This window comes from Rhipicephalus microplus, chromosome 5, assembly GCF_043290135.1.
Source record: "Rhipicephalus microplus isolate Deutch F79 chromosome 5, USDA_Rmic, whole genome shotgun sequence".
Classification (NCBI taxonomy): domain Eukaryota; kingdom Metazoa; phylum Arthropoda; class Arachnida; order Ixodida; family Ixodidae; genus Rhipicephalus; species Rhipicephalus microplus.
In genome coordinates, this window is record NC_134704.1 from 172,960,549 (window position 1) to 173,032,637 (window position 72,089).

The 72,089-nt window shown below is 44.2% G+C and overlaps 1 protein-coding gene and 2 non-coding genes across 5 annotated transcripts; 2 read left to right on the forward strand and 1 right to left on the reverse strand.

Annotated features, from left to right (window-relative positions):
* Nucleotides 1–3,283: 3,283 nt before the first annotated feature.
* On the reverse strand, nucleotides 3,284–52,312 carry LOC119174114 (thiol S-methyltransferase TMT1B). Of its 3 annotated transcripts, none has more exons than XM_037424924.2 (5): nucleotides 52,291–52,312; nucleotides 16,379–16,413; nucleotides 15,678–16,309; nucleotides 11,359–11,508; nucleotides 3,284–3,795 (listed from the first exon to the last, which is right to left on the reverse strand). In XM_037424924.2, the coding sequence occupies exons 3-5, from the start codon at nucleotides 16,158–16,160 to the stop codon at nucleotides 3,562–3,564; spliced, it is 867 nt and encodes a 288-aa protein (XP_037280821.1). In that variant the 5' UTR covers nucleotides 16,161–16,309; nucleotides 16,379–16,413; nucleotides 52,291–52,312; the 3' UTR covers nucleotides 3,284–3,561. The 3 variants fall into 3 exon arrangements, with proteins under 3 accessions (XP_037280821.1, XP_037280819.1, XP_037280820.1); XM_037424922.2 differs by lacking the exon at nucleotides 52,291–52,312 and adding an exon at nucleotides 24,679–24,781; XM_037424923.2 differs by lacking the exon at nucleotides 52,291–52,312 and adding an exon at nucleotides 23,998–24,076.
* A 4,145-nt stretch (nucleotides 52,313–56,457) lies between these two features.
* On the forward strand, nucleotides 56,458–56,548 carry TRNAY-GUA (transfer RNA tyrosine (anticodon GUA)). The gene is given in 2 exon segments: nucleotides 56,458–56,494; nucleotides 56,513–56,548. It is a non-coding gene; the product is annotated as a tRNA-Tyr (tRNA).
* A 12,677-nt stretch (nucleotides 56,549–69,225) lies between these two features.
* TRNAY-GUA (transfer RNA tyrosine (anticodon GUA)) lies at nucleotides 69,226–69,317 on the forward strand. The gene is given in 2 exon segments: nucleotides 69,226–69,262; nucleotides 69,281–69,317. It is a non-coding gene; the product is annotated as a tRNA-Tyr (tRNA).
* The last annotated feature ends 2,772 nt before the right edge of the window (nucleotides 69,318–72,089 follow it).

The window sequence follows — 72,089 nt, forward strand, 5'->3', positions numbered from 1 at the left end:
TGTTGTATATCGCACGCACGGAATGCATCGCGAAGGTCAGCTTCGCCGTCTGCAGTTTGCCTGTGTTTTTCGACCACCTGGAAATTGGCCGCCATTGCTGTCGGCTCCCCTACGCTCGCTCATCGAGTGCTCGCCTGTCTTCGCCACCACGATGAGCTTCGGGCTGACGATATTTGGCTGAGACCTCGTCGCTGTGTTAGGAGTCGTCGAAAACACGTTACGAATTCTCGTAAAGAGCTTGGTTGTAGTATGTCGCGCGCTGTAAGTGTACCAGCACGGGCTGGCGGGGCTTTCGCTAGCGTCGGAACTCACTGAAAATTGGTCGCAATTACAGTTGGTTTTCCCGCCAGTCGGTCGCAAGAAGCTTGGCACCGTCCGCTGGCCGCGGCGGTGGACTCGCGTTTGCGCGCTGCACTCACTCCAGTTTGTGGAAAAGGGCCGCATTACCGTCGATTTCTTTGGCGCTAGCTCGAATCTAGCTCGGCGCTGTTCGCGGCGGCGGCCAAGCGTATGCTTGCTCTCCCGTTCGAAAGTTCGCTGGCGGCAGACACTCCACGTGCAGCGCCGTGTTTGGTCTCGCGTTCGCTTGCTCGAGCTGGACGACGTCGCTCGCACAGGACTCGCCGACTTGTTAGCGGCACGGTGGTGTGCGGAGTTGTGACTGCGGTCGCCGCTCCTAAGCTGTTGCGCGACGGGAATCGAAATGAGTCTTTGACGATGTGTGACATCCAGGTGAAATTATTAGCATGTCATATCTCATGCTTGTTTTCATTTCACCTTGCACGTATTTCTCATTTGCATTTGTATTCATCCTCTGTCACGTGTGACTCACTATTTTACATACTTATTGTGCAGCCATGGTCACACACCGTGCTGAAGACTGTGCGCTGGCGTCTGTGATGCCCGTCATCCATCTCTTTCGTCAAAGCAGCTTCAGAAGGACTGTGCGAGATGTGAAAGTAAAGTTATTGTGTGTCATATTTTAACGCTTGTTTTTATATTAACGTGCACGCACTTGTCATATGCGTGCATCTTCATCTTCTGTGACGTGTGCCTAACTATTTTGATTGTATTATTGTACGTGCAGCCATGGGAACACAACAGGCAGAAGGCTCCATGCGCTGGCGTCTGCAATGCCTGTCCTCTATCGCTTCCGTCGGAGAAGCTCCCCAAGGAGTGAACAAGATTTGACAGCGAGACTGGACTTGTACACTTCACCTTGAATTCACTTAAAAGAATGGAGAAACTTCATGTGTATGTAGAAAAATGAAAGATTTCGATATCTCACTTTTGTCTTTCGTTGTTGCCGTGACTGTGAAAGCAGTTACACATAAATGGCTAACTACTTTTTCGCGTTTTCTTTTTTGCGCAATTTTTTGCTCACTGCGCAGAAAAACAGGCAAAAAAAGTATTACGCCTGGCGCAAAATAAACAAAAACAATGTTTGTACTGGGGACAAAAAGTTCATCCGATCGGAGTATTTGAGAGGATCAACCATTCGTCCGGCAAGGTGCTCCTGTGAGGACTAACGGTTGCCCGGTAAGGTGTAAATGTGGGCATTAACAGTTGCTCTATAAGGTGAAAATATGAGGAATAATATTAGCATTTTGGTGTGAACTGTGAGACTAACAGTTACTCACTAAGGTGTAAATGGGAGGACTTAATGTTAGTCTCTTGAGGGTACTAACTGTTAAACCTGGTGCCGTTTGTTCTTAAAGGGATTAATGGTTGTAGCAGCCCCATTAGTTCCCAAAAGGACGAACCACACACCCTTTTAACACCCTTTTGCCTTAGAGTGTATATATGCAGAAGGTCGCCGTAACTTGTGATGGAATGCTCTTCATCATCGGCATCGGGTCGTACCGGCTCCGAGGAATGTGTTGACGAAGACCCGTGGCTAGTTAGTGCATATGCCTCCACATCTCCCTCCTCGTTGCGGTTCGAGCGCGCGTCCAGCTCCACCGCCGCAGGAAACCACTCGACGGCAACGTTTGCAGTCTTGCTATTGTTGAACATTGTCTTTCGTTGGTTCCTTGGAGATTGTTTGAAGCAAAGGTGACTGTTAACCTGCTTCGAGTCACTGAGGACCGCGCGGCAATCCGGAATCGCCAGTTCTAGTGCGATTGCAAATTCCTCGACCAAGCACATCGATGCTTTCTGCTTCAAAAGAGTGCATGCAAGTTTTTCTTTTCGTAAAACATCTCTGGCTTGCACGACTCTGTATAACTAATTTAGGAATATAAGAGTGTTTTAGCATGTACGATCGCTCATGATCTCATTTTTGCACAGTAGATTTCGCACTCATAAATAGGTTCGTTTTCATAGCACGGCGCAAATAAGTCGTAATTTTTGCGATGTGTGCTTAAGAGCGTTTCTGTGGCATACCGTTGCGGGAAAATTTCGTCACTTCTATATGGGCATGAACTTAATTTGAGTGGCTGACAACAGATGTGCCATTATGCATAGCCGATGAACATTAAAAATATTTGCTGAAGGCATGTTGGGTAGCCCTTACGCTAGTGTACAATGGGTTTCTTTTGCAAGTGTAAATGCTTCAGAAAGTTTCTAGTATTATCGGTACTGCCTCAACAATGTTGGATGACCCTCATGTCATCTTCACGGTGGTCTATGGTCCACTTACTTTTTAAGACAAAAGTGTTATGCTTGGGCCCACCATGGCTCCTCCGCTGACATAATTCCGTCACGGATATGAAGTTGTAAAGTATGTACCAATACATTGCAATGAAAATAACGACATTAGAAGGCCCTCTCGTGCGATGTCAAACCAGCGACCTCTCAAACAGCAGCACAAGTATACTCAAACAGAGCATACTTGTACGTTTGTTTCGGGCGCCTTTCTTTCTCTTTGAACAGCGTACCTTAAGTGCTTAGCGGAGACAGTTGTAAGCTCATCTTTTCTGCATGTGCGCGCTGCAAGTTTCAAGCAATTCATTGCTGTAGCATTGATTCCTTCGCCCTTGTTGTGAGACAATGCACAATCGACTATTTTTCCTACCCTTTGTCATCTGTACTTTCAGGACGAGAAATTTAACTTTGTGCCAAGCTATTTTTAGGAATAACTAAAATGCTTTCTCACAGTGTTGTGGACCTGCCCATTTATTATACCAGTGGGTCAGACACTTTTGTGTGTGACTTGGTTCGGATAGTGTGACCCTGTGTACGTCTTTGTCCCGAACGTGTGAGTACTGCTCATTAGGCAATATCGTTTAATCAGACAGGGCCGAGACAAACGACATCATAGTGAATAACACAGCAAGCACAGTAAAATGATCACAATGTGCTTTTTATAGGCACAGATCTCTGTAAGGTTCTATTTTGAATATTCCGTATATACACCTCTCCGGCAGGGAGAGTTTTACACATGCAGCGAAATGAAGAAGATGATGCACTACACCAGTGCCTCACTGATGGCCAGGAGGCACAAAAGTTATTACTGGTTGATTATTTGCTTCAGAAGTGCTTCCATACAGGCTTCACCACGTATACCTTGCGGAAGACTCTGGGGTATCAAAATTGAGCTGAGTTTGAAGTATGACTCGGCTACACAGTTGCGTAGCCGTAGACGTGGTAGCTGTACTCGCAGGGAATGTTAATGTCGACATCGTTCACCTTAATCTCAGAGAAACCGGCTTTTGCTAAAAGGACGCCACTGTCTCGGTTCATGTAGCAGCCACCAGTGAAATACTGGACGAGGGGTGCCAGGGTGTCCTGAAGGAACCTTGCTCGGGTACCTTTCGGGTGTCCAACGTGCTCGGCAAACAGCAGACGGCCACCCTGCATGCCAAAAGTAAGGCAATCCTGTTTTTCATGGAAGTATTGTGCATCAAGATCGTGCAAAAGCAATCTTTAGAATTCTACCGAAATTGAATTTCGCCAATGTGTTTAGCTTTAGGTGGCCTGCGCTAATGCGTATTGAATTGAGTTCCTGGCACAAGTTTGATGTTTGTCAGATCTTCTTCAGTGCTAGAGCGGGAACAGCTGATCATCCAATGAGCATACCCGGGTAGTGCTGCAAGTATATCGACATACAAAGTAATGACGATTCCTAGTACCACTTCATTAAGGTCGGGCACGGTGTGCGAGAGAGTTCTACTATACTCAGCCCTTCTCTTTCCTCGAATGTTTACGACAACTGCTCAATATTGTGCGAAAAACAAGGTTGCGCTAGGTGGCAGTCCATGATTTGAAGTAAACAACCACGAAACAGAAAAGCGGCGTCGTATCTGCGTGGTCCAGGGGTAAAGGTCGTCAAAAGACGATGATATTCTGTATGTACAGAGAGAATAAGGCCTTTATTTGACGTTCTGCGGGCAAAAATTGGTGAGTAGGTGCTGCGTGAGATATAGAGGCCATCTTTCAGTTATTTGAAGAAAGGAAGTTTTTCTTGAGCGCAAAGTAAGTGGTAGGTGAGAGCACCATGTAGTTTCAGTTAGAGTTACTGTGTATGCTATCTTTACGTAGAAGAGCTACGCATATGTCCATCATCTTGCCCACTGAGACGTGTAATACATGCAGGAAAGTATTGACTTAATTTGTCGAGAATCATGCACATGAATTGCGACAACTTAAGTTCCGCAAATAGCTCGTTTTGCATAGTTTTCACCGCTTTAAACGATTAGGCAGATGGCTCAATAAAACAATCGCTAGACCCTTCCCTCTGTGTTTTACAATTAACGCAAGCAAACGAGAATTTTCGGCATGCATATGCGCAGCTGCGGGATGCGGTCATCGTGGCAACTACGCATCACTAAGTCACGGCACTGCACAGACACCTCTAACACTGTCGTCCACTTAAAACAGACAACACAGGACAGAATCAGAACACCGACGAAAAAGTACTTCCGCACTCAACGGGATCGCCTTGCTGGACTGCTAGAGCAGTGGTGGGGGTGGCGCTAGTGGCGCGGCGTTCGCAAGCACTCGCGCGGTCGTAAAGTTGGCCTTTCCCAAAAAGGAAGTATTAAGTTTTTTTGTGCAGGTGAGCGCGCTTGGCAAATGGGGGCACGAGCGGCGAGTCCCATCAGTGGCGCAACTCTGCTACCTAAAGGTATCATATAGAGTAGCTCTAGTTTTAGTGAAGCGCAGGAAACACCCGTTTTTTTCGTAGATAGTTTCGGACTGGCAGCGCCGCATAATACTGCGCTCTTTGTGGCTACTCATCTACACATTTTAGAAATAAACATAATGCCTAATGCCTGCGTACTTATTTTATGCCATAGTATGCATATTATTTGTTTTTTATTGAAAGAGTGAGTAAGGTTGAACGCAGAAACCAGATCAAGATAGCTGGTCGCTTAGCAGGGGAGTAAACTCTCGCCATTCTACTGACTCGGGTGACAGAAGTACGCGCGCGCGCACGCACAGTAAAATTTCTGCCTTGAAATTAAGAACGACTATGGTCTTTAAAATCCGCTTATCTCCTCGAAGTGAGTCATGACGAGTTGGTGACGCACTGGGGATCGTTCTTGCTGTAGATCACCCTTAACATAGTACGCTCACGCATGTAAATCAGTGACACCATGTTTGGCCAGTATAACCAATGTCTTTTTTTCCGGTAGAGCCGCCATTTCCGCACCCTTAACTCTGGGGTTGCACCTTGTTGTCGCTGTTGCCACTTTACCGCTGCTTTGTGCGCTCTCACTGCGTCGTAGCTTGTTGCCTGCATCGGCGTTGCCTTCCTCCGTTCAGAGTGCGTTCACGTACGTGTTTATTCTCGATGAAAAAAACGTGTGTCCCGGAAAGCACTTATTCTTCATTGTCATAAGCGTTATCGTCACCCTGAGCAGCACAACACACAGCAATGAACAAGCCCATCAGCATCATTATAGTGATGACCATGAGCATGGCCAAAGGTCAAGACTAGACACAAAGGTGCTTTGCCCCTAAAATTTGAATGGCACAACGGGGATACACGCAAATGCCATAACTACCTGAACATTATTATTAGGACACGCGTTGGTATGAGCAGGACTGTGCCCCTTCTGATAAACACTAGACATGAAAAATAAAAACAGCCTGGTAACAAAATAAGCACATCGAAAACATACAATATTATTGAGTGATATCAGTTGTCACGGCTGTGGCACCACAATAGCGTGAATCTTTGAAACAGGACATGAGAAGGAACGATTGTACACTGGCAGTTTATCTGGAGCATTTTCGTCACATTTATTGTCATGCTGTTGCGACAGTGCAGCATGCAGCTATCACGTAGCTATGGACTGAATGGTTTACTGGGTGACCTCAAATACGCTCACCGTAAAAGCAACAATAAAACTATCACAATTAGCTCTCAGTATATTGATCGCGGTGAGTTCACTCGCCGGTCTTCGACCATATGATTAGCGTGGAAATGCGTCGGCCTTTACTCGTATACCAATTGTACATTTGATATTTCCGGTAGCTATAGTGGTGGCGTTAGTTTTGAAACAAGCTCTACTCTCATCACGTAATATTATGGAGCATTCGAAAACAGCCACAATGTTTCCCGCTCAGTAATACGTGGTTTGTACCGGAATGTACCTCCGTTGAGTTTCTAATCGCTTATGGACATGAGGACCTGATGAACAAGTACGCATGAAAAACCCCGTATTTGTCATGGTTTTCGACACCTCAAGCGAAATTAGATAGAAAACAACCAAAAGTATATCACATGAAAGTACAACACGAGGGACAAAAAAAAAATGAAGCTCCAAATTTTCGCTATCGCCCTTGCATGGCTTTCAGCGTACTACAAGAATGACCTGGGATCTTGCCTAACGCCGCTGATTGTGAGTAATGACTTCGAAACAACCTCTTGTCGAGCGCATCGTATGGCCCAAAATGGTGTCCACGTATTCCACTAAGACCACGTCACGTCAACCCAATAGTGTCAAACCCAAATGTGGTTGCGGTGGCCGTTGTTTTAGTGTCGTCGAAGTGTGTAATGATGGCGGTCGTCATCCGGTACTCCGTCATGCTCAGACGGGTACTTTTCCTGGTTTTGATGCGCTGTTACATTTGGTGCATGCGCCTAAGAGGGAGCACTGCTTTTCTTTGTGAGAATCAGCGCGGATCTGATAGTCACCTGACAGTCCTTCAAACGTGTGCTTGTCGCTGTGCAGAACTGTTGCCGGTCCGCTATTTTAAACTAGTGTGGACGCTGTGGTGTGCATTGTTTCTTGCAGTGCCGTATTGTATGAGGCTATCGAAGCATTTTGCCAACAATGACATACGCGTTCAGAGAGTTCTTCAGGGGGAGAGGGAGGGCAGGCCTCATGACAGTGTCCTATTTTTGGTGGAGTCCGAATGGAAACAAGTTGCGCATTGGATGGAAAAAACGAAAATGATACGATGACGTGCTCTTCACAAACACTGGTCGCTGCTTTCTCGGGCAAAAGGCGCGAAAGGAAATATTTTTAATCACACATCACGAGTCTTAGCTCGTTATCATTGTTAAATAACGTAAATATTCCTAATGCTGCGCATATAAAAATATCACGAAATGTTACATTGAGTAAAGTTATGAGGTAGAATTTGCGCTCTTTATTATAGGTTTAGAAAGGGCGTCCTCTCCCTACTTTGGCTTATCGCGTGTACGCGCCTGTGTGCTGCAATGGTCTACAGCTTCTATAGTTTAAGACTTCAGTGTTTGGGGTGACCTGGAAGGCCCCTCAAATTCTTTAACTTACGCCAAGGAGAGATAGTTGCATGTGACTTTCAGAGCGTTCCCATGTACATGGAAGTGATTTGTGGGGTTTAACGTCCCAAAACCACCATATGATTATGAGAGACGCCGTAGTGGAGGGCTCCGGAAATTTCGACCACCTGGGGTTCTTCAACGTGCACCCAAATCTGAGTACACGGGCCTATAACATTTCCGCCTTCATGGAAGTGAAACATTGATGTCTTCCTAATGATAGAAAGACCTTCTTCTGTCACAGTGGAATAGATTTACTTCAATTTTCGAGGGCAACCATTGAGTGCATGCGGTCGCTCTTCGTAATCTCTCCGGGCTTTGCAAAGCCCCGAGTTTTACGTAGTTGGCGTTGGCGTGCGTTTCTGTATGTCTATCTTCAACCAAGTACGCCAACATTGGCGGGGTCTCCAAGTGTTATTTTGTTTCTTCAGGCCCATGGACCAACGGCGTTTTCTTCCAGCACTCAGCCTCTTATTTCATAACATACACGAGTGCCAAGGTAATGCCGAAAGTGTCTGAAAAGCAGCCTTTAGTAAGCGCACCCACCCAGAAATTTCAGTTTTTTATGTGGGCTGTAGGATGTTGGGAATAACAGCCGCCTCTTGCTATTCAGGAGTATCTTTTAATTTACTGACGGCATGGCACAAGAGCAGAAGTCCTCTTAACACGATATGGCACTTAGAACTTGCGCAATATCTTTGCACAAAATATGGCCTTCGCAAAGCTTCCGTTTACCGGATAGCCTGCAGTACAGCTTCACGGCACCTTAGGTGTCCGAAAAAGGTTGTGGTAGAGACGACAAAATGACCCAGATATGCGAGCTATGTATATCGTTTCAGGCCAACGCCCTGTGCATAACACGGTTAAGCCGACCAAGTGCCTGTCAAAGCACAAATGGCAGGAAATTGGACATTGCGTGGTAAACGGAGCTTTTACTCGTGCCTTCTCACCGAATTAGAGTTTTCAAAACGCAGCCTTCACATCCTTTACAACTACATTACGCAGCCAGTCCGAGAAGCCATCATTTTGTGGGGCGAAGCAAGCGCCTGTTCTTGATTTACTTCAATCTATAGCGCAATAGATGCAGGAACGCAAGGTTGCGTGTCACGTTTTCTTTTACCAAGATTATTATTCAATCCCACAGACTTTTCAACGGCTAGATGATTTTGTCATTCAACATTTTCCTAAGCTGCTGCTTCACAGTTTCTAATTTTTTTGTTTGAAATATAGTTTTGACAATCTGGTCTGGCGCATTCTTGGGTTAATTTTCGATGTGCTTGTCGAATACCTCAAAACTATCATAGGGTCTTGTATCGTTGGATGTAGCGGTTCACGTTTGTGCCTGTGAAGGCCGACTTAGAAAGCCGTACTATATCTGCTGCTTTATTAGCGTAGGAAAGATCAAAGACTTAACAAAGTGCTGGGAATACTTTCACGTATATGATATTTCCGTGCTTTTTTCAAGCATTTATATTTCTGGTTCGCAAGAGAAATTTCGGAACATACTGTTGGAAATTCCTCTTGCGATGCCCATGGCACGATCAAGCCCATTCAGTCGGTGTCATGATGCATTCTGTGTCTTCGGATGCTTCAGGACCGTCTTGATGGCCCAATCGATGGCCCAAGTATGAGGTTTCCCCTACGAGGCATGTATGAGGTTCCCCCTTGCTGTGTACAAATTTAAATGTCGCGTGTCTCTGTCGTAAGAAATGCCCACAGTTGTGCGTGACGTGCTTTAAGAGACTGAACATTCCAAGGCAAAACAAGGCACTCTGGCTCTCAGTTCAGAAATCTAAGGTTAGGTAGGAGGTTGACCAGTTCAGCGCATCCATGCGCGGGCGTTGAGTGCCCAAATTCACAGAAATAGTTCATGCTTCTGACTCTGAGGACCATATCAACGCGTTTATTGAGGTCATCGCGACACTCTGTGCTTGTAGTGAGTTGACACGAGGCCAGCGGTTCAAGTTCGACGTGTTTTTATGTGCTTTTTAGCGTTGATTTCCGACGTCCACAATTTTCGCAGTTTCGGTGTGTTCACATGAATATTAAAATCCAAGCGCACAAAATAACAAGGACCAAAAAACACGCATGACACACAGGCACTAACCTTCAACACTTTATTGACGCCAGCGAAACAGAAGACGTGACTCTAAGGAACGCCGGAACAGGGGCATAAAAGCAGCGAAATAACATTGAAAGTCAGCGCTTGTGTGCCACTCATGTTTTTTGGTCCTCCTCATTTTGTGCGTGTCGAGCTTATAGATTATGACACCCACCAACATTTCTTGCGTGTGTGCGAGTTGCAGACATGCACTTACACTTTGTTTTCCCCTATGTTTACCTGTTGCAACCACAGGTTGGTTGAGAGCACACGTCGCAGCGTCTGGACACGACACTTTTGCTGCCATTAGTGGCACGAACTCTCTCGCATCTTGTGAGGGCCATGAAAATTTCTGCACTGCTCCGCAATGCCATGCACAAAGTGAGCCCCCATAGCTGGAGCAGCGTGCTAGGCATAGGCAGTATGCCATCGCGTGGCTGAGCTAGCCGCACATGTCGCAATGAAGTGTTTGTCGCGATGAAGCGCGCCTACAGCCCCAACTGGTTACTCGAAAGCAGTGAGCAGTTAGTACACCAAGTATATCTGGTATCGAGGCCCTGCACCAGTGTTCTCGCATTTCACTGATTTTTTGATTACCAGCCGTGGATATCGATGGTCCGTACAGGTGTTTTCTCCAAGAGAGTGTTGAATTTCTCCTTAAACGATAAATTAGTGGCGATGCCATCGCAAGTAGTGAATCTTTAATTATGTTAACAAGCGCAAGGTGACACCTACATAACGAGGAGTCGCATAGACAGGACGAGCGCCAGACCCCAATTGAACATGTGCTTACGGAAATGATGTCAACGCCCACGCACATGCAGGACCCACGAAAAGAAGAAACTGATGCCACCGTTAAAGCTGGGAACTACCATGCCACTTCAGATGCACTTTTCTTTGCCTTAGCATAAGAGACCAAGGGAAGTGTACTCACAAATATCCGATTAAATCTAATACAGAAAGCCTCCAAAATATATTTAGCTTATTGCAGTGCCTAAGAAAACTGCGCATGCTGCAGGTGCCCTCAAAGTGTTCACTCGTAACGCCAGGGAAAATGAACAATGACCAACACTTTTTGCTACCACGCCACTTTCTTGGGCTTTGGAAGCTGTGTCATACCTTCTTGTTTTCTTTTTTTTTTCGGTGAAGGTATTGCATTGATATCCGCGTGCCACCTTTGCGTAAGACAAATGAAATGTGTGGCTACCGCATTGCTCAGTATTTGTAGTCACAAGAAAGAACCATTTATTAATTACCACAAAATAAAAACATACTTACGTGGATAATTAGCTTTCTAAAAATTTATCCACTTGTTACCTTCTTATGCTTCTCACATTTTTTCCTTCTCACTGCAAAAAAGCCTTGCTAACTTTGTCGTCCGAAATAAATATTTAGGGGTCCAATCTACACTTGCAATACAGATTTCAGAACACAATATCTCCTTTTTACCAAAAACCTTAACACTTTGTTGGCGCACTTCACCTTTGCAGATATTAGCTTAGTACTTCAGCGGCTACCGTGGTAATAAATGGGGACACTAGTTCAAAGTTTTTCTTACCTTTCGAAGAACGCGCTTGATTTCGCTTAGGAGCTTCTCGCCATCCTTCGCAGTACACAAGACATACGTAAGAATGACAGCGTCGAAGTGGCCATCCTGTAGCATGTGCATGTTCTCACCATACCCTCGAATAGTCCGCACCAGCTCTACCTGCGAGGAAGCAAACTAGCATGTAGGCAAAGCGCAACACACGCTACGAGGGAACTTCATGACGTACATGCGTTTTTTTTACACATAAAGACCGAAATAGGAATGCTAACCAGCTCGCTAGCTAATATGTGCGCAAACTAGTGAAATATACTGTGCAGCTTTTTAAATGAGTTGAATGAGTGTTTTGCCATGTCGTATAGGCCTCGAGATCTTGGAGTGGCGCCCTCTCGCATGTGACGTCAGCTTGCGAACTTCGCTCTCAACGCACTGCAGCAGCCACTGCTCACTGTGCGCGGATTGTCTGCTTCTGGCGGCAACTTTGTCGAATGATCAGCCTCGGGAGGGTGAACTAGCGCCCACAACAAATGTTTTCGAGTGCAATTATGAATTTGTTTTTGTTGCAGCCGAATCGATAGGGCCAAGATACCTCCCAGATGGCCGATAAGCACGCCGAGGCCACCGACCGTATTGCTGATCAGATAGTGAGACAATGTGTGGGTGTTCTCGCTCGACATCTGCAGTTTCCACCGCACGATATTTAGTTCGGTTGTTTCAAACTTTCAATAAGCATACCTTGTACAACATCTACAAGCATGTAGCTACAGCTAAAGAAACGTCGCGGTGTCTCATCGACGGCACGGTGTTGTACGACGCAGGCCACGTTGATGAATTTGCGGAGCTGATGGCCTCAATGATGATCGCATCACCGTCGCAGCTCTCGTCCTGCAAACATGTGCACTTGCGCACCAGCCACACAATGTCCTCGTGGCGATCCAGTGCTGCCCAATGGTGAAGTTCTGCCCTGTGCCTCACTGTGCTTCGTTAACCCGTGAAGAGAACGTTAGCTTTCACAAAAGTGCTAAAGAGAAGGGCACGCCTGCCCTTTTTTTTTCCTAAGGATATTGTTTTTCTGTCGTGCAATAATAGTGAGAGTGAACACGAGGATATATATGAGAATCGCTGATTCCCGCCACTCTGTAGCATTCCCAAACAACAATTGAGAGCAGCTGTTTGAATTGCTGCTTTGGCAGTGAATCGACCGTTCTTGGCCTCTACTAGAAAGGCAAAACAGCATCAAAGTCCCACGTTTCACATAATTGTGCTTGGATTGCGATTGTGGGCGTCGGCAGGGCGCAAGCACGCGTTGTATAGCAGTAAAAGACGAGTTGAGGTGCTGGTTTGACTCGAGAAGGGGGCAAATTCCACCTTAAGGCACTCCCTGGCCGATGCAAATGACTGCAGTTTGTCTCAGTTGTCTTTGTTCAATTGGAGTGATATCATGAAGTAATTTGTATTAAGTCAGCATGGGGCCGTAGAACAGGTATCAGAATTTAACAAGATATACCGTGCACGTCACCACAATGATTACGTGACAGCCTTTAGTGATTGTGCACTAACCAGCAAAGCAGGATTCGCTTATCAATTTATGGTTAGCAGCGCCCTGGGGGCCCACTTGTCTTGATCAGTAAACTACGTATATATGTACGTACACGAACCTAATAAACTGTAGTCTCAAATGTCCTGCGTTACTCAGCTGCGCTCACGAGGCGCGCTTATACCAAAGGTGATTCGGAGGCCGCGTCGTCGGCTCCCTGTCTTGGTGCCTTCGCGGTAAGATGGGACGGCACATAATCTGATGTGAGTCGCCCACGCCTGTAGCCTGCGTGCAATGAATAGTTAAAGTACTGGCGAGGCGCCTGAAACACGGTTGCAAGCTTACTGATAAGTGCAGTGTACGGCGGGTATAGCAGAACGCACTGCAAGCGAAGTGCTTGCTGCACACGGTCCATGAAAGCATGTGGCGCTTTTCGTATCTTGACTATCCGAGTTTGACTATTTACTTCTTCAGCTTCGAGTACTTGGGATAGTTGGCCTTGGGAAACTTGGGAAACTAATGGCCTTTTCAGGGGGGGGGGGGGTGATGATAGAGAGGCACGAAGGAGTACTCCACCATTGCGCAGCACTCACCGCGAAGACAGGTGGCCGGATTTTTTAAAAAACGAAGCGCTGTGATTTTCAAATAGCGTTAAAAGCAAACACACATGGTTGTCAGAACAGCGTAGGTAGCCACCATGCACAAGATAGCCAACTAAACTCCGCATTTTTCGAGTTTTATGGCAACGGTCGTTTCTATACGGCGCCGCGCCTCGAAAGCGCACGAATCTTCGAACTGACGTCATACAAAAGCGGTTCGCAGCACCGCCATCGGTCGCACACCATGCCGATTGCTTGTGTGTCCTATAATTGGGAACGACATCTCTAGGGGGCACTACCTGTTGCTAGCTTATCACAACCGATCAAGCAGACCTACGTCTGTTTCCAAGAACGGCTTAAGAAACGCGCCTATTGCAAGGAATATATGTGACCATTACCACAAAACAACTCAAAGCATTTATAAAAGCCGTAGTGATAATAACAGGGTGCGCACAAGGCAACATCATTTCAGATGTGGTGTCACATTGTTACGGTGTCGTATAGAGTACATACTACACAATGCAAACGAAGTTTATAGAGCTGTATGGCAAGTCGGCCAGTCGCAACATTACCGCAGAGAACGAATTGAGTTCTCGCACACAGTCTACTACAAAGTCATGCGTCTTAAAGATCTGAGCTTCCTGGACCTTCGACAAAATGCCGACGGGTGCACGTTAAAGAACCCCAGGTGGTCAAAATTTCCGGAGCCCTCCACTACGGCGTCCCTCATAATCATATGGTGGTTTTAGGACGTTAAACCCCACAAATCAATCAATCAATCAAAATGCCGACAGTGACATGACAGAAGGCTTGAACGTCTGGTATATCTAAAAAAGACTGCCGAACATTTCTGACATCATCGGGTGCAAAACATACTCTGTCAATTAATCATAGAGCGCCCGCAAATGCAAAGAGTGTGGAAATTGTCACAGCGCCAATACTGTTGAAACGTGGACGTGTGAAAAATAAAAAAACGGCAGCGCAACATTTGTCGCCATCGGGAGACCTGACAGCAATTGAGAACAGGTATCGATCCATAGTTTCATGACATTCACTTTGGCAACGCCATATATATCTTCTCTCTCTCTCTCTCTCTGTGTGTGTGTGTGTGCGTGCGTGCGTGCGCGCATGTGTGTGTTCGTGCGTGCGTGTGTGTGTGTGCGTGCGTGCGTGTGTGTGTGCGTTGTGTGTGTGTGAAGAAACGAATAAATGGCAGACGTCCGAGTTGTCGAGAAGGTGTGAAGTGGTGTCCCACAGGTGATGGGTTCAAATCTCTGTTGTAGTTACCGCATCTTAGATGAAGGCAAGGATGCTCTAGGTCAGGCACTATCGGCATCAAATCGAACTCCAATAGCGGCAAGCATTCACAATGGCGTATATAGTGCGCACGCGCAGTCCAGACATCGCCATGGACCTGCACGCTTTTGCGCAGTACTGCCAAACTAGCTGTGTACTGATGCAGTGACGATTACTAGAGTGCGTGGTTTAGGCCACTGGTAAGGCTTACTGCCGTTCCCGTTTCATTTTACGCCAAAAGTACTTAGATTTAGGAGCACGTTAAAGGACCCTGTGTGAGCTAAATTACTGGTGCCATTCTCTGGGCAATGTGTCGTAATCTCACCACGGTTCTGGGACTGTTAGAGCCGTGAAATTTTTAAATGCAGTAATTGCAGTTGCATTAAGCCGTACACAACCAAACCTTAGATGCTACGTTTCAGTGTGCGACGAAACTTTACCGTAGCTTAGCTTACAACCATTGGCTGCAGCTTGAACTGAATCTGATGAAAATTGTTTTTATGTTTATACGCATAGGCATTAGGTTGATTCAAGAGGGTAACCTGAAAAGCACCGCTGCTCACGAGGAAATTTTGCATGTGCATAAAAATTAAATTTGAAATATAACTTGCAAAGCACCCTAATTTAATACATCCGAACCTGTAAGCATGCAGTCACACTCTCAGGAGCGCGATTTAAGATCAATGTAGTGCACATGACACTGTTTCCATGATTGTGCTTTAATGTGAGCAACGATGTTTTGAAGTGCTTTTCGTTGGGACCAGTAAACAAATTTGTATGCACTGGTCATCACATGGGGGGTAGCCACACTAATTAGTTGAGTGTTGAGAGATTTTAAAGGGCCAAGAAGAATACAATGATGCTGTGAATATGCCAAAATGAGTAAGTAAATGTATTACCTTCTTGTTTGCAGCCAGGTTCTTCTGAAATTCTGGATCGAAGCTGACGTTTGGCTCCAGTCTCCAGTACTCACACTTGCGGTGTATATAGGGCATGTTCGGTCCGTAAGCAGCGCCGACTTCAAGAACACGCACAGCTCCTTGTGCTCTCAGTGAAGCGTCTTGAGACACAATATTATCAAGTCCGGTCATGACCACGCGCCGCACAGAGCCATAGTCGTCGTACCAGAGGCGCTGCATCACCAGGTAGATGAAGGCGAAAAATATTTCTCGTACGCGCAGACTAAGAGCCAGTGCCGGAAAAATCAGTATTCCGGATAATCCAATCAGGCAAAAGCAAACATGGCCCAAGAATATGCGCATCCAATCGAACAAGGAGATGCTCTCCGCCGTGGACAGGGTTAAGGTCTTTTCTTGGTGTGAATGACATTGCTCTGTTTCCTTTGCTAGAGCTGTTGCGGTTAGAGTTCTAACTCTCGACATTTTAGGTCTTGCCTTCTGTTATTGTATTTTTTGTTCTTTCTGTGCTTTTGACCAAAATTTTCAAACTCTACAGCCAAGTCCTGCCTGGTTAGCAGTGTTTGAAGTCTTGACCAGGCGATGGTTCGGTGCGATTACTGTTGTGGGCCGTGCTGCAAAAATACACAAGCGTTTACGCGTGCGTTTGGACAGCTTGAATGTCATGTGAAAATTAAGCTTACCTTAACAAGTTCTCACCGCTCAGATAAAGGACTGCCTAAAAAAAGAAGATGGAAAAATTGTTAAGAAAAAGTTTAAGTGATTTTTAAAAAATACAGCGAGCGATCAAATCGTACCACAGGAGACGGCTAGAAATCACCATATTACTGCAAAGATGTGCTGAACTTGTCAAATATTCGCCTACCACCTTTTTCGGGGTGCACAGAATTGTACCTAGCTATAAGACCAATGGGCCTCCATGGCGGCGCCGTTGTTATCTGCTGACATGAATGACGCGCCTTCGATTCCGGGTGCGACGGTCACATTTCCATGGAGGTGTAATGATGCGGTACTGTGTACTTAGAGTTTGGCGCACGCTATAGGAGCCCAGGGTGTTGAAATTTTCATGAATCTCCACTATGACATGTGTCATATTAATATCGTCGTTTAAGGACGTAAAATCGTAGATATTATGTTTACAACGAATGTGATTTGAACTCCTCACAAATGACACCATGGTGCCTTGTCATTAACCGCAAATAACTTTTCAGAAATGTTCACATCGTCCAGTGATTGAATGCCCTTTAGAACCAAGTGGGTGTGGACTCGTTTTCCAAGCACTACCGTAAAAAAGTTTTTTTTCTTTCTTCTGAAATGCAGAAACGCTCCTGTAGGGCACTACAAAACTTCCTGTGCAACTGATGACCTCATTCGACATAATTAAATTTAGTGCCTCCATTTTGTCGCCACACAGTTTAACCTAATACCATTCGGAGGTGAACGTAATAACAAAACAAACTGAAATTCTCAATCATAACACAGAGGCAAAAGAGCTACCCCCCACCAAACCTGTCAATTAAGACAAATGTATCTAGATTGTGTGAATATATGGTAAGGCACGTATCATCCTTGAAGAAAGCTACTTCGATCGCAAACACCTCGGCAGAATACCTTCGTATCGAAGGCATTTGATACGAAGGTGTTCATATTGCTGACGCTTGCCTTTCGAAGCTCAAATACACGGCCAGTTTAATGGCAGGCTCACACACCATCTACAGGGCTGATATGGCATCCACTCAGCACGCAACTCTTCTACAAAAGGCACAGGATTCAGAATGAGCTGACGCCTGCCATCGAATCAAAACCATGAAAATGAATTATTGCACATGTTACGCAGCGTGTTAAATCTTGAATTCATCTAATGCTGGCAGGGGAGTCATTCATCAGATTTCTACCGACCACAAAGCTTAGAGTATAGTCTATTTGGCTTTGTCAGACAAAACCCTAAATAAGCCTTCGCCACAAACAGGGGTACTCACGTGTCTTATTACTTTAGCTACTGGTGCAACATCAACCGAAAAAAAAGGCCGTTTTGTGCTGCAAACTCGGCTATAGAGCAATGATCTACAAGGCGTGCATCAACATCTGTGCGAGAACTATGGCATTCACAACGCAGCCCGCCTCAATCGTGTAAGTTAATTTTCATGATGAAAAATCTGTCAGCAGGGGGTGTCGCTGGAAGCTAAGTTTCACGAAACGGTCTGATATTTTTCGAAACGATCTCTTCACCTGCTCCCTTTCTTCGGTTCAGAAGGAGACACTAAGTCATATACACGTACATGGTGCTAACTGCTAAACCCTTCAGCGGCGCGGAGGATGCATGTGTACGCTGCTTTTTATGCTAATGGTACGAACTTCTGGCAAAAATAAAAATACACACTGCCCGTTAGACAAAATGAACCTTTTTTAAAGTCAATATGCCTTGACTGCAGTGTTTCTGTACATAACCAGTGCCGATCACTCTGATGAAGGTGCTAAAATGTTCAATAGGCCGTTCGGCGTGCCAAGTTCGAAAACCAACGTTAAAACTATTTCGTTTCTCGGCGTGACATGATTTCAGCTTCTCGGGGATACATAAGGTTCAACTATGATTCAACTGTTTTAATTACAGAATGAAACATGACTAGATGCGCAATATTGAAGTTATAGTTACATGCTGATTGCAATCAATTACTGGAACACGCACAACACATTACTTCAGTTTTATTCTTAGAGTGAAAAATTGAGTGCTTCTTAATTAGTGAATTTGACACATTGATGAAATACACGTATTAATTTGTGTCTGAAGGAGCTAAGAAGGCAATTTTCTGCTTTGAAGAACAGACAAAAACGCGAAATAGCCCTTAAGGCTATTTCGCTATTTTATCTGCTCTTGAAGAGAAGTAGAACTCTTGAATACATTCAGGAATTTGTCTTCTCTTCAAGCTTCCATTTTTCCTTCACCTTCTGTCTTGTTTGGGTTAATCTATAGCTGCGTCGTAATATTATCACCCGAAGAGGTCACCACTGTCAGTTCCGCAAAAGTAGGCTTAGATTTCTGAGCTCATATCAGTGTGGTGTGGGAACGCGTTTCGAACGAAGAAAGTGTCAATGCAACATGAAACTACGCTTTTTATTAACTGGCATTAAATGTCTGGTACTGAGAGAAGAAATCGAGTCCCAGAAAGTTGTTCACCAGGCTTATGAATAAATGGGGTACATTCAATTCCCTGATGATTTTATTTAGTTAAAAGTCAGGCGCTCGTTGAATTTCGACCACGTAAAAATGAGGCCACTGTGGCTTAGAATGAACTCGTCAGTTTGCCATTAACTCCTTTTTGCTTAGCCTGCAGAAATGACAAAAAATCAAGAGCAAGACATACAATGCGGTGTGTATTACAGCGATTAACAAAAGCAAAGACAAGCCACGGTCGTCTACTCTTTGAAAGCATGAATATAATTCAATGCGAAGTGATCGAGTGGACCAAGATCATGTAGAAACGGGCCACAGCAACGGCCTACAAAGAGACTCACGCAGTTGTATTTCACATTCAAAGTTTTGCGCGAAATAGAACGACCTGTGTGCAGGGCTATTTTTCATAGGCAGGAAATGTGCAGCAATGCTTGCAGCCGATGTCATGGTGACGATGACGCATCCAGTAATGCTAGCTTCTGTTTGACCCACAGCAACTTGTGTCTCTAGCGTGCATATAACTCGACCACCTTTTCTGCGTGCAATGTGACAGGTGCTGCATCCATCTGGGAGTTTCACTTGTAGTTGTGGGCTTTGCCCGATAGAAGAACAGGCTGTGATTTTTTTCTCTGTTACTTAGAGTATGTGGTTGCTAAGTCAGGGGAAGTTTCCTTCCTCTTTTCGATATGCTACTTATTTCTTTTTCGGAAGCCTCGTACAAGACAATCGGCACCCATGCGCGTAGCCATAGCAACTGGCGCTAATAACCACTGTTATACATTTTTTACGATTTATTCGTTACGTTGGGGGGTACTGGAAATACGGCTGGGAAAGGTGCAATTTGAAAGATGGCTACCAATTCTTCTTGTATAAGTCACAAGCTACAAATGTTAACGTACAGCTGTAGGCGTTGGTAAGAGCAATAATGCGTGCTCGTTATTACCAAATCATTGCTCACTACTATGAACGAAAAAACAAATATTTCAAGACTAAATATGGGATGAATAAAAGCAGCCGTATCTATGAAACAAATGCATTTTTGTAATAAAAAAAACTATCATGGCCACAGATCAGCCCGTATTGATTCGGAAATACCCTATGCACGCCTATTCAAGATTTTGTGATTTCGCGCTTTAATTTCACTCGTGCTGGTACGACGTGCTCATTGCCTTACGAATCAACCACTGGTTTCCGCCAAGAGTACAGCTTAGGTCCGTTATTTTAAATATGTTTTTGGGTACCGTTCTGTATTATTTTTTTATTTTTCGCTGCAGAACTCTGCGATATGGAGTAGCCGAGGCAATAGGCTCCTCAACCTCTCCACAGCAAAACAGTTAAAACAACAACAACAACAACAATGTTGCTAATAATGTTGTTGAATATTCACAGTGGTTCACGCCGGACGACTCGCGCTGACCTTCACCTGGTTAGCTCGGCGTGTCTCGCAGCCGCATACACCTTCAGACATAGCACCAGTCCACATTGAAGGTCATGCAGCCCTAGCAGCGGTAGTATATTCTGCTCAGCTCATGCCCGGAGGACCCCGACTCGGCTCTTGAACGGGCCGTCGTTGCCGCCAAGACTCAAGGTCCAATGGTGGTCCAATAAACCGAGACGTAAGGTCATGGTAATAATAGATTGCGCCGCCTTGTAAAATAGGGCACCACTGAACCAAGTCGCCCCCCCCCCCCCCCGCCTCTCTCTATTCCGCAAACAAGGACACGCAATAAATTTTCCTTTCTGTCCTACTTAATAAGTCCTGTTTAGTAGGTTGGAAGTATCAAACTTTACCGAAATATGAATTCTGCTCAGGATTATGAACTATAGCAGAGAATTCTGAATCTGTCGCAGTGAGGCGTGTTTCCAAAATTTTACCAAATATATGAATGAAAAGATCTGCCTCGTGATATGTGTAAAGAAGCCGTGTGACGGACCGCGAGTGCACTGCTATAGTGCCACTATATGCTTTTTTTACAACGCTGAAAAAATAACAGTGCTAGATACAGGAAACAACTTATTCGGTGGTTTATGAAAATGCTTTACATCTCAATTTTCGTATTTCGGTTTGCCAGCTCGTAATAAAAATTATGTAATTAAGGAATATTGTTTATTCGTATGGGGAGAAATAAAAAATAGCATGAGTGCCTACAGGCTATTTCAAGTAGTACGCGTTTGGTTCAATGCACCACTGAAGTGTCTTTCATGTTGAAATTCTTGGCTCAATTTATGTGGGACACCCTGTAAAGCCTTCCTTACCATGTGAATACTCACTTGAGAAAATAACGCCGAATAGCACGATAAGAGCGCGATGTTGCATGTGCCACTATGCAGCAATAATTTATTCTCAATTACATTTCGAAGAGCGTATTAGACGTATCTTTCACGCAATCTGTCGAAAGTTAGGTTGCACTCAAAAATCGCTAAGAGTGCATGCGATGGCCCCGTACTAAGAATGTCAACAACAGTTATGGCACGCAACAGTTTGCATACAAAATTTGTATGCACCTTTCTTGTGCTGCTGCATGAAATAATAGTGAGCAAAATATCCTATGCCATGATTTTGACATCTTTTGTCTTTCTATTCGTTCTTTGTGTCATTTGTACGTTTGTTCTAATTTTTTATACTTTATTCATCAGATACCCTGCAGCGACCGAAAGCATTTTAGCAGGTGGCGTTACATCGATAAATGAAGTACATCTTCGTTCGTACACATAATACAACTTTGTACACACATCAATAACTGAAAGACATCTTGGTTCACACACATGATTCCATTTCGTTCACGCGGAAGTATATCTTCGTTCAGGTTAGAGCACCGGATTAGAGCATGGAATAAAATACACCTTAGTTCCCATTATGTACACGCTGTTCAGTTAGCTTATCCTATTGTTTAATTGTTTAAAAAATGAATTGCATACATATTTAATTTATCTTGGTATTCCACGGTTTCGCAACTATATTCAAACCATTCTGAAGGATAATGAGGCTTGTGTCGGTAAAGTTGTCTGTTGATTTCATTTTTTATAGTAAATCAAATAAACAGATGTCCATCTAGGTTTTGGCGATGGCCAAAAAAACACCTACATTCTAGCTGAGCCTTCATTGCAGTGCGGCTCTCCCTCCTTCCCAAGACGAACATGGAAGCACAATTTGCTATTTGTTCAAGAGCAGCAAGATCGCTTCAGCGGGGTCCCACACGGCCCAACCGCACTCAAAAATTTTGCTTCTTAAAGAGCATTATCTGTTATTGTACCTTCAGGTTTTTAGTTTTGTTCTCTTTTTTATCTTGTCCGTGCCTGAAAACTACGCGCTTGGCAAAAGACAGTTCAGTCACAATTAGAAAAAAATAATGAGTGAACGAAACAAGAAAAATCGCGAAAAAAGACAATTTGCCGCTGACTGCAAGCGCTATCACATCCGTCTGAAAAAGGCTAAAACCTGTAATTCACAACTGAAAACCAAACTTATACGCTGCAGGCGCGTCTCCTTGCTGTCTATCAACGCCCCATCTATCATGACATGAAGTCATCGTCCACGCCCTTCTCAATGAACGACTTTCAATCAATATATTTTTCATCAAAGGTGCGAGACTCACAAGAAACGAAAGTGATGTTTTTGGCACTTTTTACAGCAGGCAGTCGCAAGGAGGGTCATATATTTTACACTCCTACTGATGAAAACGTTCTTTAGAACCAAAATAATTACAAGAACGCGACTTTTTTCCTTCAAACTTATGTGGTGGACTGCCGAAAACGAAAGCAGCTGCAGAATACCACTACTTAGCTTTTATTACTACGTGGGTTATGTGGTCAGTGTGCATTTAATTTTCGTTCCTGCACTCTAAGTAAAGAAAACAAAACAATTGTCACCCTTTTCACCGAGTCCAGATGACATGTCATATGCATTAACGTTTTTAATGATAAAGGATAACTATCTTTTGGAGGTTCGTGCTGCCCTTTGCACAAGAGAGACTAAAGAAGACTTTCTGCTCCAACTTAAGGAAATATGCTCATGTTAAATCACACTAGGAGCATATTTTTACTAGTTTATTCCACACATGTTCTGCCTCTGGGATATAAAGGCGATGCGAAGAAGTTCAGTCTGAGAAATTCAAAGAGATATTTTAGTGCTGGCTGGCTAAAGGTGCTTTGAAAAAATGTAGACATGTAGAAATTTCGCTGTTCTTATTGAGCATCTTGCCCGGACCAGTCATCATCATTTCACTGACATGTGTGAACCACTTCCCTCCCACGCAGCACACGTACGCTACAGTCGAAAATTTAGTTCTGCTTGTGGAAGGTATTGGGCTAGGCACAATCCAAGAAAAACGCTAGAGTTTAACACAAAAAGCAACAAGCGCGTAGAGTTGACCGCTAATAACTCATGTGATACACAAAATACTGGAACACGCAGCGAAAGCGAGTAGCAAAGTATGTAATGTGTAAGAATTATAGCACTAGTGCGCGTTCCTCCACGTTGTTTTTTTTTCCTCTCTTGGCCGTTTAATTCCTTGTTGTTCTTGTTGATTCCATTGCCTGCGCTTCTTTCATTTTTTTTTCTTTCGTGCACTGGAAGGATTATTTGGACCTTACATAAAAGTGAGGTTCTATCCTTTCATTCGTTTACGAAAACATATTTGGGAAAATAGTCTTCAAGAGAAGCTTCAAAGTTGCCATTCATGGGAGACATTTACATAGCATATTATTCCTGCCAACGGCAGCATTGCAGTGATCTCGTTTGTTTAGATCATTTATTCAGATGGTGTAGCTGTAAAGTCGTAAATTAGTGAGAACGTTCAGTTGGCTAGGAATTGTTCGGTCTCGTAATATATCAATTAATACTTTTGCAATACCAATTTCGAACGCGCATAAATTAGTGGCCAAACTATACCTTTAGACAGCGTGAAAGAAAGTCGCTGAAGCTTGGTAAACTTTTATAGGATATTGATTTAGAACTGATGTTTGCATCAATATTACACACACTGCATTGCAATAGCACTTTGATTGTGGTCGTGTTTCCCTTATGTGTCTTTGTCGTTTAAAGCACTCGGTTACAGCACACCGTACACAGAGGAAACGTCATTAAAAGAACATGGCGAAGCCGCTAACGAGGCAGATCTATGATATTACCATGGCCAAAGCAAAGTGTGATCACCGCTTGCAGTTGCGGCTTCCTTGATTGGTACACGTGTGACAGCAACACCTGAACGGTACGAACTGCTAAGTTCAGTGACTCTCCTAAACTACAAGTGAGGGTAATTAACTTCTGCAAAACGCGAATGGGTGATAAAGAATTTTCGTGAGTATTGGAGCAAGCCAAAACAGTGCTAGGCACCCCCGTACATCGGCAGTACCAATAATACAAGACAAAAAGATGGCAGTGATTTCAGGGATATGTGCAATGCAACTTTTGCTCTGACATGTTTGTATAAATTTTATTGAAATTGCGTCGAATAGGATTACTTGTTGCATGACGCGTTACATATTTATAATGAACTATTATCTGGAAATAAATACGACACTTTACCGACAACTCTGAAAATTACGAACGTCGACGCAAATTGAAAGTGCGTTTTTAAATGCAAATTCGGTTAAATGGTCTTCTCATTGAGCTCTGCAAAGTTCATGAATGCACCTATTTTTAAATTTTTTAGGACTTAGACAGCAAGCAAATACTTTTATAAAGTGAACGATACAAATTTCTCAAAGTTCGGATGTGCCGCTACCTATTCCAAATGAGTGATTTCAAAGGTTGGTTGATCAGGTGAAATTTATCTATTAGAACAACTTGCGACAAAGTTCATCGCTTACCCGCAGGATCCTGAAGTGTAGCACGAATGGAGGGCAGACAGCCTAAAAGTGTCTTATATATATAGAGTGAGGGTTCAACAACAAGTTTGGGTAATACACGAGCGAGAAATCTTTTCACGATGAAATAATAAAAATGAAAAAAAATTCAAACTGTATTTGTTAGTGCTGCAGTGGAAATCTAACACGCATAATACAGGGAGAGGCAGAAACGGAAATAGCGTTACCGCAGCTGCTTAGAGAAAGTGTACCTGCCTGCTCGACGGGAAAGGGTAAAAGCGCTCAAAGCGTACGAGCCACTCGCATTTCCAGGCAAAGCCAGGTCGAGGTCAAAACGGCGCCTTCGTTGAGTTTGCGCAAGGGGTTGTTGTACTTGGCGAAGAAATCCGGCAACTGGGAAACGGACCGCGATAAACAAGATGCCCATGCAAAGTGCTGAGGAGTTTGAAAGACTTTCTGCAGTTGTCTGCCAATGGGGGCTTGTTTTCAACAGCGCTTCGAACAGAAGCTGGGAAAAAAGCGTAATCTTATGCACATGGCGCGCCTTTAGTGCTCCCTTATGAAATTGTGTTTGCACAATATAAGCGCCGAAGTTGATGCTGAGTTTGCACATCTTTCAGAAAGGAGCTCCACGTTTTTGTAGTCACCATAGTGTAACGCTTACACAACAATAATCTCTTCCTCGTGTATAACGTGGTTGCTAAAAGCTTTAACAGGGAAAGAGTCGTACCTTACATACATTTCTTATCCCACTACCGGAGTAAGACTTGCGACGTCATGCACAGAATAAGTAGGTAGGCAAGCCAAAAAAAAAAAAGAAAGAAACCAACGCATAAAAGCGTTGTAAAACATATTTGGGGAAACCTACATTGGTGTGCTTTTCTGAGTTCAATTTAGGTGCGGATACTTCTATGCATACACATAGGACAGCCGGGCAGTTTTGTTAATCGAAGATTATAGGATAATAATTGCCAAATTACTGAAAATTTTGATTTTTTCGCCATTTAGCACGTTAATGCGCACTTAACTTAGGTGAATGCACAGCTTTAAGAAGCTGCTAGGACAAGAAAACGCATCTAGTAGTCGAGGTTTCACATACTAGTACCAATGGAAGCGCACCAAAAAGCCCTCTGTTAGTCAGCTTTCTCAGTGAGCAAATAAAAAAAAATATCTAGGCTATCTTCTCTATCTTACACCCGCGTGTGAGCATTATTGAGAAGTCAAGCTTTCATACCGTAGCATACGCAAATAAGGTCTAGTTCCTACTATATTTCCCACTGCCGTGCCCCCCTTTGGTTGACAGTCCGCATTCGCAACCTCTTTTAGATGCAAAGCAACGTTAATGGGGCATCTGTGGGTGGATGAAGAAGTTATAAGCATGCTTTGCCCTGATAACACTAACAAGATAACGCAAGGTTCGTGTCCTACCCTCTTGGTCCTCCAGCGTGGCTGTTTCAGTGACGTCAGTGCAAGCCTTTTAGGGAAGCTGATTTTCGAAAGTGCACGACAATAAAGTATTTGTTGCTGGTATTTGAGGTTTCAAATCTACGATGTGATTACGCCAGATGGCGGAGTACAGGACGTCAGAAATTTTGTGCTGCTGGGGTTGTTTAACGCGCACCTAAATGTTCAAGTACAGAGCTAGCAATTTTCTTTATTGAAGGGTAGGAGGACATTTGCCCATACCACATGACACGGTCATTTTTGTAGAGCGAGGGGTGAGGCGGGCACCTCTTTTAAATTGTCAGTTTCTTTCCTTCATATGCCATGGCGAAAAAAATCGGGTTTAGGAAAAGGGAGGACGCGCCCAGTATTCCCTGGCTACGCCACTATGCCACTTGATCAATAAAAAAGCTACGCAAGTTTATTAGCGCATCAGCTGTCGGTGGCTTTGTCATCTGCTAATTTTGCGCTGCAATTACTACATGCTGCAAGGTCAGTACAGTAGAATAGTAATAACATATTTTCATAGGCCCTGAAAGACTCAAGAACATTTCGCTTAAGCGTCACTGCCTCTTTGAGAATTGTTGCTCTGTGCGCATTACTTACATGTAATTATAGCATGAACTCTTCTGCTGTTCTTATTCACACGCTAACTTACTGCAGTAAGATTTGCAAGGGCAATGAGGTTGAAGCCAGGCTGTGTTTCCAATGCTGGAACTCGGCGTGCTTTGCCCTGTCATCTTAACTTTAACAAAAATAGCCTCAAAAACAAAATTTGATTATTCATCTTCAACCAGACTTCACAATTTAAATTTGAACTAATATTATGATAACTCAACCAATCAAAATTGGTCTGCGGCTTCTGGGGATCTCGCCTTCTGGCCAATGACGGAATGCAGCGTTGCCTCAAAACTCAGAAACCATATATCAGTAGAAAAACTCGCAACTGAAGGTCTTCAGAGCCACCATACGTGCCATCTAGCGTTCAGGCCTCACCACCCCGACCGCCGAACACACGCGCGCACACGCCCCGCCAGAAAGGGGGGGGGGCAGTGATTATGAATGAAAAGAAGAGAAAAGTGAGCCCCGTAACTGTCTATCAGGGGGAGGACACCTCAACAGTAGCTCACGAAGAAGGGGGGTAGAGGGGGGATTAAAAAGAGAGGATAAAAGGTAGAGAGATAGAAAGAGAGGAAGGAGAGAGCGAAGCGGTGGGACAGGGAGCGACGGAAGTAAGGAGAAGACAAGAGAGAAGGACACGGTTGCAGGAGTCCGAGGACGGGGCACCACTGGCGGGAGCTCTTGTCGGCGACAGGAGATGGCGTAGGGCTAATGCAGTCTGTCAGAGCTACGCTGTCGTCATCGTTGGAGACCACCGACACGAAGTGGCATGGGAACTGCGCGGCCCTAGTGTCTAGCACGTGTAGTTGTCGGGTGGCAATTCGTGCGATTCCATCAGGCTTCAAGTGAAACCTTCTTCCTATTTAATATTTCAACTTATTTTACAGGGAAAGCTAGCGGTTACAAGATCACAACAGGGGTGGTTGTCGTAGTTGTCCGCCGCTGCGAGACATTCCGGACTGGTGTAAGAAACAGTATCTTGGATGAAACGAGGTTAAATCTGGGTCTTCTTTAGGGCAGCCTAATGTCCTACCACAGAGCCATGCCGGCGCTCAAAACACTGCTGCAAGAATAGCCTATACAGGAGTAATGTCAGGAAGGTGCTGCGTTAGCATGTGTAACATAGAGTGTAGAAGAGTAAAAGAAGAATCAGTAGTCACCGAAATGCGAATGCTGTAACAAAGCGTCAGACAACCGAAATTGTGCAATGAATGGGTCGTTGAATGCCTGTATCCCATTACAAAGGGCTCAGTCAAATTTCTTTGTTATTAGACACCGCATCAACGAAGTGCGCTTAATACCATGGAAGTGCGCAGTGCTGGCTAGCTCTCTTCTCCGCAGGATGACGAATAATGCGCAGGGGCACTTCTCAACTTGACAAAAATTGTGAATAAGGTATATTGCAGAGGGTATACCTTGCAAGCGTACTTGTATTTGTAGCATCAAGAGATTTTACTTATGATTCTGAATATACCACTCTTTCCCGCTTTTGCTTTGACTGTGCTGCGCTTTAAGAGCAGGTCTTGGGTCTTTCAGAACATTTCAAAATTACCTTGCCCCTGGCAAGAATTTTCTCTGTTCTACGTATACATACACAATTTGCTGGCACACGGAACATAGTTAAATTCAGTTTTATACGCAACGTACACTGTTGTGTTGAAGGCTTTCTTGGCAACAAATCTATCCGTTAACCGTCATGGAGGCCAACGAGTCCAATTATGGGCAAGAATGACAGTGAAATATTATTAGTTTTAAATGAAAATGCGAGAATTCGCTACACAGAATACGGGTACTATAGGCAGCAGCGACAAAAATGCAGGCCTACACACAATATAAAAGTCATACAGGAATACGCAAAGACTGCTGCCAGAAATTCATCGTAATCCAAAAAAATTACAGAAAATGTGATATTTGCTCGCTGCTTTTACTATTCCTCTTTCGGTAGCAGCGCCGGCACCATGAGAGTGTTAAAAACATCCTTTGGGGCAGTAGTTCACCTAGTTAATTAGAGCCTAACCTAGTCGACTTGAGATGTTATGTCAAACGAGACATAAAGTTCTTAATGAAAGGGACCCATCGCAGCTTTGAGATATAAAAAAGAGACCTCTATGAATTGTTGTGGTGCAGTGAAGTTCAACCAAATTCATCAGTGAAGCCGAAGTCGATGAGCGCTATAAACAGGCGACCAGAGTGGCGTCATTGTTCCAGAGAGCTCTTACAGAGGTGAAGGAAAGAAGGGGAATTTCAGGGGCTTTGTTTTTCATTGTTAGACACAATATTAAGAAAGACTAGCAAACAATGATGCCATGGATATGATAGCGGATGTTATTAGCAGTATTTTAATAAATAAATGGAAAGAAATTTGTAACGACAATGTCATTCTTGAAGAATTGAGGCTTTCATGTACGCCCTAAAGATTAAATGAGTGCTGGGCACTCTCATTGGGAGAGTACTTTCTTGTCCCATATTTGACTCTCTTTTCCAGAGTAAATCACCTCTTGCTGAGGAAGAGTTAGGTGGTTCCCCGATAACGGGTAAAATCCCTCCCCCTCAACAGAGTAACGTAACGCTGCTTCAAAGCAGAGTAACACAACCCCACCGAATAGAGTAGTAGTACACCTCACAAAAAAAAAAGAACTTGAGCACAGACTGGGCTTTTTATTTGTTTTTGTGGGATTTCTTGGCGCCTAGATCATAAGGATGGCTAAACAGGGCAGTAAGACAAAAGAGAAAGAAAGTGAAAGGTAAAAAAAATTGAGTGAGACTCAAAACTTCAAACTCAAGATGCCGTGCACATAGCGAGCCTGCCACAGCAACCACTACACCACACTGAAAGGAGTTAGATAAGCGCATAATTCTTCAAGTCTTTAGTAATGTTTGGAATCTCTCGGAATTTTATTGTTTTTAAGCGTAGATTTGAGTGTCTGCGCGCTTCTCAAAATATGCCACACTGTTGGTCACATGTTTTGTGTATTCATTTTATGCTTGGTGGGATCAGAACGTCTATCCGACACGTTTTTCACAGTAGAGAAACTGAAGATTAGCGCAACCGATGATATGAACGGCATTTGAACTCACTCGCTATTGTTAGCAATTTATGCGTACGGAACATCGTGCTTCTAAAGTGTACATTGAACCATCCCCCCCCCCCCCCCCCCCCGCCCCTGGACATACTTTCGGTCACTCGTTTTTACGTTCTACGACTAAAGCCAGAATACTTCCTTGTAGCCCTACCGTACGTTAGGCTTCTGGCAGCAATTCCCGTGTGCGATAGTCGTAGCGAAAAGCATGAATAATAATATAAAAAGAATGTCATAGCCGTTTGGGTTGAGTTTCAATCGTGACTGACCGAATAAGATTATATTTGCTCATTTCAATACACACATTCAAAGCTAAAAACACCGACATTAAGAGTTCCAAGTGCCTTCAGTGCGCTGAAATTCACCGGCGTACCTGAAACGCTGTTTTTTTTGCTAATTGTCTCTAATGCTGAAAATAAATGCTGTACGTTTTACTGCATATATTTGTGGTTATTAAGTAGTGCTGAAAATTCTCAGTGTGCTGACGTATCTAAAATCAATCAAGAGCAGGAAATTAATCACGTTTTACTTTTCATGCCTAAGAGTATATGGGCATATAGATTATAAGGGCATTCCACTCTCTCAAAGAAAGGTAGAGTAGAAAGCAATTTCAATATCTCATTTCATACCGAGTGAAAATGCATTTCACTCTAAAGGTCTGATGCTTTGCGAGAGTAGAACACTTTGAAGAGTAACTTGGCCTTTTTACTCCAGAGATACCCTCCTTGGGGTTTCGAGAGTGTAGTATACGAGGCGGTCATTAATAAAATCACGTGCCACGTCATGACAGCAGGCAGCAAAACAGTATTCCACACTATCCACCATGGATGTTATCGACACTGTCAATCACTCCTGGGTATAAATGCGCATATGTGAAATAAATGACGGGATTGTGCCTCAGTTGGTAGAGCAGCGGACGCGTGACTCGAGGGTTGCACCTTCGCTTCCTCCAGGCGGCAAGTTATCCTTTCGTCCTCGCTGCTTTCCTTCCACTTATGCCCTAACTGTAATGGCAAACACTTGTCAACAGACAAAGACTGTCCCAAGTTAAAGATAGATTGGAAGGTCCCCCCAAAAAAGCTAAAACGATAACATGACGAGAAAAGACGCCTAGCCATCACCATCATCATCATCATCCTGACTACGTCAACTGCAGGACATAGGCCTCTCCCATGTTCCGCCAGTTTACCCGGTCCTGTGCTTACTGCTGCCAATTTATACCCGCAAACTTCTTAATCTCATCTGTCCACCTAACCTTCTGTCTCCCCCTAACTCGCTTGCCTTCTCTGGGAATCCAGTTAGTTACCCTTAATGACCAGCGGTTATCCTGTCTATGCGCTACATGCCCGGCCCATGCCCATTATCTCTTCTTGATTTCAACTATAATATCCTTAACCCCCGTTTATTCCATAATCCACTCTGCTCTCTTCTTGTCTCTTAAGGTTACACCTACCATTTTTCTTTCCATTACACGCTGCCTAGCCACAGTTCCCATCAAGTAGGTGGAAACGGCACAATTGAAGATGCACCTGCACGTGCGAAGAATAGTATACAGTCAGAGAGAATTGAAGTGACGGAGGGAGGCACTATATCAGCATATCGGCAACATCGTGGCCGGCGCTTCCATGAAAACCGTCGGACACAACCTTCTCAAAGGCCACGCCTCAGAAAACGTCGGAACCAGCTTCCACCGAGGCCCTGTCAGCCGTACAAAATACTGTAAACAGGGCGCCAGAAACGGCTTCAGCCAACGATGATGCGCAACTTGTCACCATGCTTAAGACGCCTGTTAATGTCGTCAGATCCTTCACAACGGGTCGTCAAACGCCAACAGCGTTAGCCGTGCTTTTGGAGGTTCTCATTCTATTTATCGAGAGTCTTAACTAAAAGCAGCATGAACACCCATTGGAAGCCCCGTCCTCATGTTCTGCAATGAAACGTCAGGTCTCTACGACAGCGCCATGATGACCTCGTTCTTAGGCTCCTTGCAATGAAGAATTTGCCGGATGTTATAGCCCTCCAAGAAACCAATTTAAGAAATGACGAGCTCAAACTTTCGGGTTACGTAGGCGTTCGCAGCAATACCCGATGCACGGTGATGGCGTGTGGATTTTTCCACTGTACAAACACCACGCATCCACGATTTGCTTCAAAAGCGCCATTGTAGTAGATGCCATTGGATGTTCATTTCGCAGTCATTGACGCAAGTGACCTCTGCGGACGTGGCCACCCGTTTACAGTCAGATTTTTTTATTTTTTATTTTTTGCCTATACTTGTCTAAGTCTTCGTCATTTTTTCTTCACTCTCTGCTCTTCTTTTTTTTTCTTCCCTCTTCGTCCCCTTTGTTTCTTCTCTCCTCCCGATAGAGAGAGCAGGCGTTGTGCCCCTCCAGGTGGCAGTTGATAGCTTGCTCACTTCCTCTTTCCTCTGTGTCCCTGTGTTTCCGTGTATACAAATAAAATACTACAGATTATGTCCTCTGTATTTTCTTTGGCACTATTGTTTTCAAGTTTTCATTGCAGTTCGTCTTGTGTGCCACCGATGGCAGCACTGAGAACGGTGCTCTGGTGATGCAATGAAGAATATTCATGTGTCAACTTTTTTCAGCGCACACACAATAAAAAGACAATAAAGAGACTGACGAGCGCGGGTTTTCGACTATTTATTTTTGAAAGGGACTATACAAATGAGTAGTCGACAACAAGCATAGCGCATGTGGAGCGCAAGTCACGTAATTAGGGGAGCGAAAAATGCCAAAGCCAACCTTTAGTGGTTCCAACAAATAAGGAGTTCTTATTTTTCCTAATATTGTTTAGCACAATCTTTTCTGTTTGCGTGTCACGGGACTTGCGTCGCACATGCGCTATGCATGTTCTCGGGTACTAATATGTATACTCCCTTCCAAAAATAAATAGTTGAAAGTTAGCGCTCGTCGGTGTTTTTCTTGTCGCTGTGTTCTGGGCATGCTAAGAAAAGGTTAAATATTGATACATACCAACTCCCCTAGCCATCAGTTTTACTACACGGGTTATTCAGTTTTCGTCTTCATGCTAGGCTCTGGCTAAAACAGCTGCACTTTCGTAATAATTCACTCACGTCGCACGGCGTTCCTCGTGAGCTGGCTTTATTTTTCATAGAATATTTTACAGCGCAATGCGTTAGATGGCGACAGAGAAGGAACACAGTGCTGCTTTCTTCTAGTGACAGTTTATATGGCCTAGAGCGGATACTAATGCGTCTAAACATGAATAATTTTAAGCATTTAGCACTGTTCTTACCTTTCGTCTTCAAAACTATTCAGTTATTGACTCCTTTGACACGTTCTGCTATCAACTATCCAACCGGGTGATATATTGGTAATCGGCTTCCAAATTGTAGATTTCTGTATATGTCAGAATAAACGCGGAATCACCACCCTACTTCACGAGAAAACACATCGAGAGAAAAAAATTGGCCCCGCATCTGTGTGTTACACTGCAAATGTCGTCGAAAGACGATAGTCTTGCGTCCGGGGAGAGTGAACAAAACATTTACTTGATGTTCGGCAGAAGAAAATCGGTGAATGGTATTCTGGAGGCGCTGCATTAGAGTGCCTCGAGCATGCAGCGGAGGTGAACGAGCGCATCGAGGCACGTTAGACATGATCGCCATCTGGCAGTTATCTTCAAAAACGAAGGAAGGTGCGCGCGCCCGCGGGGAAAGATGTGCGCTTGTCTTGGAGGTGATAAGGTGTAGAGCGCAAAGCGATGGACAGGGGCCACCACCGTGTCATTTTAGCAAAGCGTTGGTAACACTTGCCTTTTTGCGCATCGCGTTGCACTGTCTGCGCAGAGTGTCTAACGCTACGATCGTTAGAATTACTTGTGTGTGCCTTCTCTAGTATAAAGGCACACATACAAAACATCAACGCGTTGTTATGGTACCTCAGATATGCGCAATGACTGCTTTTTATTTGACAATCGCACTAGTATCAACGCTGGATCTTGAGCAATATTGGTGGGCGCTAAGGATGTGGTCGGCCGTTTGAGGTATCGTTGAGGGCAGACAAACAGACAAAAGTACAGACAGACAGACCAAAATTTTTTGTCGAAGGTCCCCACAAAGAATATCTTCTTTAAAAGTACGTGACGACAACAGAGGAACAGAATAAGAAAGCGCCATAACTTTTCTAGCAATCAAGAAAGACTCGAGGAGCTCAGAGTCCTTACAGCATAGCATGTTTTTAGGTTTTTTTGGCAACGTTGGCCTCAGTCAATACGGCAGGCGAATTTAAACTAATTTCTTGAAAGCAATGCTTTAAAATTAAAAACAGTGTAGTTGAACCATTGGTCACATTTTTTTTCTAGTTGAGCTGAACAGGTCGAGTGAAATATCTTAGACATTGGGCAATAAATGATCCTGTGGGCTTGTGAACAGCCCCTGCAATGTTCTGTATTTAAAATATAAAAGAAAAAGTTTTCACCTAAACAAAAGCGAAACCAAACCTAAATGCCATGGAGGGGAACAAATGCCACAAAAAAAATCCCCTTCCAGAGCCCCTTGGGATTCAAATTATGCAAGCGTGGAACCAAAATACACGGTTGCGTTATTTATTCGTCAGTCTATTGGCGTATTACAGTGCAGTGTTGAAAAAAAGAGAAACAACCATTCAGCTGCATGCCTCTACGTCCATCTTCTATCATTATGTCATTTCCCTTTTGCTAATGTGAAACCACAGCTTGTGAAGATCAATAAATTATAAGCGTACAAACCGACGAGGAACAAGAAACACGCATGACACATAACCGCATTGTTCAGTATTGTCTGTGTTAGAGGGTAGCTTGAGGTAAAATGAGACACAGGCAAACCGCAACATTTTGACTTTGCCGGCCTTAACAGCTAATGCAAGAACTACTTTTGTTTGTTTCTCTTTTCCCGCGATAAGTTCGGGTTCTTGTATACATATTCATGTGTAAAATTTATGATTGCACATAGCGTTCACTCGGAAAAGATTACGCTGCTCGTGTCAGTGTATTCGTGACCCGTCAAAAGGGTCGAAATTTTGCTTGGCCAAATTTTCGGATTCATTCATGAAGCTGCTCCTGCGTCAGTGCAGTGATGCAAATATTTATTTGTCGCTTTAGACTACGAGCTACAAAGCCCAAAAGTTCAGTTCGATTGGTGCCGGGGACAAATCGGAGTTTTTTTTAGTTTGGCATGTGGAAGAAGGAAAACGCGACAAAAATGCATAAAATTGCCTTACAAAGTGTCTTATTATTCGAACCATTAACTTGCACTCTTTGTATATAACACTTCTTTGTTTAAAAGGGCTTCGACATACAAGAGAATATTATATAGAGCTTCCTGGGAAAATCAACACGAAAGGGCACTGATTGCTGTTCAGAACATGACTTTCTTTGTTCGCGCTGCGTCGAGGTTTTTCTGTGTTCGCAAGGATGTTGTCAAGACACGCATGAAAAAATGGAGGAACCTACAAGTCAAGTCGCTCACAAACACGTCTTGGGAAGGAGTTGGGACAACATTTCTCTAATACCTAATTTGAAAAAAAATAAGCGCTAGAAAATCTGAATTTAGCACAGTTTTAAATACATTGCTGCACAAAGCATGGTGGACGAAGTCAAAAGCTATGAAATGCCTGAACAGTTCTGCATCAAAACGACAAAAAGAGGTGACGAAATTACGTCAGAACATATCTATCATCCAATTGTCGAATAATTTAATGAGATGCAAGAGTTCACAAAAGACACCATTAGCACAAAGGAAGACTGACAGTGTTCAAACTGCAAGGAATAATTTTTTTCACACTGTTTTGTTCTGCCCCACGCAACCTCACCCTTTGCCCCGCAGGTTTGGGCAAAACGGGACATCTGGAAGATTTTTTATTTACTTTTAAAATATTGTAAAGAATGGCTGCAACATGGCAATATTTATGGAGCACATCCGCTGTACCATAAAGAAAGTTTATGTATTAAGGTTTATTGTAAGTAGAGTAATGAAAATAAATAGCCATTGTTTGGAACTTTTTGGTGCATTTTACTCCGTGTGAGCCTATGTTTTTTTGTATTCTTCTATTCATGCACTCAGAATATAATAAACATGTCGTACCGACATGCCCAAACCCTCATAAGAATGCCTGCGAATATTTTTATGTGTCGCTTTCGTGTGCCATTGGTTTTGTGTTAAGGAACGTCATTTAAGCACGACAGATGAATTTCGCTTAGCCACATGTGTGTAACCGTGCAAGTTGACTCATACTTGACGCGAAGAAGACAAGCGCTATGAAACGAGGACATCCTGTGTGCCTCTTGGCTATGTTTCCCTTTCAAAACACTCGTCTGTTTCGGATCAAGCGAAAGAGAAGCTCTTCGCTTACGCTGAAAATAGATGCCTCATCCTCTGTAGTCTTCAAAGCGTCAGTTTTATTATAAGGAAAACCAAAAGGCAGTAAAGCCTGCAGCAGAACCCGCAGCAAAGACGACTCTCTAAAGCCCAGACTTTTGTTTAAAAAAAAAACGCAAGGTTGCTCCACCGCATGTAATGAGCCCTTTTATAAGAAGGGTGACATTTTTCCGTGTAATTGATTCTTTGAAAAATACGGAGGTCAACTGCTATATGTGTTGAGGCAGGAATTATTTATTCCTCTGTGCGGCTGTTTCTTAAAATCACCATTCTTATTGCTTTTATTCGCATTGCTTTCTTATTGCAATATTATTGCTTTTTTTCTTTTACAGTATGTCAAAGCGATTTCCCAAAGTAACGCGAGTGCGGGTAGCTTTAGGACCAATACTTCAGGTCATATACACTGTGGAGGTACCTGCAGAAACAGATTAAGTAGCATACTAGGAGTCCGGTACGTAAGGGCATGTCCGACAGCAAATGATGGCTGCTATATGCATGACTGCTGGCGATCCCGTGTCTCTATCTCTATCACCACCGCAGTAATAAATGTGTACTTAGATCAAATGGAAGGAAAACACCTTCTGGACGACCTCCAGCAGTCTGCATGCGTCTTGCACTATATCCGACGATTTGCATGCTTCATCTCCTTTGCGAATGTAGTCTACCCTACCTGTTAGTATAATAAAACAAGCTAGATATTGGAGTTTACTCTTTGGCTTTCATTTGCAGCGAACTTAGTGGCTCTGTCAATTACCATTATGCTTTGAAGTTTTAGTGAAACATACGTGCCTCATTATAAACGTGAAAGTTTGAGAAGAGTTCTAAGACTTTTACTTTTCTTTAAAGCTCTCTGATTAAATTCAATGATACTTTCTTCCGGTCTCTATTAAAGAACGCTTCCTTATATGAGTTGCTAACTGCTTATAGCCTGTGAAACGCGGCTAACACAGCCTGGCTGCTGTTACCATAGCGTACACGTCTACAAATGAGACGTCGATTATTAAAAACTAATGCCAGAGCTCATACAAGAAAAAAAATGGAGAAGCTAGTTGAAAATACTAAATGCTCAACCGCGTTTGTTTAGTGTGAAAAGTTTTGTTTTGCTATTAGCCGCTTTGAATACGTCAGCAGAAGATCTGCCGCGGCGGGTGCGAAAAGCGGCGGGTGGTCACATTCCACCTGTGCTGCTGATATTCAGGTCGAGCTCCGCTTGCTCGCGGCAACGACTCTTAGACGGTGAAACAGATAAGGAGTACGTTACTGCGTAAACTGAAACGGATAAAACACTGCCAAGGTCCATGTTATGGAAAATGGAAAAACGGGCTGCCGATTTCTTTCCTGCAGAAAGCGCCTTCAACAGCATGCATCTGTATTTTACCCTGCTACAATGGTAGTTATTGGGGGCAACATTACGAGCAGATGGCACAAAAAGCTATCCAGCGAAACAAGCAGAAAAGTGCAGCATATATTCACACTGGTTGAAATACTTATATTGCGATTCTGCTCACCGTGCGGCAACACTGTTCAAAGACAGCTGTTGGCTTAGTACAACAGTGTCTAAGAAGCTTTTGTTGAAAAAGTTACCCTGAAACAATATTTCATCTTTCACGCCTACGTATATTTCAACACAGGCAACGTGTTTCTAGCTGCATCTTGTCGCATCCAACATCGTTTTTCAAGAAGAAGAAGGAAAATAGTATAGCAGAAAAAACAGGGGATTAACCATTGTTTCACAACTTGTTTGCTATGCCCTATACATGAAAACAGTATAGCAGGAAGATAAAAGATTTAACATACATACTGTATTGGTGGTGTTTACTGCAATGCTGCCCATATTGTTTTTTTTCTGCAAAATGTACACTTTGTTGCGCGTGAACGGTTTTCACTTTTACCAATATTAAATCGCTCTATGTCATTTTCACGCGCAAGTAGAATTCGATCAAGCCCTTTGATAGCAACACAGATATATAATATATGCTCACCCAGAGCCGCGAGCTACGGCCTACACGGTTCGCTAAGCGACAGATTGCACGACGAAGCTTGCCACGCTCCTGAGTAGTCAGATATAGTTTCAAAAATAAAAAAGAAAAACTGCTGGAGCGTAAACTTATCATTTTAGCACGAAAGACCCCACATGTGTGAAATAAAGCGTACCTCCAGCATGGTCGGGCAATTCCTATTTTAATAACAACTTATTTGTGACGCTGACGAGTAGAACTATTTTGAAGATCTTGCATCCGACTAGTAGCACAGCAGTAGTGTTGCGTCCGTGAGGTAGAGTTGGAAGTGATTGCATTACTAGTTTTTGCAAACATCAATTAAAGTCGTGTTTTACGCAGAGAGGTGGAACACGTCCTTGACTTTTATCAAAGAGGTGTCGTGAAGACTAGGCTCGACTTTTTATTTTTTTAAGACTTTATTTACACACCCCAAGTTTTCGTCACGCGCCACGTTTTCAGCCCAATCCTAAAGTACACACAAATATGCGTAGAAACGTTAAAAAATCACCCGAAAAGAACTCGGTATATGGCCGTGTAGAACAAGGGCACGAGAACACCGGGTCAGGGGCAGAGTAGCGCTGTTTACAAGATCTCGTTTTCATGCGAAGCTTAGAATTCAGGTCAAAGCGAGAGTAGTCTCAATGGAAGACGAGAGAAGTGGCGCGCAATGTACGTAGCGACAACGATTGATATTTTTCCTTCTCAACGCACATGTCAGCAGATGCAGATGCGAACTTTCACAAGAGCAGCATAACGGTTTGTCTAAATCTAAAGATGGGCGCACAACAATCAATAATAACACGACAGCGTTAAAGAACTCGTTTGGCGGAAATTTTTCGGACGGTGTCGCTGTCGACGTGATTGGTTCTGAGCGACAAAAACATCATCTTGTGCTTGAGTGAATAATCGAGAAAAATGCAAATAAATTGAATGATGAAAAATTCGGGGCCCAAAAGAGGATTGAAGCCAGGCCCTTCTGCGTGGCGAGCAGGCGTTCTACCAAGCAGCCATGCATCTGCTTATAAATGCCGTAAAAACAAACTTCACCCGCTTGGAAACGCAGTAAAAGTAACTTTAAATCTATACAAGCACACACCCTTTGTACAGGCTTTACGATGCAACATCCAATAGCACCGTAATATTGCGTCGTAAAATCGTATATTGCGATAAAGACTCAGTATTTGTGATTATCATACCTTTATGGCTAAAGCCGGCTAACATTACAGAAGGCACACATATTACTGTTCGTATTTCCTTAAGACCATGTATAGTGGGTGTATAGCAAGCTTGAAAAGTTTGAGCATTCCTCATGGTTTAACATGTTATCGACTGCACAAAATGCAGCGATATGCAAAAGCTTCACTGACACAAGCCAATTTCAGCTTTACTGATTACATTGTAGCAATCCACAATTTGAACTGCTCGAGTAACATCATATGATAAAAAAGTACACTCTAAGCGGTAGAACCACGCACACGGACAGGACATCGACATCGTCTTCAAATCTTCGTTGGGAAGCGTAAAAGTCACCCAATATTTATTGCTGTAACCATTGCGTGTGATCCCCTGTCTTGTGTAAGTGAACGCTCCTTCGCCTTGGCGAATCAGGAGCTAGTGTTTGTAAGAAACGGCACATTCCACAAGTGTTAACTATATTCTACAAGGAAATGCAGGCTTTGGCGAAGCGTGCCGGCTGGGTTAATATCGAAGCTGATTAGCCTGCTGTTTCTTGTCAAACCCATGGCAATAGCATTTCAATCACCACCATAAGTGGGCACATAGCAGAAACATTGAGTGCGCTGGTCAACGCACTGATGGTCAACTAAAAAAAGAGATAGAAAATACTTAGCCGAAGAAATGTGCCAAAGGAGTACGCCAAATTCTACTAAACATTTTGCTAAAAATGAATAGTTAAGCCCAAGTGGCTGCCAAAAACAGTGGCAAGCCGACGATTCCGAATACGTAGAGAGAATACTAGAAAACAAGAAAGGCGATGGCCGCTGCCAAGACCCCAAGGTGATACAAGGCTTGCATCAAAGACGACGTGCCCGTGTGGTCGACCGCCTGTGGTTCAACTCGAGCATCTGTGTCCTGAGAATCGCCGTGAAAACAGCCTGGTATCATTCAGCTAAAGCCGTAAAACGACCTAGAAGCAACCTATAAACAATGTTCATCATCTACCTGACGACTTTAAACAACCTATAAATGATACTTTTTTGCAGATTAGTTGCTTTATACTAGAAAAATTCACTTGATGCGGAAATTTGAAGGAAAACGAGAAGAGATGAAAAAGGCTGTGCTCTTTTTTGTGTTCTCCATTCGATTTTTCAACCTAGAAGTAACTAGATATTGTAGTAAGACGGTAAGTCGGGCCAGTTGGTTAGGATCCATCTGGTGTTGCGCTGTAAGAAAGTTCCCGATGGGTAACTAGATATGTCGTCAGAATTGTTAGCTGGTTCAATGCTTGTGCAGTTTAGTGCTTAGCACAAGCTCCGCCATTTTTTTCACTTTTATTTCTATCGCTTGTACTTTCTGATCGTGGATGTTACGGAACGTTTAGGTGTGGCTACATGTATTACATATATGTCATTACTTTCCTAAGAGAAGTTAAGTTAGGGCACTTTAATCAGTCTTCTTTTGTCTGTGTGTATAGTGACGCGGTCATATTTAAAGTACCTCGAATCAGCTAAACTCGTTCAGTCAGCTATATATATATATATATATATATATATATATATATATATATATATATATATATATATATATATATATATATATATATATATATGTATATATATATATATATATATATATATATATATATATATATATATATATATATATATATATATATATATATATATATATATATATATATATTCTTCTCTTTATTCTTATTTGCATTCCATTTGTTCTAATAACTTCCCCTATACATTCCTTGGCATTATTGTCTGTTAGATAGTGGGTGAAAAAAATAACCAGCCGTGAGCAGGAATCGAACCTACGACCTTCGAGTAACGCGTTCGATGCAATATATATATATATATATATATATATATATATATATATATATATATATATATGAATAAAAAGAAGACACACGTCGAAAAACGAAAAGGTTTCGAATTACGCGTTCGATGCTCGAACAGCAATGCCAAGGAATGTACAGGGGAAGTTATTAAAATCAATGGAATATAAATAAGAAGAAAGAAAAGTGGATGAAAAAACTACCAACTGTGAGCAGGAATTGAACCTACGACCTTCGAATTACGCGTGCTCGAACGCGCACATCGAACGCGTAATTCGAAGGTCGTAGGTTCGATTCCTGCTCACAGTTGGTAGTTTTTTCATCCACTTTTCTTTCTTCTTATTTATATTCCATTGATTTTAATAACTTCCCCTGTACATTCTTGGCATTACTGTCTGTTATATCTCATTAATATTGTGTTAAAAACACGGAAAAACGAGCCCTTAGGTATACACTTCTTTCCCTTATATATATATATATATATATATATATATTGTAATAAGCGGGACAGACACAACACCCGTTCGTCGGGCAAGCTGTTCTATTGTGACTTCGTTCTTCTCTTCTTTGCTCTAGATACCCGCGCGCCGAAGCGCCAGCGTCTTTCTAGGTCATGACACTCGGCCATTACTGCGCGCGCGCGGAGCTGGCGGCAAAGTTTCTGGTGGGCGGGCTTGGCTGCATCGTGGTGGTATGCCCGGACCACAATGCAACATGGAGCGACGGTCTGGGGGAAGCGTCTCTGGTGGACGGCACTGGCTACCTCGAGCTGGTCGCTCTTCTGCACGCCACGATGTCCCTTGAAAAAGTGCTGTGGACTCGGGTGGCCGGCACTGGCTGCCCCGGTGCGGCCGACGCTCTCGGCCGCGATTTGGTCCCGGTATCTGCCAAAGGTAGATCTGGCGGTCGATATACTGGCTGCATCTTGGAGGACGGCCTTGGCTACGCTGAAACTGGGTGCCAGAGTCTTCCTCAAGTCTATCGGGAGGTCGAGACTGGCTGCATCGTTGTGGTCGGTCTCGGCCATGCAGAGGCTCTCTGTGGGAAGTAGCTAAACATGCACCTGACAGCGCGCTTCGGACGGGCCACAAAATCGGCGGCAGACGAACTCCGGACAAGGGTAGCCGAAAGAGTATCCCACAAGACGCGCTGGGTACCTTTGGCTCTACCGGCACCATCACCATAGGCGGTTCAAGCATAGGCGATGCTGGTGTCTCCACTTGCCTCAGTAAAGGTGATATTGGGGATGGCTTCTCTAACTGAGCTGTATGAGGACTGGTAACAGCCTCTTCCACTGACATGATGGCAACGCGTACCAGCGCGGGTACTGAGAGCAGTAGTGGCGTGTCGCACCTGCGTCTGACGTCATTCGTAGGACAGGCGGAGAAGCTTACTGCCGCGCGGCTGGAGGGCTCCGAGGAACCTTCGATGTATTGCTTCACTTAAGCTCGGTGTGCGAATGGGCTTGCGTCGGTGAAGGGCAATGCAGCACAGTCGAGATGATTCTCTGCGGCTGTTTCGTTAGAGCAACGCCCTTCAAGAGGTCCAACTTCAGTAGCGGCCTCTGGCCGCAGTGAACTTGCTTCGGGTATCGACAAAGTGTCTAACTTTTCGTGTGGTAAGCTGCAGCGCACAGCTGCAGCCTCGAGGTGGAAAGCCTCTGGAGCTTGCTCCTCAATACCGGCCAGGTTGGACGGGGTGGTGGTGGAGAGGTGGTAAGGATTGCGACCAAAAGCAGCTATGAGCTTGCAGCTCCACTCCGCCCATGACTGCTGCTTGCAGCCTTCATACCGGTGCCACGCCACTGCACCTTCCCGAAGAGGGTCTATGGCCACATATTATTTCTGATTTTCTGTCCAGGCCTCGCGCATTGCTATCGCGTTGACGGTTGCCATCCAACCGTCGGCATCGTTGCGGACTCCGTGGAATTCCGGTAGTTCGCAGATGGCATGTGATAGTGAGGTGGCAGGTGGCAACGCAGAGATCACCGACGCGAAGCAGTCGGGCTGGTGTGAGAGCTCGATGAGAGACGACCGAAGCTGCCGGCGTTGCTCCGGTGTGCTTGCCTCAAGGTTTTATGAGACAGCTACAAGCAACGCTGCGTTAATGTCACACAATGCTGGCAACATTGTAGGAGCTCGCTCGGCGATCAACGCTGTCAGTTCGTTAGTCTCGATGCGGATTAGCGCAATGGTACGCCGCAGGTCCGCGGTGCTGTCAGGCATTAAGCCCGAAGAGTCATTGATCGTAGTCTTTGAGTAAGTAGCAATTGCAGCACTCACCCCGGTGTGGTCGACGAGCAGGGAAGCCTGGACGGCGTTCCGTGGCGGCTCGTTTGTTGAAACAGAACCGCAACGGGAATGTAGGTCATCGGAAACGTGGGCGGCATTCCCAAGGGACAGGAGCTGGTGTGGATTACGACCGCGAAGTGGTAGCATAGTGTCCATTGGGTGATGCCCTGGTACCACAGAGGAGGCATGGACACCGTCCACTGATGGTCTGAAGGGTGGCTGAAGCGGCGGGTGGGACCCCAACGCTAAGGAAGCGTGAACGGCGTTCCTTGATGGAGAAGCCCGCACTGCCAACGAACCACGAAGACACGTACCGGTGGCTTCCCACAGAGGTTTCTATTGTCGGCTTGCGCTGATGGCAGAATCCATAGCCAAGGACGCGTGGACGGCGTCCCTTGTGAAATGGAACAGGTAACTTGTACTGCAGCTGCCGAGGAGGCCTTGACGCCGTCCCCGAATGGTGGTGGCTGTGGCGGCAGGTGAACAGCTGCCGAGGAGGCGTTGACGCTGTCCTCAAGCGGCGCTTATCGCAGCTGTCCTGAATGACGAAGCCGGGACGTAAGCCTTCTTCTTCGTCGACTGCGCCATTGTAATAAGCGAGACAGACACAACACCCGTTCTTCAGACAAGCTGTTCTATGCTGACGTCGTTCTTCTCTTCTTTGCTCTACTAGCTACCCGCGCGCCGAAGCGCCAGCGTCTTTCTTGGTCATGACACTATATATATATATATATATATATATATATATATATATATATATATATATATATATATATATATATATATATATATATATATATATATATATATATTGTTATTATCATTTTTACGTGTCTCCAACAATAAACCCCCGAATTGCAGTTATTTTGGGACATTCTGTTTTTACCCTGAAACATTTACAAGGTACCGTTTTTATTGCAGAGTCAAGCGCACAGCACAATATGAACAATTGCCCGAAACTCAAATAAAGAGGCAAATGATGAAGCGGCTGGCTAATGGGTGTTACACACAACGTTGTGCCAATATAGATTTGTTCAGAAACATTTATGATGTTATGATCAGTCTTTTAATGTCGATGAATTGAAGGCAGAGCACGCGAGATACATTAACTATTTGGTCAACAGCACTCACACTACATTTGTAGGGGACGATAGATACAAACTCAAGTGAGCTTACACAGAGAAAATGATAGAATTATGAAGGAAAATGTGTGACGATCTAAGCCATCACCACGGCACACATGAAATGTGGAGGAATTGGCTATCGCATTACCCATAGCACAAATACAAGCGGACGTAATGGTCAGTGATTGGCAGACGGTGATACCAAACTTCGCATACGGTCCGTGGATTTACAAGAAAACTTGACAATATTATCAATAAAATGTCCACCTCGTTGTGATTGCGCTGAGTCATATCCACAAGCGAGTAACGAACCAAGAGGGCAGGACACTCATACACCATCAGTAACGAGGCGGCGCACCACAAGGCTCGAAGGCTTACACACAGAGCATTGCTTTGCCCTGTTCCGGGTGTTTCAGAAGGACCAGAGAGACGACAGCACCGATACGTCTTCGGTTTATTGTTGACAGAACAGGAATAAAAAATATACAGAGCGTGCCCCTGGCCACCTCTTCCTCTTCGCCCCCGAGCTCCATCTTCAATCTGGTTTCTACATCTTCCCACCGGCCACATTCAACCGAAGCAGCCTCCGAGCGAATACAACAGTTAAATCGGCCTCTTGACTAATTTGCCTTCAGGTGTTCGAAGCAAGCAGGTTCTCACTAGTCCATCCTTGCCTGGGAAAATCTTTTCGACCTTGCATAGTTTCCACTGTTTTTTTGCGCTTCTCCAAGCAGAAGTACATCTCCTTCTTGCATATTTGTGTGACCCTCTATTTTTATGCTGGCGCACTTAAGCTCCCTCAGGTACTCCTTTTTCCATCTGGTCCACCATGTTATTATTGCCCGTTTTTTTGCATTCCAGTAATTCAGCAAACCGTATTCTCCGAGTCTGTTTTCTTCCTGCTTGTTCATTGCTTGCCTGCCTCCTATAACGTCCGTCTGTGTGATGGGTTGTGGCTCGTTAGGATCGTAATACACATAAGTAAGAGGCTGGTTGTTAAGTACGTCTTCTGCTTCAACAACCACAGTCCGTAGTTCTTCATCCAAAAGTCGAGCACCTATAGTTTTTGCCATGGATGTCTTAAAGCTTCTGATCAGTCTTTCATAAAATCCTTCCCACCATGGAGCTAACTCTACAATAAACTTCCATTTTATTTTCAGGTTACGGTTATACTTTTGCACCCTTTCATCTTCCATCTTTAATATCTTGTTCATCTCTTTCTCAGATTTCTTGAACGCTCTTGCATTATCACTGTAAATAGTTGTACACAATCCTCTTCGAGCTACGAATCTTCGGAATGCTTGTATAAACGCTTCTGATGACATTCTCTTGACCAACTGCTGTTGTATGGCTCTTGTTACTGCACACGTAACTATCACAATGTAAAATTTTGTAATTTTGTCACCTTTCTTCTCTCGAGCATTTAGCGGTCCAGCAAAGTCCATACCAACTGTGTCGAATGGCCTCGTCTTTGTTATCCTGTCAGCTGGTGGTGGTGAAGTTTCTTGTACCCTTGGTCTAGAATGAAATCTCCTACATGTGATGCATTTTTTAATCACATATTTTACCATCTGTCGGGCAAGCACAATCCAAAACTTCGTTCTTAGATGTGGCAATGTTGCCGCAACGCCACCGTGCATTGTCACTTGATGCGCGTTCAGAACTAGGAGTTCTGAAGTGACTTTCTCTTGGTAAAATAATAGGATGCTTCTCATCAAAGCTCCACTCCACTGAAGCCTCCCTTTTACTCTTAGGACACCTTGATAATCTTCGAAGATTACGTGCCATACAGATTCTTGTTGTCATATATTCGTGTCACTGCATTTTGTAGCGCTTCCTGCTCCTGCTTTATCAGCACAAACTCTGCCTTGTCCAATTCTTCTCCTGTGAGCGAACCTGTTTTCCTTACTTTTCGTTGGTTTCCTATATAACAAATCACCCACGTGGTTACTCGTAACGCTTTCTTGTATGACCCAAACCTGTTCACATCCATTATCTTTTCTTGACACGGGTTGGCAGTTAACAAAGACGAAGAAAAGATCGTGGCAAGCTTGTCATCCCTGTCCGATTTTCGCGTGATGTCATAATCAGGCCTTTGTTTTTCTTTCTTGATCCACGGGGGCCTTTCCACCATAATTCACTGTTCAGCAAACGTTTCATCTTCATCCTGCTTGTCGTCAAATTCGCAGGATTTTCATCACTTTTAACATAACTCCATTGACTCTCGTTGGACTTGCTCATAATTTCTGCTGCGTGATTGCGAAGGAATAGAACTTTCGTCTTGTTGGACTTTATCCAGCATAACACAATTTGAGAGTCAGTTCAGAATTTCACATGCCTCAGTTTCCTGATGAAATTCTCACTTATATGACTGGCCAATCTGTCTGATATTGTGGCCGCCAACAACTCCAATCTAGCTTGTGTAATCTTCTTGATTGGAGCGACTCTCCCTTTCGCAATGATTAAATTGGCTTCATTGCTTCTATCGGAGTATTCTGTCACAACGTATGCTGCTGCTCTATACGCCATTGAACTCGCATCGAAGAACACGTGTAGAGTCGATGCTTTCACTTCAGCTGGCCTGTTGTCATAGCATCTGTCAACGGTGAAGTTATCCTAGTGCTGAAGCTCCTCCGACCAGTCCTTCCAAGCTGATCTATGCTGGCTTTGTAATGGGTCGTCCCATTTCATTTTATCCATCCAAATTTTTTTGCAGCAATATTTTTGCTCTAACTGAAAATGGTGTCGAAAAACCTAAAGGATCATATAGCTTCGCCGTTGCTTCCAAAACCTGTCTTTTTGAGAGTTGTCTCATGTCCTTGTCATTTCGCCATGTAGTGTCGGGAAAGCTCAACACGTCGTCTACGAAATTCCATTTTAGTCCCAAAAGCTTGATTTGTCCCTCTTTTCTTATCCCTCGATCCAGATAATTTCCTTCTTCATCAAATAGTTTTCCTAGTTCGGCATCATTTGAAATCCATTTCCTTAAAGTCATTTCCGCATTGCTGATGCTGATGTTGATGACCTCTGCTGGATGGCGCTTACCCACAGAGGGGGATGGGTCAAGAGCCGGGCGGCAGGATACTGAAATGAAACTAAAATGAAAATGAAGCCAATCTGAAAAACTAGTGTTAAAATAATACTACCAAAAAACAAAAATGCTTGCTGAGCAAGCGGTCAAACCATCTCTTGTTTTTGATAGACATAACTACGCATTATAAACTAAAGGTCTGAAAAGGTAGGGGTTCACTTGCACGGTAGTCTTTTAGTTGCGTTGATGTAATCAAACACAGTGGAGCATACATCCCTGTGGCAGTAACCAGATTGCGAAAAATGTCTCGTGCTTCTTTGTATATCTTTGTCGATGTCGAGTATTCTTCAACTCCTAGTAAAACGTCATCGACGTAGATTCCTTTCCGGAGTTGCGCCACAACTGCAGGATATTTTTCTTCGAATTTATCCAAATGTCGATGAATTGTGGCTGCTAGAAGAAAGCTACTTGGTGTAGTTCCGAATGTAACCTTGTCATCCTCCACATTTTTATCTTCAGGGTTGTCATATCTTCGCTGGGTATTCTTTCCCACCACATATATCTCAGTGCGTCTCGGTCATTTTCATGTATCTTGATTTGCGAAAATGCCTTTTCCACGTCGGTTGATATAGCGATCTTGTGATGTCGAAAGTTCATCAGCAAGCTTGTGATGTCGGGGTTTAGGTTTTGCCCATTTTCCAAGTTTTCATTCAAGTATTCGCATAGATTCTGGCTTGATGATGCGTCAAAGACGATCGGTATTTTTGTCGTTGTTCGGTCCTTCATAATTACTGCTTGATGCGGCATGTAGTATACCAATTTGTTCTGTATATCTGATCCAGCATCTTCTTCGGCGTTTTCTGCTATTTCGTGCTTGAAGTACTCTCGAATAGCTTTGTCATAGGCTAGGAGCTCATCTTTATTCTTGCATAATTTCTTGGTCACTTGTATAAGCCTCTTCTCTGCAATGGTGTTCTTGTCGTCCAATGTCACGTTTTCCTTCCATGGTAGCCGCACTTGGTATCTTCCTACCTTAAACTTCATTGTTTGTCGAACGTACTCTAGCACATGTTCATCGCTCAACTTTGTTGCTGGTTTCTCCTTGATGCCCATGTTTTCCAAGTCCCAGAATCGCTGCAGTTCGTCCAAAGTCGTATCCGACTTGGCACTGATCTTGAGTACAATAACCGTCAATAATTTCATCGGCACACAATGAAGTCCCACAAGACCTTAAACCGTCCATCCCAATATTGTTTCTATTGCCAATACTTTTGGATGAATGTCGCAAATGCGACCAGTGACTACAGTACTCCAGTAATATTCTGCTCCAATAATATAGAAGTTTCCATATTTTTTCTTTCTTTGTCTGTCTTCTCACTGTCATCAGCCAAACAAATTCCAATCGATCTTGCTCTTTCGTGTATTGCCAACGGTGGCGATGGTGGCGCGTCACAGAATAAAACTTCTATCTCCAGTGCCTCAATCGTGACTGGCTGCGATGTGGGATCCTTCCTCACGCTGACCTCGACGACTTTCATATCTAGTTCCATCTCTCCTCCTCCAAATGATCCTACGGTAATCCTATCGGATCTTTTTACCTTGCACGATAGTTTTTTGACAGTCTTTTGAGGATGAATGTCCTCTGGCTCCCATTGTTCAGCATAATCCGTGTGTAGCACCCGCTGTCTTCTCCCTCCGTCCACGAAAAAGGTGTCTGCAGTAGTTTGCACTTGTGTTCACCAGATTGTTGTGCGTGCATGTTGCAGGACTTGCTGGTGTCTAACCGGTCAGGTTGCGCCCTTTTACGCGCTTGCTCAACGCCATCACCACTTTGCTGCTGTGCTGACATTCCTGCAGGCGTACGTGGTCGACACATGGATGTTGCGTGCCTTCCCTTGCATGTTTTGCAGCGTACGTTAGCGCGGCATATCTTCACCGTGTGGTGAGGTCTGGTGCATCTGAAGCACCTTCGCTCCGTTGCAAGACTTCTTTCTTCTCTTGCATACTAATGCTTCTTCTGCAATCCTCCGTGTAGTGTCCAGTCATCTCACAGAAGATGCATTTCTTAATCGAGGTGCTTTGAAGCGTAATTGTTCTAGTCCGCCTCATACTGGGCAGTGACTGGGTCACGTCGTATTTTTCCTCAAGAGTTTCTTCTCTGCTGCATATATATATCTTTAAAAACTCCATAATTTCTTTCAAACTACTCATGCTGTCTCTTGACGCTGAGTCCGATTCCGTAGTTGCTGGTCTGTTGTCATCGTTCTCTATCTCCTTCATCTTCATCTCAATCCTCATATCCACCAGTAGCGCAGATTTTACAACAGGAGATATCACTGTGGCATAACTATTCATTTCCACACATAATGACTGCAATGCTCGTGTGTTTATTTGCAACTTTTGGAAGAGTTTCTTCAACCCAACTACACCTTTAGGACTCTTCACTGCTTCCACGTTTGCTAGCTCTTTTATGTAGGTCTCTCTCAAATGATCTTGTCGTCTGAATGTTTCTTTCAAAAGAGCGACTGCATGCTCGTAGTTCTGATTAGAAAACTGCAAACCTTCTATGAGGGACGCAGCCTCCCCACTTAGAGACGCCAGAAGCTAATTAAATTTTTGATTCTTCGGCATGTTCACTCTGTTATGCACCGATGTCTCGAACTCGTGCCAAAACCTTGGCTATGCTGTTTTTCCCATCAAACTTGATCATCTCAAGACGTGGCAACTTAACAAGCTCTTGCGTCTCCGAGATTTGGTTTGTACATTGCACTGAGCTCGCCTGTTCTGTGACTATTTTCGTAGTCCGTTGCGTCGCTTGTTCAAACTCGAGTAATTGCTCCTCTATTTTTGTCGTTGCAGCGACGATCTTCATCTCATAATGCAAAACTCTTTCAAATTCTGCCTCCGCGTCGTCTTCTTCAATGAATGGTTCAATCTGTTCATTAACTTGTCTTAGCATCTGTGACACGCTCTTCATCTGGTTTAGAAGCGTCCTAAGTTGCGCTCAATTGGCGTTTTCTTCTATCTTCTTATCAATTTCTCTCGTAAGCGTTGTCACATTTGCTCGAAGCGTCTTCCACTCCTTCGGCAGGACCTCTTTATTCATGCTTAAAACGTGTTGAAAGAGCTCTTGCCTGTTTATGTGCGTCACCAACAGTCGTCGGTCGTGGTCCTTCCCTCGACGGTTCATCCTTGTGCCAGACGCCGCTGCTTCGTTCTTCAACCCGTTGTTGCGAATGGGGTTGATGTCTTTGCGTCCGTCCTCAGATCGTCCTGATCACGGCACTATGTTTCAGAAAGGCCAGAGAGACCGCAGCACCGATACGTCTTCGTTTTATTGTTGACAGAACAGGAATAAAAAATATACAGAGCGTGCCCCTGGCCACCTCTTCTTCTTCGCCCCCAAGCTCCATCTTCAATCTGGTTTCTACACCGGGGAATGTCGACTTGTAGGAGTGGGAAGATGGAATGACTCCATTTCACGAAATTACAGTACACCATATACTGCGACGTTGTACAGCCGCAGCTGCACTCGTGTAGAGGACGCGAGCAACGGTGTTGGCTCGGCGGGGCGAAACCTTGAGGCAGTGTTGGGTTCTGACGAGGCCAACCTGACAACTAGGCCACGCATACTCTTATACATCACTCGAGAGCGTGAAACTGCCTCAAGCTTCCTCCTCGCAGACAAAAAAAATACAAACCTGCTGCTCGCGTGCTCTACACAGACGCAGCCGCGGTTGCACACTCCCACCTCCTCACTCGAAAGTAAGAAAGGAAAACTATCTGGAATGGCAGCAGTTACAAACCCGACACACCCACTGCCCAACTAATAAGTACATATTGCGTCCACATTTCTACACTAAAGACAATTGTGGATCTATAGCCAGCCCTGATCATACTTTATTGGTATGTCTAGGCATAAAAAACATCAACCATGATGCTAGCTTAAACAGCGACAGCTTCCGATAGCGCAGAGAGTCTGCGCTGCTTTGCTCGGACCCGGAAAATCACTTTGGGCCGTCCCAGCGAGTCGTGGAAGCCGCAAAGGGCCAGCAGCCCCTTGCTGAAGCCTAGGTGGAACCCAAGCCCATCCTACCATTTGCAGGACACTTAAAAAGGCTATTGATTTTCATCTTAGAAATGAACCGTTTTTTTTCTCGTAAAGTTTGCTAAAATTTTAAAAATGGCGATACTGCCGCAAGCGTTTTCGGCAACGGAAATTATATATAGTTCAGCCACCTATGTTTAGTGAAATAATTTTAAAATTGAACTTTGATGTCCCTAATCTGCGCGGGACGTAAATTATTTTAAAATTAGACATCATGACCGAAAATTTGCAATTTTTCAGGCAGATTTGCCTTGTACTTTATGGAAATTCGCTCTACGCTCGCTTGATTACACATACTTCCGTCACAATTCAATTCTACGTGAATGACAGCACAGATCTGTAAAGATGGCAATGGTGTCAGTAGTATCAGATGTAGCGATAGTTATGTAGAATGTTCACAAAGCCGCAATTTCTCCTTATTTCAAAAATATGAATTCGATGAGGACATTGATGCGATTAAAAATCCCAAAAAGTAGTTTTTAGACTTACTTGCTTTGCATTTCGCAAAACTCTGTCAATGTCTAAGGAGAGTGAGCAATCAGCATCCACCTCGGGTGCTCCGGACAACGGGAATAGGGGCTTTTGAAGGGCGTGTGTATCGATATGCGTTTAGAAAACCGTAAGGCGGTCTTCTGCAAATAAGTCTCCTCAGGCGCACTGGTCGGAAAGAGAAAGTCTACCTTGAAATTCAGAGATGTTCATCAAACTTCATAGTACTCTCTGCTTAATTAACAATGTTGGCTGCGATTCCATAGACCAAGCCTTTATATACCCTCTTTCGTAGCCACATCAGTGTAGAAGAGACGGACGATATTAATTGAAAACGTTCACAAGGATATGATATTTGACATGGCGCAATAGGAACTCTGACGCGTGTTCCATGCGTAGAAGTAGTTAAAACACAGATATTCACAAATACAAAAGAAAAGCAGAAAGTGAGGAGTAATTAGTGTTATTTTGTTTTATTTGTGCAAATGCAATCTCTTTCTGTATTTGTTAAGCGCTGCAAATACCTCGTTCAATATTGCAATTATGCCAGCCAACCGCTTTCAAAAATGAATGACAACAGATTAAGAAATTGCATGCTTGATCGCTCATCTGATGCGTGGTGGTTGTCAAAAGTTGGATTATCTGCTACACGGGCTTGGGAAACTCATTCTCTTTGTGTTATGCCTCAAAGCTGTCACGCATTCTTTGAAGTTAGTACATACATAACTGGCAGTTGCCTGAAATTGAAAGGTGGTATTATTAGGTTCGGTGTAAGATATCTAGAGGAATGAAATTTCGCGTTGTAATTATTGGTGGCAGACGTAACCTTTTAAACTCTTACAACACGATGAATTACAGGGCTGAGTTACAAGGTGAAGATGAAATAGAACATCATATATATCCAACGCTTTTGTAGCTAAGCCAGGTTCGAACATCAAAAGCAAATGAAAATTTATTTAATAAAATTAGCCAGTAAGTCAGACTTACGCTTAAGAAACTCCTTGGGTTCATGATCTAGACCGCTTCTTTTTTTCTTTTTTTTCCGTTTTGCTCAAGCGGTAACTGCAAGACAGGTTCTATAGCGGTTTTTACATAGCTGCCGATGAACGCCCTTAGTCTAACGCCTAGGTATTTGGTAATAATATACTGAAAGAAATGAATAAAAGTATCGACGAAGTCTTCAACTTTTGTCAGGATACTCCCTCCATGCTCAATCTGCTCAATTCTTTCTTCTCTTTTGCTGGGGTGACGACAAACCTTGCACTGCGAGCTTCTAATGAAGTTGACCAGCGTTTGACCACACACATACACGAAAACAACTTTATTTAAACACCTGAGGGACTAGCTGAATGAAGTCCCAAGACCCCCTTAACCATCCCGCGGCTCCAGGCAGCTCATCACAGGAAAGTTCCGTAACTTTATTAACAATGCTACGACCATTTTGTACAAGAATTCATAGCTATTAGCAGGTTTGATTTTTGAACTACCAGCAGAGCTGTCCGAGTCACTGGATTCATGCCGGTCATGTGGACTAGCTGCTGATGTCGCTTCACGTTTCTAGTCGCTTTAATCACCTTGCTATTTAAAAAGCCGACGTTTATTTTTGGACCCAGGCAAACATGCGTCCTCTTATGTTTACTTCATCATGCACCATCGAGACCTTCGCCAGCTTAGCTCAGTCTAGTGCAGAACTTTTTCATCATTTTTTAGACTGTTCCTTTCGAATAGCCTTTGGCTATACTGAAAGAAGTGCCTTTCATTTCCTACAATTACTCATTACCTTCTCTTTCTCACGGTAATCCATGGATTTCGTAAATACTGATCTTACATTACCTTGCCTTAGTTTGCCGACTCGATGAATTCTTTCTACCGTTTTACCTTCTACACCTAACATGCTTCTCAAAGTGTTATCTACAACGGCGTATTGTCAATATGCCTCGACCTCACTGGTGGCCTCACAAACCCCGAAAAAAAGTAAATTATCTCTTTCGTTTAGGTTTTCAAAATCCACTAGACGTTCGGTTTGTTTCTGGGGTATCACTTCTATCTTTTCCATTCTCTTTGGCATTGTCTGTATGACATGAAGATGCCCATTCAATATTTCTCACGTTTTATTGAGTTCGGCATCTTCTTTTGTAACGGTGTCTATCTTTTCACCAAATCTTTTTTGGTTATCTAAAATTCGTTGCAACAAATCTCTAGTCTTAGGACCCGAATTTTGTTACACATTCTCCAAGGTTAACAAACGTAATACTGACAACAAGCAGTTTACAGCAATAAACCAACATCGCCGAGAGCATGGAGTCCCAACCAAGAATCTATTGTCTCTTTTGTAACAAGCTGCATAAGAATTCACGCCAACCTGCAATGGTAGGATCAGTGGTTTAGCTATGCTGCCCAGTTGATATGTGCCGTGCCCTCTAAAGTGGCTGTCTTCGTGTCCGTCCTTAAGTACACCAGCGGTCACTGATGTCATCGTTCTCCTTCGCTTATTATACAGTACGATGTTTATTGTCTTACTTTCGTAGTCATGCAGCTGGACCAGAGATTGCCTATGCACGTTGCTTGACGTAATCACGGCAAAAAGAAAGTCACTACCAGGAATATTTCGTTCAGGCACGGATAAGTAATGTGGTTTGGCCGCTACGCAAACTTGGGAAGTATGAAAGACAGTACGACAAGTATTTTGATGCCATTCCTGTGTGCATAGGCGAAACATGTTTACGAATGATGACAAATCCCGAAATCACCTGCTGTTGAACTTCAAGACACGCGAAGTGACCCAGAACAAATTACAGACAGTCGTAGAACAGGGTGTCTATGTTCGACGCACGAAGCGTATTCACTTATTACTCAGCCCAAAGGGAAAAAGAAATTTTGTCACGGTAGGAAAAATCATCGTTCTATTTCTAAGTCCGAACACATTATTTGCGAGACTGAATAGCCTCCAATATTTCCTCCATAGCGTCGGACCTGATATATGAAACGGAAGAAATGGCTCCCTATATCTTTTCCTCCACGGCATCTTTGTAGCAGGCAGCGCTATAGCACGGCCACCGAATAAAAAAAGAGGTACCTGACAAACGGCGCTTCGAATTCCGATAATGCTATGGCGTCTTATATCATGGCCAGCGTGAGGTGTAGACGCGCATGTGAGTCGCGTCTGCAATTTATACCAGCCCCTGCTCCTATATAGAAACCCTCGTTTTGGCTGCACACGACTCTCAGTAGCGACAAAACCCAACAAATATAAATATCATAAGTTGGTGAAAGAACTCCCAGACTTTGAGCTTGCTTCGCGAATCCGTCATACGGAGACATCTTGCGGGCTCCAACAAAGTGACGTCTGCAAATGCCCGCAAGCTTTGCGTACAGTAATTTATACTTCCAAGTATGAGTGGGATGATAGCATAGATTAGAGAAAATGTCGAAGTGAGCTATACATGTGAAATCGCCATTTCCGCCAAAGCTACACGTTCATTTAGAGTGCACGCAAAACTTGGCGTTAGTGTTTGTCACACCAGAGCATGCGGCACAAGCTAACCCGTTGCGAACCCCTGCTAATTGACGCAAATAGCAGGTGCCCGCAACGAACGCTAACTTAGATTCAAAAACCCTCGAATGACTTATCAATCCTAGTGAGGAGACCAAGGTATGTTTGTGCGAGGGGAGCTGCAGGCCGACACTTCAATCGTTCTCTTCACTTCCGTAGCAAGGCGCCATGGATGCTTTGTAATTACGGTACCGAATTCCCATGCGCCTTCACTTCTTTACTTCATACGCCAAAACAAACAACTATTGATGTAAAAATACACTTTTTTCTGTGTTTCCTTCTGTACAGTGAATCTACTGAATCATGTTAGAGAAAAGCGGAGCAAAAGAGCTGACTGGTCGTACGTATTTGTTTCGAGATGAGCGCAAATGATGCCTCAGTGTTGCAGAGTTGGTTATTTTGTGTCCACTACTGCTCCAGCCTGATTGTGTCCTTCGGTGTAATATTCACCAGTTGATTGTACCATACGTTTAGGGAAAGGAGTAACCAAACGCTACTTTTCGCGAAGTGCGGCTGAAACAGTTTCACAGCGAGTCCTTGCCACACCTTTCTAAAGTAGGTGACGTAGCGCCGGTTAACATTGTTATGTAGCCTGCTGACCACATCGGCACGTTCCGTCGATAGCTCAGTTGGTAGAGCGGTGGAGTGTAGTGGAATTCTCATGTGAACATCCATAGGTCACTGGTTTGAATCCGGCTCGATGGAGTTATTTTCTTTTTTTTCCAACATTCGTTACTTGGGTCTCATGCGCTGTGTGCCCATTGGTCAGGCCTCTTCTCAATTCTTGCTTTATTCATAACCTTAAATTTCGCTACCGAGGTGCGCAAAAGCCCTCATTAAATGAACGTTGAAATAGGGGGGGGGGGCATTGCTGATGAGCACGCGAGTTCAAAAATGAAACTTGAAGATTGTTGCCTGTCTCCTAATATGCACATCCTATTCTCAATAGACTGTGCGTATTTAGACTGTGCGTACGTAGAAATTTGCACCGGCGGATTTCTACGTAAACAAGACTAGACAAGAAAAAGGGCAAGTTTAGTTTGGTTTAAAATGCTTGGTAGTTGCGGAGTCACCCTAAATTTTGCGCGTCTGGTCCGCCCGCCTGATAAGTAGAATATTTGGTGCGCACCTCATATAAGCTTTGTTGTCGGCACTCTGCGAGAACAGCGCGCTTATGCACGCCTTGTTCAGCCTTTATGTAAATAATATCGAAACAAGGGAGTAATCACCAGTTAAAAGAATTGTCTTAAACAAAACGAACGCATACGGTTGTTTACTGGACAATATCTGGTTACAGAATACCAACAGTCAGCGCACAGCACACGCGGTCAATGCGATATCATAACTCGCAATTAAAAGCATTTCGTTGTTCCTTCACGCGTATGTGACACACAAGCAAGCAATAATCCGAAAAAGACTCTGGCACTACGGAAAGCCAATGCATATTGACATTATGACTAGCGATAGGTACATGCGGTGCAACCACGCGTGGCTAGGACCTTGAAATTGCGTGTACATCACTTCGTGATTTTCTTCGACACATTCGAACACATCATCCAGGTCTTTCTCGTTTTCTTAGCTAATTTTCTTAGCGCATCACTGCGTGCTTTTCTCGCGAATGTCAGTACTGTTGACTGTATCACGAGCATTTATAACACAATTAAAATCCCCCAATCAAATAACCTGCTTATCGCAAATCGTCCACCATAACAGATTCGAAAAAAATGGACACGCTCTTCAACACAATGTGACGCGTATATCCATATTACAAGGAATTTTTTGTCGGCAAATAGAAAACCACAATGAACCACTTTTCCTGATCGACATGAAAATACACTTTTAACAATAAGGTCGTGCATTTTTTCACAAAGATAACACACCTGCGGATGTGCCTATAGCATGGCTAACGACTGCATATTATATATCAGCGAAACAGCGCACCATGCTCCTGGTGCCCTGCTTTCCGTCAAGCTTAGTTTCATGGACGACTAGGACGTCTATGACTCGGTCAGTGACGAACCATAAGAGCTGACTTTTGCCTACGCCTAGCCGCCCACCCTCTGACGTTCAGCGTAGCTTTGCTAAGTGACGTGGTCGGTGCTATGATAACTTACACGCTGAAGGAGTAGACCTGGAGCATGGTGGTTACCTTTCGTGGCCAGCCACCAGCTAACTGCATCAAAGACCATCCTGCTTTCCGGCGTTCTTTTCGTTTGCCTGGTCCTGAAGTCTCTCGTCCAAAAAAATGTTCGGCTTAGGCTTTCAAACGCCAACAGTTTTCTTGAGTAGTCTTTACCGGGGGTTAATTGCTGTTTACAGTCGACGTCTTGTCCCTTTCACAAGTCTTGTCGCGCACACGCTTTAGCGCGACACTGCAGACACGCATGTCCTCGCTCTCCGTCGTCTGTCCCTGGGTCTCCGTTGCGTTGAACTTGTCCCCAGGCAAGCTTCATTCAAGGCATGGTTAGGCTCGTCCGCTGGCGGTGTGACGAAAGATGCCACCAATTGCCGAGGAGTCTCGGTCACCTTATTTCCATCACCCGACGACGACTGCCCGGTTGTCGCAAGGACCACTGGGATGCCGGTTCCTTCAACGGCTTTCTACGTTTCGGCCACATCTATGACGGGCTCGGCCACCCATTCGTTCTTCGTTGATCCAGTTGCCGAGGCACACGTCCTCATGCAGTCAGCCTCAATATGACCGAAGAGTCTACAGCAGGAGCAGCGGGGGCCTAAGACTTGCAGTGGACGTGGACAGTACCTTGGCTACGCAGGCACTGCATTGGACGGTCAGGAACCACGACCAAGGCCCACTATCCGTGGACACGGATTTGATGAGGGTGGTCCTCAATCTTGTAGCCGCACTTTAGCTTGAGCAGCACCGTCCTTGTTGTCCAAAGTTTGTCGGCCATTCTGTGGATGCGCCACCTCTCACGACTCACTTTCACCACGTTGTTCAAAGCTCACAAAAGCACATCTTACATCGTCTTTTTTACATTCTGGAGCAGCTAGTGCAGCCTTAGCTTCCCCCGCTGATCCTGCAGGTCGATAAGGACACAACGTGGCGCCTTCATCTGAAGTTTCTTCAGCGCAAGTAGGCGTTCTGTGAGAGCGGCGTCGTTGAAGGTCACCGCCCACAAGGGGTTGATCTGACAAGCGCCGAAGATCACCACATCAGGCAACGTTCCCGTCGGTGTCAGCGCATCCCTGAAATCTTCGACCCTTGGGTCTGGCTCTGGCGTCCCCGTGCAAAAACACGGTGTTAGTACAAGCTTGCCTTAAGGCAGCTGAGGAAAATTGAAATGGATATCATCATCCTTATTCCCGTTTCCCCTGCCCACGCGGCCCATTTTGTAGCCACTACACTGGAGCACGACCCTGCGATCCGTTCAGCTCGGCTGTCGGAAGCAAAATGAAGCAACGGCACCACCGAGGATACCCCGTTCAAATAGTGCCACCATTCGGGGTTGTGCTAACCACAATAAAAGAAAAGGCGTCAACAAATACCCCGAGGCACCGGTGAAATTTGAACTCACGATCTCCTGTTTACTAGAGAGACGCTTTAACCAACTAGGCCACGGTGGCAGCGAGGGTACCACGTTCAGGCAGTGCTACGATTCGGAGTTTCACTAACCAGATTGGAAAAAAAAATGCGGCAACGAATCCCTCGAGGCACCTGTGAGATTGAAACTCACAATCCTGCTTATTAGACAGGTGCTTTAACCAACTAAGCCACGTCGCCTTTTTTTATTTAATGCCTGTTTTGGTCGAAACACAGCACAAACATGACGCATCAGATAGTACATATGATAATGACGAAAATGGCAGTATCAGTCCTGATTAGACTGATACTGCCAATTTTCAATTTATATATCAATGAAGCGAAAGATTCTATCACCGCTAGCGATTCTGGTATCTATTTTTGAATCTTCACATTTTCAACAAAGCTAGATATCATTTGTCTGAAATAAGTTCTCGTTGGCTTAGCACCTGGGTCGCTGTAGTATCCTGCCATGTGAGCAGGCCGTATACAGTGGAGGGCTATCAACATTATCAAATCTAAAGGGACGCCTTTTTCATTATCCACACTTAGATACCTTATTCCTTGTGGACTCATTGGGAAGTCTTACTTTATTGTCCGCTTCAAGATGGCTTGAGAAAAATGTTTTAAGCCCTATAGGAACCTGCCAATATTTGACCATCTTGAGTACATCTTGTCCACGCCTTCCATGTATATGGCTCTGTACAAAGGCACTGGTAAAACGATATCTTCCACAACTCTATACAATTCTTTTCGTTTAACACAGAGAAGGTTGCTCGTGTACCTTCTATCAGCTCGCAAATATCATGTACACAAGGTAAAAGAATATATATGCATTACGTCGTCTTTGAACAACTCTTTTTTCGAGAACTATCACTCAGTGGAATCGACTTCCTCCCACAATTGTAAAAATTTCTTCAATGAATGCGTTCTCTTCTGCAATGAAAATGAATGAATCTTTCGACCGTCAAGCCCTATAGACATGCGTGCGCCTGGAAGTCGCTGTGATCTGTGCGGTATCTTGGTTGTAAGCTATGTTTTTTTTTTTTTGGTGTTAATTTGTTCTTGGGCTAGACGAATGCTGCACTTTGGCAGGCGTCGTGATCTTTGCGGTATCTTGGTTGTAAGCTATGTTGCTTTGTTTTGGTGCTAATTTGCCCTTGGGCTAAACGAATGCTGCGCTTTGGCAGTCGCCGTGATCTGTGCAGTATCTTGGTTGTAAGCTATGTTGTTTTGTTTTGTTGTTACTTTGCCATTGGGCTAGACGAATGCTGCACCTTGATTCAATTACCATGGCATATTTATCAATTTTTGTGGTTCATGCATTTTTTTTCTCACACATATGACTTTTCTGACGCAGTTGTGCTCAGTGCAGCAGTGTATGTTTTGTGTCTTGCAAATTTACTTCTTTTCTCTTTTTCTTTTTTTACACAAACCTGTGTTAACCTCAAATTTTCATGCTTTTTTCCTGCAGCCCCCCCCCCCTATATTGCCTGTACAAGCGCTGTGAGTAATAAATCGTCATCTTCATCAGCCTGACTACGTCCACTGCAGGACAAAGGCCTCGTCCATGTTCCGCCAGTTAACCCGGTCCTGTGCTTGCTGCTGCCGATTTATACCCGCAAACTTCTTAATCTCATCTGCCCACCTAACCTTCTGTCTTCCCTTAACTCGCTTGCCTTCTCTGGGAATTCAGTTAGTTACACCTAATGAGCAGTGGTTATCCTGTCTATGCGCTACATGCCCGGCCCATGTCCATTTTCTGTTCTTGATTTCAACTATGATATCCTTAACCCCCGTTTGTTCCCTAATCCACTCTGCTCTCTTCTTGTCTGTTAAGGTTACACCTACCATTTTTCTTTCCGTTGCTCGCTGCATCGTGCTCAATTTAAGCTGAACTCTCTTTGTAAGTCTCTAGGTTTCTGCTCCGTAGCTAAGTACCGGCAAGAAACAGCTGTTATATACCTTCCTCTTAAGGGATAGTGACAATCTACCTGTCATAATTTGAGAGTGCTTGCCAAATGTGCTCCACCCCACTCTTATTCTTCTAGTTACTTCAATCTCGTGATTGGGCTCCGCGGTTACCTGCCCTAAGTAGACATAGTGTGAGCGCGACAAGCGAATGACTCTTTATTCTCTTTGATATCATCATCACCTGTACATCTTCTTCATCTGAAAATATCATAATCAGCGTGATTTAGCTCGAGCCTGGCTGAATAAACCGGTTCCTCACAAGTGGTGGACTGTGCTTTTCGTTCCCTTAAGTCCTCTCGCCCATTCTCGCTGGAGCTCCGTTCCGGTCATCGCATACAACCCCCTGCCATGGTGGCCCAAGAAAATCCTGGCCCATCCAACGTCACCGTCCTACTGCAGCCACTGCCACCCGCTCCGCCCAACAACATTCGCCTGCGTGATCCACCTGTGTTTTCCGGTCTCCGAGGCGATGATGACGAAGACTGGATCAAGAACTACGGCCTCGTCAGCGATTTGAACAAGTGGGACAATCCACAGAAGTTGCGCAGCGTCCCATTTTACTTGTCCGATGTTGCGAAAACTTGGTTCTGGAACCACCACCTGGATCTTCCCGACTGGGACACTTTCGAGCAGCAAAATCGTCAGATATTTGGTGCCCCTGCAGTTTGCACTGAGGCATCAAAGAAGAAACTCGCTGAACGCACGCAGCTGCCGGGTGAATCTTACACCTCTTATATTGAGGATGTCCTTGCACTGTGCAAGCGCGTTAACACCGGCATGTCTCAGAACGACCAAATACGCCACATTATAAAGGCATTAACACCGTCGCCTTTAACTCCCTAGCCACGCAAAATCCTGCCACCACACGGGACTTGATAACCATCTGTCAGCGACTTGACGAGCTTCAATCTCTTCGCCTTTGCTACGATGTTACCGACGTTCGTTTGCCTGCACCCCTCGACTTGCGTGCGCTCAAGTTCTCCCTTGGTGCTGACGCATGCCGTCACTAGCTTGCCGATAATTTCTTTTTACTCGCTCAAAAGATGTTCAATTCATTTGCGAAAGATTCATAATCAAGAGAAACACGGCGGCCAATGTCTTTGTGTGAGTCAATAGAAACATTCAATGGATGCTTAATTTAACCACAGTAAATGCAACGAAGGAAAGTCAATTTTTACCTACTTAAAACTCTATAAGCATTTTTGTAATGACATACCTAAATTTGTGTTGTTCTATGCAATGCACCTGATTAGTATCGGGAAATCTAAAAACAGGCATGGGTTCTAGGCATTGGTTCTTCTGCATTTAAATGCAGAAGAACCAATGCCAAACAATATGCCACATCGAAAATAATTTATTCTCTTATTTTTTACGTGGCTCTGAGTAGTTCATTATTGTGCAATGGATACGTTTTGCGTCATGTGTTGCCTCGCGTAACAAACTGGTGCTGTGTGCAATGCAAAGGCTGTTTACAGCAATCATATATAGCTACCAACCATTTGAAAAGGAAGCAACGAGCAATATATTGGCATTATAATCGCCTACATTTTGTTGTTTCAGAGAAAAAATTGGTTACATCATTTGTATTATCGTATTTATGCAGACGCCTGTGGAACCATTACCGCGTTCAGCCAGGGAAATTTTATTTTAGCCAGATAGATTGTTTCTGCGTATTTTCTTGTAGTTAGGACCTCAGAAGACCACAAACAATAAATGAGCTTGTGGTGCAAAGACATTTTGATTAAGTTACGTGACATCATATTGGGTAATCAGCGCTCAGTGTTTGGAAAATGAGTAAAATGACTTCTTTTTTACTGCTAATCATTAGTGTGCTCGAAATGGAAACCAACGTCTTACTTGTCGAATTAATACTCACTGAAACAGCTTCAGTAAGTCGTTTGAAAATGGCGCTTACCAAGCTCACCTTACGCGCCACGGGTTCACCGAAGAACTCGATCACGCTTCTGTTTTTTTTTCTGGCTGATACCTTCACAATAATGCCACAGTATTGATGTCAATGGTAGTGAGTATCAATATCAATAAAGTACTATTGCCCATAAAATGAGCAGTATAGTTACAATTCTGAAATACTAGGGAAGATGCTGTGCGGTGGTGTCAATTATCATCGCCAGGGTCAAAAGAAATAAGAAGTGGTAATACGAATACATTGAGTGTAAACAATGTACCAGCTTCAAACACTAAAAAGAAAAAAATTTCAAAGAAGAGTGAGAAGTTAATATCTATTGATTAACAGTATTGTAACATTAGCAATTTTATTAATAATTTGATTGATTGATAAGTGGGTTTTAGCGTCCGAAAACCACCTAATGATCATGAGAGACGCTGTACTGGAGGGCTCCAGAAATTTCGACCACCTGGTGTTTTTTTAACGTGCACCCAAATCTGGGCACACGGGCCTGCAGCATTTTCGCCTCCATCGGAAATACAGCCGCCACAGCCGGGATTCGATTCCGCGACCATCGGGGCACCAGCCGAGTGCCTTAGCCAGTAGACCACCGTGGCGGGGCTAATGATAATTTCATGCTCCAGAAACAGTGTTCTGACTATTAGCAAAGAAGACAAATTATAATACACACACGCCTGAATAAATGAAAGTGTATTACTTAATAGTGCGGCGATGGCGCAGAGTGCGGCGATGGCGTAGTGGTTAGAGCATCCGCCTCGCATGCAAGAGGCCCGTGGTTCAAGACCCGGTGCCGCGCAGTTCCCAACCGGATTAAAAAAAATCCGCGTGTTGATGGAACTGCATTAAGAGGCCTGGGGTGCGGCCTCACCGGTAACCACCGCCGGGAATGCACTCCCTCACCAGAGAAGGATTGGCCACCCTGGTGCAGTATCTGGCCACTACCTCCCACATGCATACGTCAAATAAATCACGGCCCTCAGTCCCCAGCAGCTGCGAAGCAACTGACCACGGCGGCGGTCAGATCTGCAACGCAGCAGAGGGTGCTAAGAATCTCTGGATCCGGACAGGCCGCCATTGGAACCTGAACTTGGCAACATTTAACGCTAGAACCTTATCTAGTGAGGGAAGTCTAGCTGTACTATTGAAGGAGCCAGAGGGTGTTAAATGGGATATAATAGGGCTCAGTGAGATTAGGAGGACAGATGAGGCCTATACTGTGCTACAGAATGAGCACGTTCTTTGCTATCGAGGCTTGGCACACAGAAGAGAACTGGGAGTGGGGTCCTTAATTCACAGAAACATAGCTGGCAACATAGAGGAATACTATAGCAATAATGAAAGGGTGGTAGGTATTGTAATTAAACTGAATAAAAGACACAAAATGAAGGTAGTACAGGCTTACGCGCCTACATCCAGCCATGATGACGCTTCAGTTGAAAGCTTCTATGAAGACGTGGAATCGGCAATGAGTAAGGTAAAAACACAGTATACTATAGTGATGGGCGACTATAATGCAAAGGTAGGGAAGAAGCAGGCTGGAGACCAGGCAGTAGGAGATTAAGGCATCGGCACTAGAAACGCCATAGGAGAGCTACTAGTAGAATTCGCAGAACGCAATAATTTGTGGATTTTGAATACCTTCAGCCGAAAACGAGAAAAACGCAAGTGGACATGGAGGAGCCCTAATGGCGAAAACAAGAACGAAATAGACCTTATAATGACTGCACACCCAGGAATCGTGCAGGATGTGGAAGTGCTTGGCAAGGTACGATGCAGTGACCATAGAATGGTACGGTCTCGAATTCACCTAGACTTGAAGAAGGAACGACAGAAACTGATAGGCAAGAAGCCAATCAATGAGCTAGCACTGAGAGGAAAAGTACAGGAATTCAGAGTGTCGCTGCAGAACAGGTACTCGGCTCTTAGTAAGGAAACCAACCTTAGCGTAGATACAATAAATGATAATCTGACGAGTATCATTACGGAGTGTGCAGTGGAAGTTGGAGGCAGGGTAGTTAGACAGGACACTGGCAAGCTTTCCCAGGAAACGAAGAACCTAATTAAGAAGCGTCAAATCATGAAAGCGTCAAGTACAACAGACAAAATAGAACTGACAGAGCTTTCAAAGTTGATTAATAGACGTAAAGTATGCGATGTAAGAAGGTATAACACGTAGAGAATTGAACACTCTCTGAAAAACGGAGGAAGCGTCAAAGCAGTGAAGAGAAAACTTGGGATAGGCAAAAAGTCGGATGTATGCACTAAGGGACAAAGAAGGCAAAATAACTACCAATATGGATAGAATAGTTAAAATAGCGGAGGAGTCTTACAGAGATCTGTACAGTAGCCGAGACAACCACGACCTTAATATATAAGAACTAGCAGTAACCCAGATGACACCCCACCAGTAATGATAGAAGAAGTCAGAAAAGCTTTGGAGAGCATGCATAGGGGCAAAGCTGCTGGTGAGGATCAGGTAACATCAGATCTGCTGAAAGATGGAGGACAGATTGTGTTAGAAAAACTAGCCACCCTGTTTACGAGGTTTCTCCTGACGGGAAGAGTACCAGAGTCTTGGAAGAACGCTAACATCATCTTAATACATAAGAAAGGAGATGACAAGGACTTGAAGAATTACAGGCCGATCAGCTTGCTAATCTGTAGCATACAAGCTATTTACAAAGGTAATTGCTAACAGAGTAAAGAAAACATTAGAATTCAATCAACCAAAGGAACAAGCACGATTTCGATCAGGCTACTCAACAATAGACCACATTCATACTATCAATTAGGTAAGAGAGAAATGCTCAGAGTATAACCAACCACTATACATAGCCTTCATAGATTACGAGAAGGCGTTTCATTCAGTAGAAATCTCAGCCGTCATGCAGACACTGCGGAATCCGGGCGTAGATGAAGTATATATCCCCAATCTGGAAGAAATCTACAGGGGATCAACTGCTACCATAGTGCTTCATAAAGAAAGCAACAGAATACCAATCAAGAAGACTGTAAGGCAGGGGGAGACTATCTCCCCAATGCTATTTACCGCGTGCTTACAGGAGGTTTTCAAAAGCTTAGAATGGGAACAGTTAGGGATAAGAGTTAATGCAGAATACCTGAGTAACCTGCGCTTCGCCGATGACATTGCGTTGCTGAGAAACTCAGGGGACGAATTGAAACTCATGATTACGGAGTTAGACAAGGAGAGCAGAAAGGTGGGTCTTAAAAATAATCTGCAGAAAACGAAAGTAATGTACAACAACCTCGGAAAGGAGCAGCGCTTCGAGATAGGTAATAGTGCACTTGAAGTTGTAAAAGACCATGTCTACTTAGGGCAGGTGATAACCGCAGAGCCTAACCACGAGATCAAAGTAACTACAAGAATAACAATGGGGTGGAACACATTCGGCAAGCACTCTCAAAATATGACAGGTAGATTGCCACTATCCCTCAAGAGGAAGGTATATAACAGCTGTATCTTGCCAGTACTTCGCTACGGAGCAGAAACCTGGAGACTAACAAAGAGGGTTCAGCTTAAATTGTGGACGACGCAGCGAGCAATGGAAAGAAAAATGGTAGGTGTAACCTTAAGAGACAAGAAGAGAGCAGAGTGGATTAGGGGACAAATGGGGGTTAATGATATCATAGTTGAAATAAAGAAGAGGAAATGGACATGGGCCGGGCATGTAGCGCGTAGACAGGATAACCGCTGGTCATTAAGGGTAACTAACTGGATTCCCAGAGAAGGGAAGCGCGTTAGAGGGAGACAGAAGGTTAGGTGGGCAGGTGAGATTAAGAAGTTTGCGGGTATAAATTGGCAGCAGCAAGCACAGGACTGGGTTAACTGGCGGAACATGGGAGAGGCCTTTGCCCTGCAGTGGACGTAGGCTCTTCTTCTGTACGTAGTCAGGCTGATGATGACGCTGATGATGATGTATTACTTATTGAAAAAAAAGTATAACAGTAATCATTCGTTAAAAAACTTAGTTAATGCCTCCGTCATAGGAATCGGCATATGACACGAAAGTAAAACGTGCTGTTAGAGGCGTAAATAAATGTTTACCGTACATTGATAAAGGAGAGCCTTCCGGATGTATGTTTTGGTGTTTGGCAGCTGTAGGCCCATTCAACGTGGATGTATCCTCGTTGACGCTTGGTACATTTCCACCCTGACGACTAATATTCATGATGAGAAATTTATTAAATAAACTATTGTGGTATATGTAGATGTTGACCACCAAAGCATAGTCAGAGAAAGAGGCGTGTTAGCAAGATGAGCTTCGCATATCAGACGCTGAAATCGGGTTAAGGGTGCCATTTTTCGGCCTGTGGTACTTCATGGTATCTAAGAAAGTGTACCGTGTCAACCTTGCAGATGCGAACTCGTATCAAAGTAGAGCGCGTCGACGAAGTTCTCTCTCTTTAGAAATCTCTCCCTCTCCCTTGATAGTGAAGTCGGAGACCTTCGCCCGCTTAGCTTGTTCTGGGGCATAACTTTTCCATCATTTCTTTAAACTGTTGCAAGAGTTGTTGGCGATATTGAAAGAAGTGCCCTTTAATTTCGTGCAATTACTAATTATCTTCTCTTTCTCACGTTATTCGATAGATTTTATAAAAAACTGCTCATACCTTACCTTGTCTTTGTTTGCCGACTCTATGGACTCTTTCCACTGTTTCATCTTCCACACCTAACTTGATTCTGAAAGTGTTATCTACTACGGCGTATCGTCAATCTGCCTCAACCTCACTGGTGGCCTAACGAACACCAGAAATGAGTGAACTATGTCTTTGGCTTTGGTTTTCAAAATCTAATAGCTAGACGTTCAGTTTGTTGCTGGGTTACAATTTCTAACCTTTCGATTTGCTTTAGAATATCCTATATCACATGAAGATGGCCTATAATTTTTTCTGACGTTTTATTGAGTTCGGCATCTTCTTTTGCAACGGTGTCTATCTCCTCACAAAATTCTTTTTTGTTATCCTAACCTTGTTGCAACAAATCTACAGTATAAGGGACCCGGATTTTGTTACACATTCCCTGAAGTTAATAAAAGTAATAATGATAACAAACACTTCACAGCAATAAACCAACATCACCGAGAGCATGGAACTACAAGCAAGAATATTTTGTCTCTTTTGTAACAAGCTGCATAAGGATTCACGCCAACCTGCAACGGTAGGATCAGTGGTTTTGCTATGCTGCCCTGTTGATATGTGCCGTGTGCTTCAAATTGGCTGTCTTCGTGTCCGTTCTTAAGTACGCCAGAGGTCGCTGACGTCATCGTTCTTCATCGTTCATTATACACTACGATGTTTATTGTCTTACTCTCGTAGTCATGCAGCTGTCTTACTTTCGTAAGATGCCCTCAACAAACGCTAACTTAGATTCAAAAACTCTCGAATGACTTATCAATCCTAGTGAGGAGACCAAGGTCTGTTTGTCCGAGGGGAGCTACAGGCCGACACATCAATCGTTCTCTTCACTTCCGTAGCAAGGCTCCATTGATGCTTTGTTTTTACGGTACCGAATTCCCGTGCGTCTTCACTTCTTTACTTCTTATGCCAAAACAAGCAACTAATGATGTAAAACTACACTTTTTTCTTCTGTACAGTGATTCTACTAAATTATGTAAGAGAAAAGCGGACCAAACGAGCTGCCTGGTCGTACGTATTTGTTTTGAGGTGAGCGCAAATGATGCCTCGGTGTTGCAGAGTTGGTTATTTTGTGTCCACTACTACTCCTGCCTGATTGTGCCTTTCGGTGTTATATTCACCAGTGTATTATACTGTACGTTTATGGAAAGAAGTAACCACACGCTACTTTTCGCGAAGTGCGGCTGAAACAGTTTACAGCGAGTCCTTGTCACATTTTTATAAAGTAGGTCACGTAGCGCCGGCTAACTTTGTTATGTAGCCTGCCGACCACATCGGCACGTTTCGTCGATAGCTCAGTTGGTAGAGCGGTGGACTGTAGTAAAATTCTCATGCGGTTATCTATAGGTCGCTGGTTGGAATCCGGCTCGACAGAGATACTTTTTATATTTTTTTTCATCACTCGTTATCTGGGGCTCATGCACCGTGTGCCCCGTCGGTCATGCCTCTTCTCAAACCATGCTTCGCTCATAACCTTAATTTTCGCTACCGTGATGCGCAGAAGGCCTGAATAGAAGGTTGAAATGGGGGGGGCATCGCTGATGAGCGTGCGAGTTCAAGAATGAAACTCGAAAATCGTTGCCTGTCTCCTAATACGCACAGCCTATTCTCAATAGACTCCATTTCTACGTAAACAAGACTATACAAGAAAGAGGGCATGTTTAGTTTGGTTTAAAATGCTTGGTAGTTGTGGAGTCGCCCTCAATCTTGCGCGCCTGGTTCACCTGCTAACTAGAATATTTGGTGCAGTCCTCATACAAGCTTTGTTGTCGGCGCTCTGCGAGAACAGCGCGCCTATTATGCAAGCCTTGCTTGGCCTTTCTGTAAATAGTATCGAAAGAAGGGAGGAATCACCAGGTAATAGAATTGTCTTGGACAAAACGAGCGCCTACGATTGTTTACCGGACAATAATTGCTTACAAAATACCAACAGTCAGCGCACACCTCACGCGGTCAATGCGATATCTTAACTCACAATTAAAAGCCTTTTGTTGCTTCATGCCTATGTGACACACAAGCAAGCAATTATTCGAAAAATTTTCTGGCACTACCGAAAGCCAATGCATATTGACATTATGTCTAGCGATAGGTACATGCGGTTTAACCACGTGTGGCTAGTGCCTTGACATTGCGTGCACATCACTTCGCGATTTTCTTCGACACATTCGTACACATCATCCAGGTCTTTCTCGTTTTCTTAGCTAATTTTCTTAGCGCATCACTGCGTTCTTTTGTCGTGAATGTCAGTACTATTGACTGTATCGTGAGTATTTATAACACAATTAGAATGCCCCCAAAAATAACCTGCTTATCGCAAATCGTCTACCGTAGTAGATTCGAAAAAAATGGACATGCTCTTCAACACAATGTGACGCGTATATCCATATTACAAGGAATTTTTTGTCACCAAATAGAAAATCACAATGAACCACGTTTTCTGATCGACATGAAAATACATTTTAACAATAAGGTCGTGCATTTTTTCACAAAAATAACACACCTGCGGACGTGCCTATAGCATGGCTAACGACTGCATTATATATCAGTGAAACAGCGCACCATGTTCCCGGTGCCCTCCTTTCCGTCAAGCTTAGTTTTCTGGACGGCTAGGACGTCTATAACTCGGTCAGTGACAAACCATAAGAGCTGACGTTTGCCTACGCCTAGCCGCCAACCCTCTGATGTTCAGCGTAGCTTTGCTAAGTGGCGCGGTCGGTGTTATTATAACTTACACGCTGAAGGAGTAGGCCTGGAGCATGGTGGTTACCTTTTATGGCCAGCCACCGGCTAACTGCATCCAAGACCATCCTGCTTTCCGGCGTTCTTTTCGTTTGCCTGGTCCTGAAGTCTCTCGCCCAAAAAATGTTCGGCTTAGGCTTTAAACGCAAACAGTTTCCTTGAGCAGTCTTTACCGGCGGTTGATCGCGGTTGTCAGTCGACGTCTTGTCACTTTCACTTGTTTTGTAGCGCACGCGCTTTAGCGTGGCAGTGCAGACACATATGTCCTCGGTGTCCGTCGTCTCTCCCAGGGTCTCAGTAGCGTTGACCGTGTCCCCAGGCAAACATTCTTCAAGGCACGCTTAGGCTCGTCTGCTGGCGGTGCGGCGGCAGATGACACCAATTGCCGAGGAGTCTCGGTCATCTTGTTTCCATCACCCGACGCCGACTGCCCGGTTGCCGCAAGGACCACTGGGTTGCCGGTTCCTTCAACGCCTTCCTATGTTTCGGCCGCGTCTATGACGGGCTCGGCCACCCCTTCGTTCTTCGAAGTTCTTGTTGCCGAGGCACACGTACTACCGCAGTGAGCCTCGACATGACCAAAGCGTGTACAGCAGGAGAACCGCAGGAACGTGTACTTGCGGTGGACGTGGAGAGTACGTTGGCAACGCAGGCACTGCATTGGACGGTCAGGCACCACGACTAAGGCCAACTCTCTGTCGACACGTATTTGATGAGGGCTCAATCTTGATGAACTTTGCTCAATCTTCGATGAACGGCTTAATCTTGTAGCCGTTCTTGAGCTTGAGCAGCACCGTCCTTGTTGTGGAACATTTGTCGGCCATTCTGTGGATGTGCCACCTCTGGCGACTCACTTCTACCCCGTTTTTCGAAGTTCACAAAAGCCGATCCTTCATCTTCATCTTTTACACTGTGGAGCAGCTACTGCAGCCTTAGCTTGCCCTACTGATCCTGCAGGTCGATGAAGACGTAACGCGGCCCCTTCACCTGAAGTTTCTTCAGCGCAAGTAGGTGTTCTGTGAGAGCGGTGTCGTTGAAGGTCTTTGCCCACAAGGGGTTAATCTGACAAGCGCCGAAGATCACCACATCAGGCAACATGCCCGTCGGCATCAGCGCATCCCGGAAATCTTTGACCCTGGACTCCGGCTCTGGCATCCCGTGCAAAAACACGGTGTTAGTACAAGCTTGCCTTGAGGCAGCTGAGGAAAAATGAAGTGGCAATCATCATTCTTGTTCCTGTTTCCACTGCCCACGCGGCCCATGGTATAGCCGCTACGCTGGAGCACATGACCCTGCGATCCGTTCAGCTTGGCTGCTGGAAGTAGAATGAAGCAACGGTGCCGCCGAGGATACCCCTTCAGGTGGTGCCACCATTCGTAGTTATGCTAAAGACATTAAAAAAATCACTG

Bases quoted from the DNA above. Each gene is read 5' to 3' on its own strand.
- LOC119174114 (XM_037424924.2), bottom strand. From the start codon at position 16,160: ATGTCGAGAGTTAGAACTCTAACCGCAACAGCTCTAGCAAAGGAAACA. The intron at 11,509-15,677 runs GTAATACATTTA...GCTTCCTCGCAG, and splicing joins ACCTGGCTGCAAACAAGAAG to GTAGAGCTGGTGCGGACTAT. The intron at 3,796-11,358 runs GTAAGAAAAACT...TTTGGCATGCAG, and splicing joins TCAAGCGCGTTCTTCGAAAG to GGTGGCCGTCTGCTGTTTGC.